This window comes from Pleurodeles waltl, chromosome 4_1 (genome assembly GCF_031143425.1).
Source record: "Pleurodeles waltl isolate 20211129_DDA chromosome 4_1, aPleWal1.hap1.20221129, whole genome shotgun sequence".
Classification (NCBI taxonomy): domain Eukaryota; kingdom Metazoa; phylum Chordata; class Amphibia; order Caudata; family Salamandridae; genus Pleurodeles; species Pleurodeles waltl.
In genome coordinates this window covers 15366039-15438127 of record NC_090442.1, presented here as the reverse complement: position 1 = coordinate 15438127, position 72089 = coordinate 15366039, and the positions used below count along the sequence as shown (strand labels likewise).

Genomic DNA, 72089 nt, shown 5'->3' with positions numbered 1-72089 from the left:
AATAGCCCAGAGGAGAGACCTTAAATAGCCAAAAAAGAGGTTTGGCAACGAAGAAAGGAGGCTTGGAGACTGAAAGAGGTAAGCACCTATCAGGAGGGGTCTGTGACGTCACCTGCTGGCACTGGCCACTCAGAGCTGTTCATTGTGCCCCAACACCTCTGAATCCAAAATGGCAGAGGTCTGGGACACACTGGAGGAGCTATGGGCACCTCCCCTGGGAGGTGCTGGTCAGGGGAGTGGTCACTCCCCTTTCCTTAGTCCAGTTTCGCACCAGAGCAGGGCTGGGGGATCCCTGAACCGGTGTAGACTGGCTTACGCAGAGATGGGCACCATCTGTGCCCATCAAAGCACTTCCAGAGGCTGGGGGAGGCTACTCCTCCCCAGCCCTTCACACCTATTTCCAAAGGGAGAGGGTGTAACACCCTCTCTCAGAGGAAATCCTTTGTTCTGCCTTCCTGGGACCAGGCTGCCCAGGACCCGGGGGGGCAGAAACCTGTCTGAGGGGTTGGCAGCAGCAGCAGCTGCAGTGGAGACCCTGGAAAGGCAGTTTGGCAGTACCCGGGTTCTGTGCTAGAGACCCGGGGATGCATGGAATTGTCCCCCCAATACCAGAATGGTATTGGGGTGACAATTCCATGATCCTATACATGTTACATGGCCATGTTCGGAGTTAACATTGTGACGCTACACAAAGGTAGTGACCTATATGTAGTGCACGTGTGTAATGGAGTCCCCACACTCACAAAGTCCGGGGAATTTGCCCTGAACAATGTGGGGGCACCTTGGCTAGTACCAGGGTGCCCACACACTAAGTAACTTTGCACCTAACCATCACTAAGTGAGGGTTAGACATATAGGTGACTTATAAGTTACTTAAGTGCAGTGTAAAATGGCTGTGAAATAACGTGGATGTTATTTCACTCAGGCTGCACTGGCAGGCCTGTGTAAGAATTGTCAGAGCTCCCTATGGGTGGGAAAAGAAATGCTGCAGCCCATAGGGATCTCCTGGAACCCCAATACCCTGGGTACCTAGGTACCATATACAAGGGAATTATAAAGGTGTTCCAGTGTGCCAATGAGAATTGGTGAAGATAGTCACTAGCCTGCAGTGACAATTGTGAAAGCAGAGAGAGCATAAACACTGAGGTTCTGGTTAGCAGAGCCTCAGTGATACAGTTAGCCACCACACAGGGAACACATACAGGGCATACATTATGAGCACTGGGGTCATGGCTAGCAGGATCCCAGTGACACATACACTAAAACAACATAAATACAGTGAAATATGGGGGTAACATGCCAGGCAAGATGGAACAAAGTTGGAACTGGTTGGTCAGCACCTCCCACCTTTATACACCCAAAGCAAACAAGGGATATGGATTCTCTGTCTACACTCTCAGAGTGTGTTTGGGGTTCTTCTTTCTTGTGTCCTCTCCAGGCTGTCTTTCAAACTCAGCTTTTGCTAAGAGTGTTGTTCCAACAAATGACAGAGCTCAAGAAGACTAATCAGCGTACCCTCACAGCAAAAGGAGCTAATCCAATGTCTAAAGGGAGCCCTGTCTCCTCTTCCTCCCTTCAGTGTCCAGGTTTCCTCCCTCTACTTCAGGAAAGTCAGCAATACCCTTCCACTGTCTATGAAAACAACTGAAACGCCACCCTGTGTACTTGGATAGTCCATTACCCTACGTTCACTCTTACACCACACTGGCTACACACAAATACACACACATAACACACACTGGAATGTTAGCACCAGGACCTGGGTAAGAGCACAAAAGCAGAATTTTACACAAGTGGCCAGTAGGCCTCCATTCCTGTGACTCAGATAAAAAGGTATGTTCATCAGAACGATTTCACAACCCACAGTATGCTGCCCCCACTGCTCTACATGCTAAACCTATGATGGACATCTACTGTACAACACATGGCGGCATACTTGAGTTGCCCCTCCAGATACAGGGCAGGTCCTGGATCTCACTCACATGAAGGAATAGGGTTTGGCCTTCCCTCACACACTGGATTAGTGTGAAACTGGGGCAAAATCAAAACCCAGGATCCAAGATACTCGAGGTTAGGCAATCAGGGCAGGGATACATGACTGTAAGGGCAAGGATACATGACTGTCAGGGCAGGGATACATGACTGTCAGGGCAGGGATACATGACTGTCAGGGCAGGGATACATGACTGTCAGGGCAAGGATACATGACTGGACATTCCCAACCCAATACTAATGCTAACCCTATTAAGCATCCTACAATATTGCAGATACTTAAACAGAGGGACCCTAAACCCTGTCATGACACTGCACAGATTTCCCAGGAAGAGTCTGCAGCCAGTCTCCCCAAGGAGGGTCATGTATAAAGGCCTGCCACCAACTATCGGTAGTGTCAAGACCTGGTCTTTGGGGCCGTCGTCACCCATGCCTAAAGAAGTACCATCTAGAGATCCCTGTAACCCACCAGAATCTAGCCCTGCTTCATTAGCAACTTGCTACAGTCACGTAGAGCACTTGTGATGGGACTCGTGAGACAGGCCTCCTGCACAAGAAAACATCCTAGTTGTGCCAGTGTGCTAAAATGAAGAACAGATTATCACATGAATATTGTGCCAGGAACTTTCACCTAACCCTACAGACAGTGGGGGTTATTCCAACTTTGGAGAAAGTGGTAATCCGTCCCAAAAGTGACGGTAAAGTGACGGATATACCACCAGCCATATTACGAGTCCATTATATCCTATGGAACTCGTAATACGGCTGGTGGTAAATCCGTCCCATTTGGGACAGATTACCACCTCCTCCAAAGTTGGAATAACCCCCAGTGTCTGCTGTTCGCCCACCAGTGTGGTCGTGTGTACTACAGTTTTCTAAGAACTAGAATCCTTTCTTGGGTCGAGTCATATCTTGACTGCAGAGCTAATTAGGACTTTGTTTTTGTGATATTCCCGATTCTACCTGCTCCACCTAAATATACATTTATCCTTTTAAAAGTAGCATTCCTATGAAAAGTAACATATTTTTAAAAGTAACATCTCTAACAGGCCATGAAGTAATTTGTCTAAATTGACTCTGTCGTATTTAGGATGAGTTATGTCCTCAAGATGGCACTTTTCCAAGCCTTCACTTTGCTTTTACATATCGTTGTTATTGGATGTGTTAGCCAAAGAAGCTCAATTAGAATGAACAAAGACCGCAAATCCGAAATTACACTGAGAAGTTAAATTAAAACCCAGATCTGGAAAACGTGTCTCCAGTGACATGGATTCATCTTGTTGCCCGAGTCATTCCTTATGTTGAGCTGTAGGAAAGTACCATCTTGCCTGGCATGTTACCCCCATTTTTCACTGTATATATGTTGTTTTAGTTGTATGTGTCACTGGGACCCTGCTAGTCAGGGCCCCAGTGCTCATAAGTGTGCCTGAATGTGTTACCTGTGTTATGACTAACTGTCTCACTGAGGCTCTGCTAATCAGAACCTCAGTGGTTATGCTCTCTCATTTCTTTCAAATTGTCACTAACAGGCTAGTGACCAATTTTACCAATTTACATTGGCTTACTGGAACACCCTTATAATTCCCTAGTATATGGTACTGAGGTACCCAGGGTATTGGGGTTCCAGGAGATCCCTATGGGCTGCAGCATTTCTTTTGCCACCCATAGGGCGCTCTGACAATTCTTACACAGGCCTGCCACTGCAGCCTGAGTGAAATAACGTCCACGTTATTTCACAGCCATTTTACACTGCACTTAAGTAACTTATAAGTCACCTATATGTCTAACCTTTACCTGGTAAAGGTTGGGTGCTAAGTTACTTAGTGTGTGGGCACCCTGGCACTAGCCAAGGTGCCCCCACATTGTTCAGGGCCAATTCCCCGGACTTTGTGAGTGCGGGGACACCATTACACGTGTGCACTACATATAGGTCACTACCTATATGTAGCTTCACAATGGTAACTCCGAATATGGCCATGTAATATGTCTATGATCATGGAATTGCCCCCTCTATACCATCCTGGCATAGTTGGCACAATCCCATGATCCCAGTGGTCTGTAGCACAGACCCTGGTACTGCCAAACTGCCTTTCCCGAGGTTTCACTGCAGCTGCTGCTGCTGCCAACCCCTCAGACAGGCATCTGCCCTCCTGGGGTCCAGCCAGGCCTGGCCCAGGATGGCAGAACAAAGGACTTCCTCTCAGAGAGGGTGTTACACCCTCTCCCTTTGGAAAATGGTGTGAAGGCAGGGGAGGAGTAGCCTCCCCCAGCCTCTGGAAATGCTTTCATGGGCACACATGGTGCCCATTTCTGCATAAGCCAGTCTACACCGGTTCAGGGACCCGTTAGCCCTGCTCTGGCGCGAAACTGGACAAAGGGAAGGGGAGTGACCACTCCCCTGACCTGTACCTCCCCTGGGAGGTGCCCAGAGCTCCTCCAGTGTGCTCCAGACCGCTGCCATCTTGGAAACAGAGGTGCTGCAGGCACACTGGACTGCTCTGAGTGGCCAGTGCCATCAGGTGACGTCAGAGACTCCTTCTGATAGGCTCCTTCAGGTGTTGCTAGCCTATCCTCTCTCCTAGGTAGCCAAACCCTCTTTTCTGGCTATTTAGGGTCTCTGTCTCTTGGGATTCCTTAGATAACGAATGCAAGAGCTCATCCGAGTTCCTCTGCATCTCTCTCTTCACCTTCTGCCAAGGAATTGACTGCTGACCGCGCTGGAAGCCTACAAAACTGCAACATAGTAGCAAAGACGACTACTGCAACTCTGTAACGCTGATCCTACCACCTTCTCGACTGTTTTCCTGGTGGTGCATGCTGTGGGGGTAGTCTGCCTACTCTCTGCACTAGAAGCTCCGAAGAAATCTCCCGTGGGTCGACGGAATCGTCCCCCTGCAACCGCAGGCACCAAAGAACTGCATCAGCGGTACCTTGGGTCTCCTCTCAGCACGACGAGCGAGGTCCCTTGAATCCAGCAACTCTGTCCAAGTGACTCCCACAGTCCAGTGACTCTTCAGTCCAAGTTTGGTGGAGGTAAGTCCTTGCCTCCCCACGCCAGACTGCATTGCTGGGAACCGCGACTTTTGCAGCTACTCCGGCCTCCGTGCACTTCCGGCGGAAATCCTTTGTGCACAGTCCAGCCTGGGTCCACGGCACTCTAACCTGCATTGCACGACCTCCTAAGTTGTTCTCCAGCGACGTGGGACTCCTTTGTGCGACTTCGGGTGAGCACTGTTTCACGCATCCTCGTAGTGCCTGTTTCTGGCACTTCTGCGGGTGCTGCTTGCTGCTGAGAGGGCTCCTTGTCTTGCTTGACGCCCCCTCTGTCCCCTGACGCAATTGGCAACATCCTGGTCCCTCCTGGGCCACAGCAGCATCCAAAAACACTAACCGCACGATTTGCAGCTAGCAAGGCTTGTTGGCGGTCTTTCGGCGGGAAAACACTTCTGCGCGACTCTCCACGGCGTGAGGGATCCGTCCTCCAAAGGGGAAGTCTCTAGCCCTTGTCGTTCTTGCAGAAACCTACGCTTCTACTGTCCAGTAGCAGCATCTTTGCACCCACAGCTGGCATTTCCTGGGCATCTGCCCATCTCCGACTTGCTTGTGACTTTTGGACTTGGTCCCCTTGTTCCACAGGTACCCTTGACTGGAAATCCATTGTTGTTGCATTGTTGGTTTGTGTCTTTCCTGCAGAATTCCCCTATCACGACTTCTATGTCCTTTGGGGAACTTTAGTGCACTTTGCACTCACTTTTCAGGGTCTTGGGGTGGGCTATTTTACTAATCCTTACTATTTTCTAATAGTCCCAGCAACCCTCTACAAGGTCACATAGGTTTGGGGTCCATTCGTGGTTCGCATTCCACTTTTGGAGTATATGGTTTGTGTTGCCCCTATCCCTATGTGTCCCCATTGCATCCTATTGTAACTATACATTGTTTGCACTGTTTTCTAATACTATTACTGCATATTTTGGTATTGTGTACATATATCTTGTATATATTTGCTATCCTCATACTGAGGGTACTCACTGAGATACTTTTGGCATATTGTCATAAAAATAAAGTACCTTTATTTTTAGTATATCTGTGTATTGTGTTTTCTTATGATATTGTGCATATGACACTAAGTGGTACTGTAGGAGCTTCACTCGTCTCCTAGTTCAGCCTAAGCTGCTCTGCTAAGCTACCATTATCTATCAGCCTATGCTGCTAGACACCCTATACACTAATAAGGGATAACTGGGCCTGGTGCAAGGTGCAAGTACCCCTAGGTACTCACTATAAGCCAGTCCAGCCTCCTACATTGGTTGTGCAGCGGTGGGATAAGTGCTTTGAGACTACTTACCACTCTTGTCATTGTACTTTTCATAAGAGAAAAATATACAAAACAAGTTCAGTGTATGTACACATAACTAAAAAGTTTTGCATTTCCTCTTTTCACTCTTTTCTAAAGTGCTGAAAAGTACTTCTAAACTTTCTAAAAGTTCTTAAAAGTTTAAAAAGTTTTTTTTCTGTCTTTCTAAAAGCTCTAAAAACTTTTTTTATCACGTTTTCTGTCACTTAAACTCTTTCTAAAATGTCTGGCACAGGCCAAAATGTTGATCTGTCCAAACTTGCATATGACCACCTTAGCTGGAAAGGAGCAAGGAGTCTCTGTGTAGAAAGAGGTTTGAGTGTAGGGAAGAATCCTTCCTTGGAATTATTACTTAACATGCTTAGAGAACAAGATAAGGCCAAAAGGGCCCCATCTGTTGAAAAAGTTGCTAATGGTTCCCAATCTGATCCAGGGACACCCCTAGGAAAAGATTCAGGAAAGAAACTTCAGAGCCTGCCCATTACTAGACAGTCTAGCATAGTTGGTACTGATGTAGAGTCACACCATACAGATAGTGTTGTCTCACATCATAGCAAGAGCATTCATTCTCACCACAGTAGAAGTGATGTTTCTGTTAACCAAGCTGTTACGGTGCCCTCTGTAAGGGACAGGTCTCCTTCTGTCCATTCTCACCATACTTCTGTTTCAAGACATGTCCCTCCCACCCACCCTGATGACAGATTGTTAGAAAGGGAGCTCAATAGATTGAGAGTGGAACAAACCAGACTGAAGCTCAAGAAGCAACAGCTGGATTTGGATAGACAGTCCTTAGAAGTAGAGAAGGAGAGACAGAAACTGGGTTTAGAAACCCATAGTGGCAGCAGCAGTATTCCCAATAGTCATCCTGCAAAAGAGCATGATTCTAGGAATCTGCACAAGATAGTTCCCCCTTATAAGGAGGGGGATGACATTAACAAGTGGTTTGCTGCACTTGAGAGGGCCTGTGTTGTACAGGATGTCCCTCAAAGGCAGTGGGCTGCTATCCTATGGCTATCATTTAGTGGAAAAGGTAGGGATAGGCTCCTTACTGTGAAAGAAAGTGATGCCAATAATTTTACAGTTCTTAAGAATGCACTCCTGGATGGTTATGGCTTAACCACTGAACAATACAGGATAAAGTTCAGAGAGACCAAAAAGGAGTCTTCACAAGACTGGGTTGATTTAATTGACCATTCAGTGAAGGCCTTGGAGGGGTGGTTACATGGCAGTAAAGTTACTGATTATGACAGCCTGTATAACTTGATCCTGAGAGAGCATATTCTTAATAATTGTGTGTCTGATTTGTTGCACCAGTACTTAGTGGACTCGGATCTGACCTCTCCCCAAGAATTGGGAAAGAAGGCAGACAAATGGGTCAGAACAAGGGTGAACAGAAAAGTTCATACAGGGGGTGACAAAGATGGCAACAAGAAGAAGGATGGTAAGTCTTCTGACAAGGGTGGGGACAAATCTAAAAATGAGTCTTCATCAGGCCCACAAAAACACTCTGGTGGGGGTGGTGGGCCCAAATCCTCTTCAAATCAAAACAAAGAAAAGAAACCATGGTGCTATTTATGTAAAATAAAAGGCCATTGGACAACAGATCCCAGTTGTCCAAAGAAAAGCACCAAGCCTCCTACCACTACAACCCCTACTGCTACACCTAGTGTCCCTACTAATAGCACTGGTGGTGGGAGCAAACCTACTAATAGCCAATCCAAGGGAGTAGCTGGGCTCACTTTTGGTAACTTAGTTGGGGTTGGTCTGATTAGGGAGACCACAGAGGCTGTGTTAGTCTCTGAGGGGGCTATTAATTTAGCCACCTTGGTTGCTTGTCCCCTTAACATGGATACGTACAAGCAACTACCCCTAATAAATGGTGTTGAGGTTCAGGCCTACAGGGACACTGGAGCCAGTGTGACTATGGTCATAGAGAAACTGGTCCACCCTTAACAACACCTACTTGGTCACCAGTACCAAGTAACCGATGCTCACAACAACACACTTAGCCACCCCATGGCTGTTGTAAATCTCAACTGGGGGGGGTTACTGGTCCAAAGAAAGTTGTGGTAGCTTCAGATTTACCTGTAGACTGTCTATTAGGGAATGATTTGGAGACATCAGCTTGGTCAGATGTGGAGTTGGAGGCCCATGCAGCAATGCTGGGCATCCCAGGGCATATTTTTGCTTTAACAAAGGCTCAGGCCAAAAAGCAAAAAGGACAGGGAAGCTTGGATCCTGGAACAATGGACCAAGTGCTCCCTAAAGCTAGGGCTAGTAGAAGTAAAGCACTTCCTACTATCCCTCCCTCTACAGTGGATTCTACTTCTACGGAAGAAGAATTTCCACCCTGTGCAGAACCTACACCAGAGGAGCTGGAAGCAGACACTGCTGAGCTTTTGGGTGAAGGGGGGCCTGCCAGGGAGGAGCTGAGTGTGGCACAGCATACCTGTCCCACACTAGAGGGTCTAAGACAGCAAGCTGTCAAACAAGCTAATGGGGATGTCAGTGACTCTCACAGAGTTTACTGGGAGGACAACCTCTTGTACACTGAAGCAAGGGATCCTAAACCTGGAACTGCCAGGAGGTTAGTGATTCCTCAGGAGTACAGAAAGTTCCTCCTAACTCTAGCCCACGACATTCCCCTAGCTGGACATCTGGGACAAATGAAAACTTGGGACAGGCTTGTTCCCTTGTTTCATTGGCCTAGGATGTCTGAGGACACAAAAGAATTTTGTAAGTCCTGTGAAACCTGTCAAGCCAGTGGCAAGACAGGTGGCACCCCAAAGGCACCCCTTATTCCACTGCCTGTGGTTGGGGTTCCCTTTGAAAGGGTAGGGGTTGACATAGTTGCCCCCCTTGACCCTCCTACTGCTTCAGGCAATAGGTTTATCTTGGTGGTAGTGGACCATGCCACAAGATATCCTGAAGCAATTCCTTTAAGGACCACTACAGCACCTGCAGTGGCAAAGGCCCTCCTGGGAATATTTTCCAGGGTGGGCTTCCCAAAGGAAGTAGTATCAGACAGAGGAAGCAATTTCATGTCTGCTTACTTAAAGGCCATGTGGAAGGAGTGTGGTGTGACTTACAAGTTCACTACACCCTATCATCCACAAACAAATGGACTGGTGGAGAGATTTAACAAAACTCTCAAAGGCATGATTATGGGACTCCCTGAAAAACTCCGCAGGAGATGGGATATCCTCTTACCATGCCTCGTTTTTGCCTACAGGGAGGTACCCCAGAAAGGAATGGGCTTCAGCCCCTTTGAACTCCTCTTTGGACACCCTGTTAGGGGTCCACTAACACTTGTCAAGGAGGGTTGGGAACAACCTTTAAAAGCTCCAAAACAAGATATTGTGGATTATGTACTTGGCCTCAGATCAAGGATGGCTGGGTATATGAAAAAGGCCAGTAAAAACCTTCAGGCCAGCCAAGAGCTCCAGAAGCAATGGCATGATCAGAAGGCTGTTTTGGTTCAGTACCAACCAGGGCAGAAAGTGTGGGTCTTGGAGCCTGTGGCCCCAAGAGCACTCCAAGATAAATGGAGTGGACCCCACATAATTGTTGAAAAGAAGGGTGAAGTCACCTACTTAGTTGACTTAGGCACTGCCAGGAGTCCACTTAGGGTGCTCCATGTCAATCGCCTGAAACCCTACTATGACAGGGCTGATCTCACCCTGCTCATGGCAACTGATGAGGGACAGGAAGAAGACAGTGATCCTCTACCTGATCTCTTCTCTTCCACAGAACAAGATGCTCTAGTGGAAGGTGTAGTTTTGGCTGATTGTCTTACTGCTGAGCAGAAAGACCATTGCATAAATCTCCTGGGTCAGTTTTCTGAACTCTTCTCTACTGTGCCAGGTACCACTTCTTGGTGTGAGCACACTATAGATAGTGGAGACAGCTTGCCTGTCAAAAGTAAGATCTATAGGCAGCCTAACCATGTCAGAGACTGCATAAAGCAAGAGGTGCAGAAAATGCTAGAACTGGGAGTGGTTGAGCACTTTGAAAGTCCATGGGCCTCTCCTGTGGTACTTGTACCAAAACCTCATTCCAAGGATGGAAAGAAGGAAATGCGGTTTTGTGTAGATTATAGAGGTCTCAACCAGGTAACCAAAACTGATGCTCACCCTATACCCAGGGCAGATGATCTCATAGATACACTTGCATCTGCCAAGTATCTAAGCACTTTTGATTTGACTGCAGGGTATTGGCAGATCAAATTATCAGAAGATGCTAAACCTAAAACTGCATTTTCAACCATTGGAGGCCATTACCAATTCACAGTAATGCCTTTTGGATTGAAAAATGCACCTGCCACTTTTCAAAGGTTGGTGAACACAGTCCTGCAAGGGCTGGAAGCTTTTAGTGCAGCATATTTGGACGATATAGCTGTCTTTAGCTCCAGTTGGGATGATCACCTGGTCCACCTATGGAACGTTTTAGAGGCCCTGCAAAAGGCAGGCCTCACTATCAAGGCTTCAAAGTGCCAGATAGGGCAGGGGAAGGTGGTTTATCTGGGACACCTTGTTGGTGGGGAACAGATTGCACCACTTCAGGGGGAAATCCAAACTATTGTATATTGGGTTCCCCCTACTGCTCAAAATCAGGTGAGAGCCTTCCTAGGCCTCACTGGGTATTACAGGAGGTTCATTAAGAACTATGGCTCCATTGCAGCCCCTCTTAATGACCTCACATCCAAAAAGATGCCTAAAAAGGTATTGTGGACAGCTAGCTGTCAGAAAGCTTTTGAGGAGCTGAAGCAGGCCATGTGCTCTGCACCTGTCCTGAAAAGCCCTTGTTACTCTAAAAAATTCTATGTCCAAACTGATGCATCGGAATTAGGAGTAGGGGCAGTCCTATCACAACTTAATTCTGAGGGCCAGGATCAACCTGTTGCTTTTATTAGTAGGAGGTTGACCCCTAGAGAAAAGCGTTGGTCTGCCATTGAGAGGGAGGCCTTTGCTGTGGTCTGGGCACTGAAGAAGTTGAGGCCATACTTGTTTGGCACTCACTTCATTGTTCAGACAGACCACAAACCTCTACTTTGGCTAAAACAAATGAAAGGTGAAAATCCTAAATTATTGAGGTGGTCCATATCCCTACAGGGAATGGACTATACAGTGGAACATAGACCTGGGAGTAGCCACTCTAATGCAGATGGACTCTCCAGATATTTCCACTTAGACAATGAAGACTCATCAGGTCATGGCTAGTCTTATTGTCCTTCGTTTGGGGGGGGGGGGGGGGGTTGTGTAGGAAAGTACCATCTTGCCTGGCATGTTACCCCCATTTTTCACTGTATATATGTTGTTTTAGTTGTATGTGTCACTGGGACCCTGCTAGTCAGGGCCCCAGTGCTCATAAGTGTGCCTGAATGTGTCACCTGTGTTATGACTAACTGTCTCACTGAGGCTCTGCTAATCAGAACCTCAGTGGTTATGCTCTCTCATTTCTTTCAAATTGTCACTAACAGGCTAGTGACCAATTTTACCAATTTACATTGGCTTACTGGAACACCCTTATAATTCCCTAGTATATGGTACTGAGGTACCCAGGGTATTGGGGTTCCAGGAGATCCCTATGGGCTGCAGCATTTCTTTTGCCACCCATAGGGAGCTCTGACAATTCTTACACAGGCCTGCCACTGCAGCCTGAGTGAAATAACGTCCACGTTATTTCACAGCCATTTTACACTGCACTTAAGTAACTTATAAGTCACCTATATGTCTAACCTTTACCTGGTAAAGGTTGGGTGCTAAGTTACTTAGTGTGTGGGCACCCTGGCACTAGCCAAGGTGCCCCCACATTGTTCAGGGCCAATTCCCCGGACTTTGTGAGTGCGGGGACACCATTACACGCGTGCACTACATATAGGTCACTACCTATATGTAGCTTCACAATGGTAACTCCGAATATGGCCATGTAATATGTCTATGATCATGGAATTGCCCCCTCTATACCATCCTGGCATAGTTGGCACAATCCCATGATCCCAGTGGTCTGTAGCACAGACCCTGGTACTGCCAAACTGCCTTTCCCGGGGTTTCACTGCAGCTGCTGCTGCTGCCAACCCCTCAGACAGGCATCTGCCCTCCTGGGGTCCAGCCAGGCCTGGCCCAGGATGGCAGAACAAAGGACTTCCTCTGAGAGAGGGTGTTACACCCTCTCCCTTTGGAAAATGGTGTGAAGGCAGGGGAGGAGTAGCCTCCCCCAGCCTCTGGAAATTCTTTCATGGGCACACATGGTGCCCATTTCTGCATAAGCCAGTCTACACCGGTTCAGGGACCCCTTAGCCCTGCTCTGGCGCGAAACTGGACAAAGGGAAGGGAATGACCACTCCCCTGACCTGTACCTCCCCTGGGAGGTGCCCAGAGCTCCTCCAGTGTGCTCCAGACCGCTGCCATCTTGGAAACAGAGGTGCTGCAGGCACACTGGACTGCTCTGAGTGGCCAGTGCCATCAGGTGACGTCAGAGACTCCTTCTGATAGGCTCCTTCAGGTGTTGCTAGCCTATCCTCTCTCCTAGGTAGCCAAACCCTCTTTTCTGACTATTTAGGGTCTCTGTCTCTTGGGATTCCTTAGATAACGAATGCAAGAGCTCATCCGAGTTCCTCTGCATCTCTCTCTTCACCTTCTGCCAAGGAATCGACTGCTGACCGCGCTGGAAGCCTGCAAAACTGCAACATAGTAGCAAAGACGACTACTGCAACTCTGTAACGCTGATCCTGCCGCCTTCTCGACTGTTTTCCTGGTGGTGCATGCTGTGGGGGTAGTCTGCCTCCTCTCTGCACTAGAAGCTCCGAAGAATTCTCCTGTGGGTCAACGGAATCGTCCCCCTGCAACCGCAGGCACCAAAGAACTGCATCACCGGTACCTTGGGTCTCCTCTCAGCACGACGAGCGAGGTCCCTTGAATCCAGCAACTCTGTCCAAGTGACTCCCACAGTCCAGTGACTCTTCAGTCCACGTTTGGTGGAGGTAAGTCCTTGCCTCCCCACGCCAGACTGCATTGCTGGGAACCGCGACTTTTGCAGCTACTCCGGCCTCCGTGCACTTCCGGCGGAAATCCTTTGTGCACAGTCCAGCCTGGGACCACGGCACTCTAACCTGCATTGACGACCTCCTAAGTTGTTCTCCGGCGACGTGGGACTCCTTTGTGCGACTTCGGGTGAGCACCGTTTCACGCATCCTCGTAGTGCCTGTTTCTGGCACTTCTGCGGGTGCTGCTTGCTGCTGAGAGGGCTCCTTTCTTGCTCGACGCCCCCTCTGTCCCCTGACGCAATTGGCGACATCCTGGTCCCTCCTGGGCCACAGCAGCATCCAAAAACAGTAACCGCACGATTTGCAGCTAGCAAGGCTTGTTGGCGGTCTTTCGGCGGGAAAACACTTCTGCACGACTCTCCACGGCGTGAGGGATCCGTCCTCCAAAGGGGAAGTCTCTAGCCCTTGTCGTTCTTGCAGAAACCTACGCTTCTACTGTCCAGTAGCAGCATCTTTGCACCCACAGCTGGCATTTCCTGGGCATCTGCCCATCTCCGACTTGCTTGTGACTTTTGGACTTGGTCCCCTTGTTCCACAGGTACCCTCGACTGGAAATCCATTGTTGTTGCATTGTTGGTTTGTGTCTTTCCTGCAGAATTCCCCTATCACAACTTCTATGTCCTTTGGGGAACTTTAGTGCACTTCGCACTCACTTTTCAGGGTCTTGGGGCGGGCTATTTTTCTAATCCTTACTATTTTCTAATAGTCCCAGCGACCCTCTACAAGGTCACATAGGTTTGGGGTCCATTCGTGGTTCGCATTCCACTTTTGGAGTATATGGTTTGTGTTGCCCCTATCCCTATGTGTCCCCATTGCATCCTATTGTAACTATACATTGTTTGCACTGTTTTCTAATACTATTACTGCATATTTTGGTATTGTGTACATATATCTTGTGTATATTTGCTATCCTCATACTGAGGGTACTCACTGAGATACTTTTGGCATATTGTCATAAAAATAAAGTACCTTTATTTTTAGTATATCTGTGTATTGTGTTTTCTTATGATATTGTGCATATGACACTAAGTGGTACTGTAGGAGCTTCACTCGTCTCCTACTTCAGCCTAAGCTGCTCTGCTAAGCTACCATTATCTATCAGCCTATGCTGCTAGACACCCTATACACTAATAAGGGATAACTGGGCCTGGTGCAAGGTGCAAGTACCCCTAGGTACTCACTACAAGCCAGTCCAGCCTCCTACATGAGCTCCAAACCTATAACCTCCAGAAGTAAGCCTTCACTTCTCAGAAAAGTGACCCAAATATTTCTGCAGGGAGATCTTGCATATTGTAAAAGTGATTGCTGATCCCTCTAAAGGACAGCCTGGTAATGACCGATCAAAAGAACCAGTAGAAAACAAGATGTTTGAAGTTTGGTAGTTTTCCCAGGGTCAGCTCTGACTGCAGCGGTCTAGGGAAGATTACCCTTCCACCTTCAAGAGTCTGCACTAGCCGGTGTGATAGTTATCTGTAGATTATCAATATATTACTTAGTGGAGGCCTAGTCACTGTCGGTCATAAGAACTCTGTGGCCAAGTCCTTCCAGAACAAAGTCTGCCCATTCCCTGTGCACATCAAGCATTTCTGGACAGAAACCAATTAAGGCCCATATTTATACTTTTTTAGCCCCGTATTTGCATCATTTTTTGACGCAAAAGAGGCGCATACTTACAAAATACAATTGTATTTTGTAAGTTTGCGTTGCTTTTCCGTCAAAAAGCGTCGCAAATGTGGCGCTAAAAAAGTATAAATATGGGCCTAAGTTTTATCCAGACTGTAGGTGGCTGGCCTGGCTTATAGTGGGTACCTGATGGTATTTACACTTTGTGCCAGGTCCAGTTATCCCTTATTGATAGATTAGTAGTGTTCTAGCAGCTTAGGCTGATAGAGGTAGCTATATTAGGAGGTGTCTCTGACGTCACCTGCTGGCACTGGCCACTCAGAGGCCTCCATTATTCCATTAAATTGATACATCAATATTTTACAATGCTGTTTCCCAAACTGTGGGTCGCGACCCACTGGGGAGGCCACCAGCCAATTTCTGGTGGGTCGCGGAAGAGTAATAAATAACGGTGCCTTTAAATTTTGTATTTATCTTGTCACATTTGCTGTGCTGTAAAGGTAGAGGTCAAACATTAGGATACATCTTGTGACAAATTCCTGCTTATTCTGTTAACATGGTGAATGCTGTTTACTTTTCTTACTCTGGGTGCAAGGCAAGAGGAGTTTTTAAAGTGAACTGTGTGGCAACCTCGCCGGTGCACATGAGGTGTGAAAGGAAAGGCTGTGGGGTGTCATTTTTGTAACACACAACATTTAAATACCTGCACCTTTCTTAACTGCAGATATAATTCAGACTATATCAACAGTTAGGAAAGCAAAAATGAAACCAGTTTTTTTGTAATTCTGAAGTGTGATGAGAACAAAGATTTTAAAATGATCAAAACAAATCAGGACAGTTTTACTGGGTGATGCACAAAGGATATTCACTGAAACTCTAATTCCTTCCATTATCATTTCCATGCGATAGACCTTTATCAGTAAAGCTGTACAGGGAGTGCAGAATTATTAGGCAAGTTGTATTTTTGAGGATTAATTTTATTATTGAACAACAACCATGTTCTCAATAAACCCAAAAAACTCATTAATATCAAAGCTGAATATTTTTGGAAGTAGTTTTTAGTTTGTTTTTAGTTTTAGCTATGTTAGGGGGATATCTGTGTGTGCAGGTGACTATTACTGTGCATAATTATTAGGCAACTTAACCAAAAAAAATATATACCCATTTCAATTATTTATTATTACCAGTGAAACCAATATAACATCTCAACATTCACAAATATACATTTCTGACATTCAAAAACAAAACAAAAACAAATCAGTGACCAATATAGCCACCTTTCTTTGCAAGGACACTCAAAAGCCTGCCATCCATGGATTCTGTCAGTGTTTTGATCTGTTCACCATCAACATTGCGTGCAGCAGCAACCACAGCCTCCCAGACACTGTTCAGAGAGGTGTACTGTTTTCCCTCCTTGTAAATCTCACATTTGATGATGGACCACAGGTTCTCAATGGGGTTCAGATCAGGTGAACAAGGAGGCCATGTCATTAGATTTCCTTCTTTTATACCCTTTCTTGCCAGCCACGCTGTGGAGTACTTGGACGCGTGTGATGGAGCATTGTCCTGCATGAAAATCATGTTTTTCTTGAAGGATGCAGACTTCTTCCTGTACCACTGCTTGAAGAAGGTGTCTTCCAGGAACTGGCAGTAGGACTGGGAGTTGAGCTTGACTCCATCCTCAACCCAAACAGGCCCCACAAGCTCATCTTTGATGATACCAGCCCAAACCAGTACTCCACCTCCACCTTGCTGGCGTCTGAATCGGACTGGAGCTCTCTGCCCTTTACCAATCCAGCCACGGGCCCATCCATCTGGCCCATCAAGACTCACTCTCATTTCATCAGTCCATAAAACCTTAGAAAAATCAGTCTTGAGATATTTCTTGGCCCAGTCTTGACGTTTCAGCTTGTGTGTCTTGTTCAGTGGTGGTTGTCTTTCAGCCTTTCTTACCTTGGCCATGTCTCTGAGTATTGCACACCTTGTGCTTTTGGGCACTCCAGTGATGTTGCAGCTCTGAAATATGGCCAAACTGGTGGCAAGTGGCATCGTGGCAGCTGCACGCTTGACTTTTCTCAGTTCATGGGCAGTTATTTTGCGCCTTGGTTTTTCCACACGCTTCTTGCGACCCTGTTGACTATTTTGAATGAAACGCTTGATTGTTCGATGATCACGCTTCAGAAGCTTTGCAATTTTAAGAGTGCTGCATCCCTCTGCAAGATATCTCACTATTTTTGACTTTTCTGAGCCTGTCAAGTCCTTCTTTTGACCCATTTTGCCAAAGGAAAGGAAGTTGCCTAATAATTATGCACACCTGATATAGGGTGTTGATGTCATTAGACCACACCCCTTCTCATTACAGAGATGCACATCACCTAATATGCTTAATTGGTAGTATGCTTTCGAGCCTATACAGCTTGGAGTAAGACAACATGCATAAAGAGGATGATGTGGTCAAAATACTCATTTGCCTAATAATTCTGCACTCCCTGTATATCTGCTAGTTTAGTGGTCATTTGAATGGAAAATGTGCTGTCTGTAGATGACAGTGTGTTACTGTATGATGCTTTAATAACTTATTAGCGACTCACGCCCGCCATGCATCGTTCTGTTATCAATGATGAGATTTCAAATGTTGCAGTGACGGTATCAATGATGCTATTGAACATGTGATAAGTGATTTAATAAGTGCGGTAACTGGCTGTGCATGGTGAGGGTGTGAGTTAAAGTTACTTTAGGGCATGAGTTATGGTTACTAGAGATAATTATAACTGGTGAATTTCAGTGATTTGTGAGTTTAAAACATTACGTTGTCACTGGAATTTTTACCTAACTATAACACCACTTTAAACTCTTTTTTCAGTGAATTTCAAAGATATTTTTTAAATGTAAAGCAAGGTATAATAACTCATAACTATAACATCACCTTAACCTTGTCTATTTCAGAGAGTTTCTAGTTTTTTTTTTAACATAAAGGCTTATATTTTATTACCATATGTAAAGCCAACCCCTGCCACACACAACCTTTGTACATGCGTGGAATGGGGTTACCCACAGGGCTGGCCAGCTACCAGAGGGAAGCCAACACCTGTCACGCACAGTTATTACAGTCATTAAGTTGAAGGTTTTGCAGCCAGGCCCTGCATCCAACCCCTTGCACAAAAGCAACCCCCGCCACACATCGCCTTTGGCTGTGTACCTCATGAGGTGGGCTGCAGGCCTGGCCTATGGACAGGCCCTGCATCCAACACATTGCGAGCAGCCAATCCCATGCCACACAAGGTCTTCTGGCATGCGCAGGGTGCAGCATGTCCTGGTTACACTCAGGAAGACTAATAATGTTGTTAAAGAGTCACAACACCAAAATATAACAAGTGGCCTATTGGTTAAAAGAAAAACCCGAAGACATATTTTTTTTAATAAAACCAAAATGTATCTGAGTCTTTCTTTGAGCATTTTTCAGTTCACAAAAGGGAATCAGAAAAAAAACACATAAGAGCCTTACACTCCAGACCATGGAGCTCCTGCTAGGAGTGTTTCTGAAAAATATGGTAAGTTCTCCTACAGTCATGGATTCCAAGCCCCCGTCTCCCAATCATTATTCTTTTCCTTTTTATTTTAGGTGTTTCATGCAGCTCCACTCCACCGCCCTTTGCAAGCCCCAGGGACCCCATCCCCAGGGCTGTACTCATTTATTTAGGGGAGGGAGCGTGTACCTCTTCAGGACCACAACCTCTGGGCTGTTTTCTACTCTACAGGGAGGTGGGCTGTGCACTCCCTCCTTGATCCTCTGAAGATTCACTAAAACAACTCCCACAATGTTTGCAATGGTGTGGTTTTTCCCCAGTGTGTGTTCACTGATATCTTTGTAGGTCTGATAATTCACTAAAGCTCTTCACACATTCACCGCACCAGAACGTATTTCCCCTGTTTGTTGATGTCTTTGTAAGCCTGATAAGTGCCTAAAGTTCTTTTTCAGTGCAATTTCATGGTTTTGCCCCATGTGTGTTTGCTGATGAAGCCTTAATGCTGACTTGTGACTAAAACTACTTTCACATTCATTGCAGTGATATTGCTTTTCCCCTCTGTGGTTTCTCTGATTCATCCTTAGGTTTGAGGAATTACTAACTCTACTGCCACAATCACTGCCTTGGTATGGTTTTTCCCCAATGTGTGTTCATTGATGTCCTTGTAGGTCTGATAATTGACTAAAGCTCTTCACCTATTCACTGCACCTAAATTGTTTTTCCCTAGTGTGTGTTCTCTGATGCTCCTTTAAGTGTGCGGGTTGAATAAAGCTCTTCACACATTCACTGCATTTAAATGGGTTCTCCTCAGTGTGAGTTCACTAGTAAATCCTTTATGTTGAAGAGTCACTAAAACTACTTTCACATTCACTGCAATTATGTGTTTTTCCCTATTATGTGTCTGATGATATCTTTTTAGGTTTGCTAATCGACTAGAGCTTTTTCCACATTCACAGCACTTTAATGGTTTTTCCCCAGTGTGCGTTCGCTGATGAATCCTTACGGTTGAGTAACAACTAAAACTACTTCCACAGTCATTTCAATCATATGGTTTTTCACCTGTGTGTGTGTTCGCTGAGGACTTCATAGTTGTGATAACCAACGAAAACTTCACACATTCACTGCAATTGAGTGTTTTTTCCCCTGTGTGTGTTCGTTGCTGTTTTTGTAGGTCTGATAACCGACTATAGCTCTTTGCACATTCAATGCACTTGAATGGCATTTCTTCTGTGTGAGTTCGCTGATTAATCCTTAATCACGAAGAGTCAATAAAACCACTGCCACATGCACTGCAATGGTATGGTTTTTCCCCTGTGTGTGTTTGCCGGTGTCTTTGTAGGTTTGATAATTGACTATAGCTCTATACACATCCACTGAACCTAATTGGTCTTTCCACCATGTGTGTGTACGCTGATGCTCTTTTAGGTGTGCTGTTTCACTAAAGCTCTTTCCACATTGATTACACTTGAATGTTTTTTCTCCTGTGTGTCTTTGTTGATGAATCCTTAATGTTGAGTAGTGACTAAAACTACTTCCACATTAATTACAATCATATGGTTTTATCCCCATGTGTTCGTTCATGCACTTTTAGGTTTGACAACTGACTAAAGCTCTTCACACATTCACTGCAACTGAATGGCTTTTCTCCTGTGTGTGTTCGCAGATGGTTGTGTAGGGTTGATAACTGACTAAAGCTTTTCATACATTCAGTGCATTTAAAAGGTTTTTCCCCTGTGTGTGTTCGTTGATGAATCCTGAGATTTGAGGAATCACTAAAACTACTTCCACATTCATTGCAATGGTAGGGTTTTTCCCCAGTGTGTGTTCGTTGATGTTTTTGTAGGTCTGATAACCGAATAAAGCTCTTCACACATTCACTGCACTTGAATGGCTTTTCTCCTGTGTGACTTCGCTGATGAACCCTTAATTGTGATGAGTCAATAAAACTTCTTTCACATTCACTGCAATGGTATGGTTTTTCCCCTGTGTGTGTTCGCTGATGTTTTTGGAGGTGTGATAACTGAATAAAGCTCTTCACACAGTGACTGCACTTGAATGTTTTTTCTCTTGTGTGTGTTTGTTGATGTCTTTGTAGGACTGACAAGTGACTAAAGCTCTTCACACATTCACTGCACTTGAATGGCTTTTCCCCCATGTGTGTTAGCTGATGCCTCTACAGGGTTGACAAGTGACTAAAGCTCTTCCCACATTCACTGTACTAGAATGTTTTTCTTGTGTGTGTTCAGTGATGTCGCTTTAATAGAGATGAGAAACTAAAGCTCCCACTAAATGTGTATGATTTTGTTTCTTGGTTGTTGTCTGTAGGTCGGGTATATATTTGTCTACATCCCAAGACTTTGTTTCCTGATGGGCCAATATGGCTGATAAAGCACTTGTGTTATTCTAACATGTCCTGTATGTGTGTGGCGTTTTGCACATTTGATTTCTGGTTTAACAATAATGTGCCATAGCCATTAAATACTTGCCACACTCATAATATGTATAAGGTTTGTTTGTAGGCGATTGTGTCTTTAGATTGAATTATGGTTTTGTACGTTTGTGGGTAAAGATTCATCTTCCATCTGGCACGTGCAAGTTGGGACAGTCCATTGTATCGTAGACAGCTGAAGTCCTCGTTTCTTTACCCCTCGGTTGTCTGGCTCCACTCAGTTGTGCCTTTCTCTGGTTGCTGTGGTTTGGCCAGAAAGAGTTTACGATACACTCAGAGCAGTGAATGACGGTCTGTTATCGCTTTAGAAAACAAAGAACTGCTGTAACCACATCATACTGATCCCACGATCACAGCTGGTGTTGGAAACCGGTTTATTCAGGAGGTGGTTTGTGTTTGTTGTTGTCTTTATTTTCTAGAGTTCATTTCTTAGTCTTGTGATGTGGAGGCGCACAGCTCAGACTCTTACATCCACTGAACCGCTCTCAACTGCTTCTTCAAGGATCTGTCAGTTTATGTGCAGGTTCCTCTGTCCCTGAATGCATCGATGTTTTCCTAAATACCAGAGTTCACTGTAGGTGACTGTTTATTGCAGATTTGCAGTTTTGTCTTCATTAATCATAATAATGTAATGCATTCAAGGCTTGTTTTCTGTTGGATGTAAAGAGATTTAAAATTACTAAATGGAAACATAATGGAATGTAAATACATAATATTTAACTGGTTGTAAATGACATTTCTTCTTTACTGTCTCTGAGACTTAGCAGAGAATATTTCAGCATACATGGATATTTAACTAAAAATTCTGTTGAACACGTCACATCTTATTATCTTCAGAAAAGGTGATTTACCAGTGTACACAGAGTAACTTGGTGAAGAAAGCGCGGTCACGGAGCACCCACGTGCTACAGGTACAGTTTTAGGTAGATGCACATGGACTCGATTTAATTTAAACAAGAATAGATTATGGAAAAAGGATGGTGTGAGAAGGTAGCCTCTTTCTAGCCTTGTTACCCCCACTTTTGGCCTGTTTGTGAGTGTATGTCAGGGTGTTTGTCACTGTTTTCACTGTCTCACTGGGATCCTGATAGCCAGGCCTCAGTGCTCATAGTGAAAACACCATGTTTTCAGTATGGTTGTTATGTGTCACTGGGATCCTGCTGGTCAGGACCCCAGTGCTCATAGGTTTGTGGCCTATATGTATGTGTCACTGGGACCCTGTCACACAGGGCCCCAGTGCTCATAGGTGTGCATGTGTATGTTCCCTGTGTGGTGCCTAACTGTCTCACTGAGGCTCTGCTAACCAGAACCTCAGTGGTTATGCTCTCTCATTACTTTCAAATTGTCACTAACAGGCTAGTGACCATTTTTACCAATTTACATTGGCTTACTGGAACACCCTTATAATTCCCTAGTATATGGTACTGAGGTACCCAGGGTATTGGGGTTCCAGGAGATCCCTATGGGCTGCAGCATTTCTTTTGCCACCCATAGGGAGCTCTGACAATTCTTACACAGGCCTGCCACTGCAGCCTGAGTGAAATAACGTCCACATTATTTCACAGCCATTTTACACTGCACTTAAGTAACTTATAAGTCACCTATATGTCTAACCTTTACCTGGTAAAGGTTAGGTGCAAAGTTACTTAGTGTGAGGGCACCCTGGCACTAGCCAAGGTGCCCCCACATTGTTCAGAGCCAATTCACTGAACTTTGTGAGTGCGGGGACACCATTACACGCGTGCACTACATATAGGTCACTACCTATATGTAGCTTCACCATGGTAACTCCGAATATGGCCATGTAACATGTCTATGATCATGGAATTGCCCCCTCTATGCCATCCTGGCATTGTTGGTACAATTCCATGATCCCAGTGGTCTGTAGCACAGACCCTGGTACTGCCAGACTGCCCTTCCTGGGGTTTCACTGCAGCTGCTGCTGCTGCCAACCCCTCAGACAGGCAGCTGCCCTCCTGGGGTCCAGCCAGGCCTGGCCCAGGATGGCAGAACAAAGAACTTCCTCTGAGAGAGGGTGTGACACCCTCTCCCTTTGGAAAATGGTGTGAAGGCAGGGGAGGAGTAGCCTCCCCCAGCCTCTGGAAATGCTTTGTTGGGCACAGATGTGCCCAATTCTGCATAAGCCCGTCTACACCGGTTCAGGGACCCCTTAGCCCCTGCTCTGGCGTGAAACTGGACAAAGGAAAGGGGAGTGACCACTCCCCTGACCTGCACCTCCCCTGGGAGGTGTCCAGAGCTCCTCCAGTGTGCTCCAGACCTCTGCCATCTTGGAAACAGAGGTGCTGCTGGCACACTGGACTGCTCTGAGTGGCCAGTGCCACCAGGTGACGTCAGAGACTCCTTGTGATAGGCTCCTTCAGGTGTTGCTAGCCTATCCTCTCTCCTAGTTAGCCAAACCCTCTTTTCTGGCTATTTAGGGTCTCTGTCTCTGGGGAAACTTTAGATAACGAATGCATGAGCTCAGCCGAGTTCCTCTGCATCTCCCTCTTCACCTTCTGATAAGGAATCGACCGCTGACCGCGCTGGAAGCCTGCAAACCTGCAACATAGTAGCAAAGACGACTACTGCAACTCTGTAACGCTAATCCTGCCGCCTTCTCGACTGTTTTCCTGCTTGTGCATGCTGTGGGGGTAGCCTGCCTCCTCTCTGCACCAGAAGCTCCGAAGAAATCTCCCGTGGGTCGACGGAATCTTCCCCCTGCAACCGCAGGCACCAAAAAGCTGCATTACCGGTCCCTTGGGTCTCCTCTCAGCACGACGAGCGAGGTCCCTCGAATCCAGCGACACCGTCCAAGTGACCCCCACAATCCAGTGACTCTTCAGCCCAAGTTTGGTGGAGGTAAGTCCTTGCCTCACCTCGCTGGGCTGCATTGCTGGGAACCGCGACTTTGCAAGCTACTCCGGCCCCTGTGCACTTCCGGCAGAAATCCTTCGTGCACAGCCAAGCCTGGGTCCACGGCACTCTAACCTGCATTGCACGACTTTCTAAGTTGGTCTCCGGCGACGTGGGACTCCTTTGTGCAACTTCGGCGAGCACCGTTTCACGCATCCTCGTAGTGCCTGTTTCTGGGGAACTTTAGTGCACTTTGCACTCACTTTTCAGGGTCTTGGGGAGGGTTATTTTTCTAACTCTCACTATTTTCTAATAGTCCCAGCGACCCTCTACAAGGTCACATAGGTTTGGGGTCCATTCGTGGTTCGCATTCCACTTTTGGAGTATATGGTTTGTGTTGCCCCTATCCCTATGTTTCCCCATTGCATCCTATTGTAACTATACATTGTTTGCACTGTTTTCTAAGACTATACTGCATATTTTTGCTATTGTGTATATATATCTTGTGTATATTTCCTATCCTCTCACTGAGGGTACACTCTAAGATACTTTGGCATATTGTCATAAAAATAAAGTACCTTTATTTTTAGTATAACTGTGTATTGTGTTTTCTTATGATATTGTGCATATGACACTAAGTGGTACTGTGGTAGCTTCACACGTCTCCTAGTTCAGCCTAAGCTGCTCTGCTAAGCTACCATTATCTATCAGCCTAAGCTGCTAGACACCCTATACACTAATAAGGAATAACTGGGCCTGGTGCAAGGTGCAAGTACCCCTTGGTACTCACTACAAGCCAGTCCAGCCTCCTACAGCCATCTCCAAGGAAGTGCGGACCCTGGGGGTCTACAGCAGACGGAGCACCCACTGCAGCAAACAAAGGGAGGACCTGAGACGCTGGGCATGGAACACCATGAAGGCCTAGCTGGGGATGGCCTCCCAACAAGGAAGGGGTGCCTGTCGGAACCTGACCCCCCTGATGGCCCACATACTGGCGGGGGCCTACCCATAGCTGGATGGGCGCTTGAGGGCATCACAGCAGCCACAAGGGGGTGAGTACAGTGGGCGTTACTACAATAATTGGTAGGTGGCATGGGATCCGGTTGGTGGATATGAGTTAGTGGGTGCCCGTTAATGCCAGGTCAGACATTGCAGCGTCATCCGGCTCAAAGGGTAATGGGTGTCTAGCAAATTCAGGTAACCTAGCTCAGCTGCATTCCATGTCAGTCAGGGCTTTGTGGGTCCCAGGAGGGGTGCAGTTGGCGGTGGTTGGCCCTCATCTTGCTGTGGCATCTAGCCAATTGAATGCCAGTGCAATGCATAGTGCTCAATCCTGATCGCTCTGTGTGACAGTACTGTGAATGCCAATTGTGGTGTTGGTGCTGTAATTGACCCAGTGCTCCCTTTCTCCTTCTGTCATCCTGTTCATGTGTGCATTAGCATCATCTGGCGGAGGAGCAGGGGCACCAGTGACAGAGGGAGCTGCATCCCACAGGACACAGGAGGCAGAATCCACTGACGCCGAGGGAACCAGTGGGACGGAGGGCGAGGGGAGCACCACGGCGGAGACAGGAGGTGACAACACAGACTCTGATTCCTCCTCTGATGGAAGTTCCCTGGTGGTGGCGGACACCTCTGTGACCAGCCCAACTGCAGGTACAGCCAGAACCCCGTACCAGCACTGCCCTCCCAGTAGCCCCTCAGAGAGTTGCCTGTGCCCGCTCACCCAGGAGGGTGGGCATCGACTTCGCCCCAGGCACCTTAGGTCCTTCCCCAGTGAGCTCTGCTGCCCTGAATGAGGAGGTTATTGACCTCTTGAGATCCATCTCTGTAGGACACTTAACCATTGTGAATGCCATCCAGTGGCTGGCCTCCCAGATGCAGCAATGCAATGAATTCCTGGAGGGCATCCACAGTGGATTGGCGGCCCAAGGAAGATTGATTCAGGCTCTGGCCTCATCTCTGATGGCAGCCATTGTCCCTATCCCTACCGCCCCCCCTCCAACTACCACTTCCCAGTCCCAGTCTCCTCAACCCCAACCCATCTCATGCACACATAAAGACGAGCATGCACACAAGGCATCACACAAGAGTGGCACAGTCAAACACAGGAACCATACTTCAGTCCACAAGCACTCACACAAACAACAGACAGTTCACATCCACATCCACTGCCTCCTCCTCCACCTCCACCTCCCTCACAATCACGTCCACACTCACACTTGCACGCACTCACACCTGCATGCACTGCTTGCTGCATGGCACCACCAGCATTACCACACCAAGCAGCACATGCACCTCACTAGCAGACACCTCCACAACATCAATCCATGCATCCCCTGAGTCCTCTTGCATCCTGTCTGCCCCCCCATCCTAAAGGACACAAACGTAGGCACTCAGACCCCCAACAGCCATCCACCTCACATCAGCACACTGCCCATGCACCTGCACCCAAGTCCAGCAGACGTACTCCTCCAACAACCACCCCCTCAGCTTCCACTCCCATCCCTTCTCCCTCATCCCACCTCAATGTCCCTAAGAAGCTTTTCCCTGCCCAACTTGACCTCTTCCTTCCCCCCATCCTGCCCATTAGAGCAGGGTCCAAACGACCCAGCCCAGCACCTCAGCCAAATAGTCCACGGGTGGTGAAACTGACTTTCAAGGCTACCAATGTGAGTAGTGATCAAAAACGAAAAGAATCCTAGAATGGTTCAGGTGGGAACGAGTAAAACCGGGGCACTCAATTCCATAGGTCTCCTACCCACACAATCTAGATGTGTGATGGATCCATGGTCACAATGTCAAGGTGTCACACAGACAACAAAACACACAAACCTTAATGCATACACATGCCACCGGGAAATGGCACACTGAACATTATCAGTCCAAATGCACAGGCTTGAATGCCCAAGTCAAATGACTTGCATTCTTGTCACTGCAACATGAATCAGCCTGCAACATGTCTCATACAAGAGCCACACCTCCTAGAAAAGGACTGATTTTGGTCCAAAAGGTTCCTCCATTAATGTTTGTCTTCCTCTAAGTCAGAGGAGTTGCAATACTATTTGCTACATCCTTCTGCCGGGAAGCATGGAATAAAATATTTGAAGAAAAGAAGAGTGTGCTGGCCGTACCAATCAAACATCACTCCATGGCCCAAAGATTGCCAACATTTACTCATCTACCTCTTCCTAAAGGAAATTTCAGCGACAAGTAGTTTCTGCAATACCACATATATAGAATTATAGATGGCTAATAGTAAACTACGGGGCTGTTTTTCACTGAGTAGTTCTGAGTGACATCAAATAGACAATGAGAGCAAAGCTCAAGTTGTCGGTTATGTGAGTCTGCACCATTTACTTTCAAAGGATTTTATTTCAGCACAATGGAACGTATCACCTAATTTAATGCACCTCGCCTTTCCCCACTGCCCGAACACCTGTCTGTCCAGCCTCAAGCTGAACTCTGTGTTCCCACAGAGGGGTATAAATGGGGGTGAATGTTTAGCAAGCTGTAGCAGTTCTACCATTGCATCCTATATTTGTAGTGGTATCCCATTTATTGGAGAATGAGTCAAGTTGTGGCCCTCCATTTTGGAATTTGCCACAAGTCTGATTCCGACCTCGGTCACTCTAACAGGAAGTTCTATTGTGTTTCTTAATAACAGGCCTTATAACTTGGGATCTACAGGCCTCGCTTTCTCAGTGGCTGGTTGCAGCCCTAATTTTAACTCGCCTTTATAAATCCTTTGTAGATATAGGGCAATGCCTCCGTCTATGAAGAAAGCATTAATTACTGTGCTGCCCTATAAGGGAAAGAAAGCATACAGTGATCATCATAAAGATTTCTCATAGTGTAGTAAGATGCAGGGCAGGTTGGCCAGATTATCTATAGTGCAGTAAAAAGTAGTGCATGTTACGCAGATTTCTTATAGTGCAGTACGGCGCAGTGCAAGATGCACACATATCACACAGTGCAGTCAAAATCAGTGCAGCAGACACAGAGTTTCGCAGTATAATAAAAAGCAGTTTAGTGTATACAGATTTCTCATAGCCCAGTACAATGCAGTAGGATGCAGTGCAGTGCACAGACCCCTCAGTGCAGTAAGATGCAGTGCAGTGCACAGATCCCCTCTTTAACACAAATGATGACCACAAACACCCCCAGGGCCGGAAGGAAAGCCCCACAGAGGTCCCCGGATAGAAGAGCCCAGCTCAGCCCAGCTCCTGGCACAGATTCCTCACAGTGCAGTAAAGTGCAGTGCACAGATTCCTCAGTGAAGTAAGATGCAGTGCAGTGCACAGATTCCTCACAGTGCAGTAAGATGCCGTGCAGTGCACAGATCCCTCAGTGCAGTAAGATGCAGTGCACAGATCCGCTCAGTGCAGTAAGATGCAGTGCAGTGCACAGATTCCTCACAGTGCAGTAAGATGCAGTGCAGTGCACAGATTTCTCACAGTGCAGTAAGATGCAGTGCACAGATTCCTCACAGTGCAGTAAGATGCAGTGACAGAGATTCTGCACAGTGCAGTAAGATGCAGTGCAGTGCACAGGCCCTCGGTGCAGTAAGATGCAGTGCAGTGCACAGATCCCTTCTTTAACACAAATGATGACCACAAACACCCCCAGGGCCGGAAGGAAAGCCCCCCAGAGGTCCACGGATAGAAGAGCCCAGCTCAGCCCAGCTCCTGGCACAGATTCCTCACAGTGCAGTAAAGTGCAGTGCACAGATTCCTCAGTGCAGTAAGATGCAGTGCAGTGCACAGATTCCTCACAGTGCAGTAAGATGCCGTGCAGTGCACAGATCCCTCAGTGCAGTAAGATGCAGTGCACAGATCCGCTCAGTGCAGTAAGATGCAGTGCAGTGCACAGATTCCTCACAGTGCAGTAAGATGCAGTGCAGTGCACAGATTTCTCACAGTGCAGTAAGATGCAGTGCACAGATTCCTCACAGTGCAGTAAGATGCAGTGACAGAGATTCTGCACAGTGCAGTAAGATGCAGTGCAGTGCACAGGCCCTCGGTGCAGTAAGATTCAGTGCAGTGCACAGATCCCCTCTTTAACACAAATGATGACCACAAACACCCCCAGGGCCGGAAGGAAAGCCCCCCAGAGGTCCACGGATAGAAGAGCCCAGCTCAGCCCAGCTCCTGGCACAGATTCCTCACAGTGCAGTAAAGTGCAGTGCACAGATTCCTCAGTGCAGTAAGATGCAGTGCAGTGCACAGATTCCTCACAGTGCAGTAAGATGCCGTGCAGTGCACAGATCCCTCAGTGCAGTAAGATGCAGTGCACAGATCCGCTCAGTGCAGTAAGATGCAGTGCAGTGCACAGATTCCTCACAGTGCAGTAAGATGCAGTGCAGTGCACAGATTTCTCACAGTGCAGTAAGATGCAGTGCACAGATTCCTCACAGTGCAGTAAGATGCAGTGACAGAGATTCTGCACAGTGCAGTAAGATGCAGTGCAGTGCACAGGCCCTCGGTGCAGTAAGATTCAGTGCAGTGCACAGATCCCCTCTTTAACACAAATGATGACCACAAACACCCCCAGGGCCGGAAGGAAAGCCCCCCAGAGGTCCCCGGATAGAAGAGCCCAGCTCAGCCCGGCTCCTGGCAGAGATTGCCTCACAGTGCAGTAAGATGCAGTGCACAGATCCCTCAGTGCAGTAAGGTGCAGTGCAGTGCACAGATCCCCTCTTTAACACAAATGATGACACAAACACCCCAGGACCGGGAGGAAAGCCCCACAGAGGTCCACGGATAGAAGAGCCCAGCTCAGCCCGGCTCCTGGCAGAGATTTCCTCCAGGATTATTCAGTCTATTTCTACAAACACAGCAGAAGGTGCTGACAATCTCCTACCTGAGCAGAAACCTGTGCAGACATTTCCAGGCTCTCTCCTCCTCCTGGGGGGGGGGGGGGGGCAGGTGCAGATTTGGGGTCCGGGGGGGGTCAGTGAGGGTCTGAAGATGAAGATAACTGCACAGACAGACAGGGGGTCCTTCCTCCTCTGCAGCAGGCTGGACACAGAGGGAGAGGCCGGAAGTGATGTCAGCATCCGCTGCTGGTGCTGTCTCTGCCGCCACTGACCCGGAAGTAGAAACTTCTATCCGTGTTAGTAGCAGGACGGGACCTTGTGCTGGAGACAAACATTGACGTTTACTAGACATCCTTTTCTCTCTTCTTACAAAGATCTGTTCAACTCGAGCTGCTTTTATATCTGAGCGCAGAACAAGCGCCGTCTCTTCGGAACCTGAGACCGGAAACTCCCTCTCGTGAGAGGGCGAAGGGTTTCCTCTTCCGGGTCAGTGGTGGCAGAGACAGCACCAGCAGCGGATGCTGACATCACCAGTTTCCTCTTCCGGGTCAGCGGCGGCAGAGACAGCACCAGCAGCGGATGCTGACATCACCAGTTTCCTCTTCCGGGTCAGCGGCGGCAGAGACAGCACCAGCAGCGGATGTGACATCACTTCCGGCCGCTCCCTCCTGCTCTCGCCTCCAGTGCTGATGGTTCTCCCGGACTCCTGCCTGAGGTGAGTTCTCTTCAGTTTGTTGATCCGTCTGGGTTCGGGGTCTCCCCGCTCCGCGGCCTGAGAGAGGGACCCTGACACTGAAAGAGAGGGGTTTACACGTGAGCTGAGACGCATTCCTGCCCAGCCCTGCAGGTACCACGCATCAGGAGTTAGACTCACGCATTTTAGTGCAGGTGTGCGCATCACCGCACTAAGGTGCATTAGTCACGCATAATTGGAGCTCCTCTGATTTTGTGAGATCACGAGGCGCTGCATTTGTTTGCACACAATGGCTCCAGCATGCCCGGTTGTCTCTGTGCTGCCAGGCACTTTTTACAGAGCCGCCGTGACACAGAATTACTTAACACTTTCCAGCGCAGCCACCAACGTGGATATCATGTTCCTGTAGGGAAATGGATCTTAGAGTAAACCTGCCCCTCCCCCCAATCACGTGTATTTGGCTATGAGTGTCTTCCCCAATAAACAAGCAGATGCTGCCTTTCGCTGTGTTTTTCGGAGAGGCACCCCACGCATAGCAGGGCTGTCTTACTGCCTTAGTCTAAATCCTGATGTATGATACTTGGCAGGGCTGTCTTATTGCCTAAGTCTAACTCCTGATGTATGATACTTGGCAGGGTTGTATCATAGCGTTAGTCTAACTCCTGATGTGTTGTACTGGGCAGGGTTGTATCATAGCGTTAGTCTAACTCCTGATGCGTGGTACTGGGCAGGGTTGTATCATAGCGTTAGTCTAACTCCTGATGCGTGGTACTTGGCAGGGTTGTATCATAGCGTTAGTCTAACTCCTGATGTGTTGTACTGGGCAGGGTTGTATCATAGCGTTAGTCTAACTCCTGATGCGTGGTACTGGGCAGGGTTGTATCATAGCGTTAGTCTAACTCCTGATGCGTGGTACTTGGCAGGGTTGTATCATAGCGTTAGTCTAACTCCTGATGTGTTGTACTGGGCAGGGTTGTATCATAGCGTTAGTCTAACTCCTGATGCGTGGTACTGGGCAGGGTTGTATCATAGCGTTAGTCTAACTCCTGATGCGTGGTACTCGGCAGGGCTGTCTCATAGTGTTAGTCTAACTCCTGATGTGTGATACTTGGTAGGGCTGTCTTATTGCCTTAGTCTGACTCCTGGTGCGTGGCACTTGACAGGGCTGTCTCATAGTGTTAGTCTAACTCCTGATGCGTGGCACTTGGCAGGGCTGTCTCATAGTGTTAGTCTAACTCCTGATGCGTGGCACTTGGCAGGGCTGTCTCATAGCGTTAGTCTGACTCCTGATGCGTGGTACTCGGCAGGGTTGTATCATAGCGTTAGTCTATCTCCTGATGTGTTGTACTGGGCAGGGCTGTATCATAGCATTAGTCTAACTCCTGATCGTGGTACTTGGCAGGGCTGTATCATAGCGTTAGTCTAACTCCTGATGTGTTGTACTTGGCAGGGCTGCTATCTCTCATATTGCACCATGGCATTACAGTGCAAATCCTGCCATAAGTGGTACACATCCAGAAGCAATTTAATTGAGGTAGAAAGGTACTGATAGCTGTGGAAGGTAGAGATTTATTTTTGCAGTTTTATGTAGCGTGACCTCAACCCACAAGCATTGGTGCACTTGACATGAGCACAAGTTACATTACACAAAGTTACATTCATTTTTTAAGCCTTTCACCCTTTTTCGGTCTATGTTTCTCTAAGTTTAAGTTTCTGTCTTTCTGCCCCGTGTTTGTAATTGTCACTGCAAGTTCACCCATCCCTTTATGCCCCACATATTGATTTTGGTGTGCGTGCCCTGGCCCCTACCTTTATGCCCTAAATCTGCATTAAGTTGTAGTGGCAGCCTGCTCAGGTGTTTAAGTATATGTTACTGTGTCTGTGTGTCTCAGTGTCCGTCTGTCAGTCTTACTGTGTCTTTGTGTCTCAGTGTCCATCTGTCCATGTCTGCATTAAGTTGTAGTGGCAGCCTACTCATGTCTTTATGTGCCTGTTACTGTGTCTCAGTGTCAGTCTGTCTGTGTCTGCATTAAGTTGTAGTTGCAGCCTGCTCGTGTCTTTATGCGCCTGTTACTGTGTCTGTGTGTCTCAGTGTCGGTCTGTCCGTGTCTGCATTAAGTTGTAGTGGCAGGCTGCTGATGTCTTTATGCGCCTGTTACTGTGGTGTGTGTCTCACTGTCTGTCTGCATTAAGTTGTAGTGGCTGCCTGCTCATGTCTTTATGCGCCTGTTACTGTGTCTGTGTGTCTCAGTGTCCGTCTGTCCGTGTCTGCATTAAGTTGTCGTGGCAGCCTGCTCATGTTCTTATGCACCTGTTAATGTGTCTGGGTGTCTCAGTGTCCGTCTGTCCGTGTCTGCATTAAGTTGCAGTGGCTGCCTGCTAAAGCCATTATGCCCTGTGTCTGTACATAGTGTCTGTTACTGTGTCTGTGTGTCTCAATGTCTGTCTGTCGGTGTCTGCATTAAGTTGTAGTTGCAGCCTGCTCATGTCTTTATGCGTCTGTTACTGTGTCTTTGTGTCTCTCTGTCCGTGTCTGCATTAAGTTGTAGTGGCAGCCTACTCATGTCTTTATGCGGCTGTTACTGTGTCTTTGTGTCTCAGTGTCCGTCTGTCCGTGTCTGCATTAAGTTGTAGTTGCAGCCTGCTCATGTCTTTATGCGACTGTTACCGTGTCTGTGTGTCACAGAGTCCGTCTGTCCGTGTCTGCATTAAGTTGTAGTGGCAGCCTACTCATGTCGTTATGCGCCTGTTACTGTGTCTGTGTGTCTCAGTGTCCGTCTGTCTGTGTCTGCATTAAGTTGTAGTTGCAGCCTGCTCATGTCTTTATGCGCCTGTTACTGTGTCTTTGTGTCTCAGTGTCCGTCTGTCTGTGTCTGCATTAAGTTGTAGTGGCTGCCTGCTCATGTCTTTATGCTCTATGTCTGTACATAGAGCTTGTTACTGTGTCTGTGTGTCCCAGGGTCCGTCAGTCAATGTCTGCATTAAGTTGTAGTGGCAGCCTGCTCATCTCTTTATGCACCTGTTACTGTGTCAGTGTCCGTCTGTCCGTGTCTGCATAAAGTTGCAGTGGCTGCCTACTCATGCCATTATGCCCTGTTTCTGTAGATAATAGTGTCTGTTACTGTGTCTGTGTGTCTCAGTGTCCGTCTGTCCATGTCTGCATTAAGTTGTAATGGCTGCCGGCTCATGTCTTTATGCCTCATGTCTGTGCTTATCACCTCTTACTGTGTCTGTGTGTCTCAGTGTCCGTCTGTCCGTGTCTGCATTAAAATGCAGTGGCTGCCTGCTCATGCCATTATGCCCTGTGTCTGTACATAACCACCTGTTACTGTGTCTGCGTGTCTCAGTGTCCGTCTGTCCGTGTTACTGTGTCTGCGTGTCTCCATGCCCGTCTGTACGTGTTACTGTGTCTGCGTGTCTCCGTCTGTCCGTGTCTGCCTGCTCATGCCATTATACCCTCTGTCTGTACATAGGCGCCTGTTACTGTGTCGGTGTGTCTCCGTGTCCGTCTGTCCGTGTCTGCATTAAGTTGCAGTGTCTGCCTGCTCATATCTTTATGCCTTGTGTCTGTACATAGCACCTGTTACTGTGTCTGTGTGTCTCAGTGTCCATCTGTCCATGTTATTTTGTTTATGTGTCTCAGTGTCCGTCTGTCCGTGCCTGCATTAAGTTGCAGTGGCTGCCTGCTCATGCCATTATGCCCTATGTCTGTACATAGGAGCCTGTTACTGTGTCTGTGTGTCTTAGTGTCCGTCTGTCTATGATACTGTGTCTCAGTGTCCGTCTATCCGTGTCCGCATTAAGTTGCAGTGGCTGCCTGCTCATGCCATTATGCCCTGTGTCTGTATATAGACGCCTGTTACTGTGTCTCAGTGTCCGTCTGTCCGTGTTACTGTGTCTATGTGTCCATCTGTCCGTGTCTGCATTAAGTTGCAGTGGCTGCCCTTGTCAAAGCAAAAATATGCCAAGGAATGCCCAGCATTGCTGCATGAGCCTCCAACTCCACTTCTGCCCAAGCTGATGTCTCTAAATCGTTCCCTAGTAGACAGCCTACAGGTAAATCTGAGGCAACCACAACTTTCTTTGGACCAGTAACCCCCCCCCCCCACCCCACCAACCCCCCCCCCCCCAGTTGAGATTCACAACAGCCATGGGGTGGCTAAGAGTGTTGTTATGAGCGTCTGTCACTTGGTACTGCTGACCAAGTAGGTGTTGTTCAGGGTGCACCAGTTTCTCTATCACCATGGTAACACTGGCTCCTGTGTCCCTGTAGGCCTGAACCTCAACACCATTTATTAGGGGAAGTTGCTTGTACTTATCCATATTAAGGGGACAAGCAACCAAAGTGGCCAAATCAATGGCACCTTCAGAGACTAACACAGCCTCTGTGGTCTCCCTAACAAGACCAACCCCAACTAAATTACCAAAAGTGAGCCCAGCTACTCCCTTGGATTAGCTATTAGTAGGTTTGCTCCCACTACCACTGCTATTACTAGGGGCACTAGAATTTGCAGTAGGGGTTGTGATAGTGGGAGGTTTGGTGTTTTTCTTTGGACAACTGGCATCAGTTGTCAAATGGCCTTTGACTTTACACAAATAACACCAAGGCTTTTTAGGTTGATTATTGGAAGAGGATTTGGACCCACCACCCCCACCAGAGGATTTTTTTGGGCCTGATGAAGACTCATTTTTACTTTTGTCCCCACCCTTGTCAGAAGACTTACCATCCTTCTTCTCGCCATCCTTGTCACCTCCTGTATGAACTTTTCTGTTCACTCTTGTTCTGACCCATTTGTCTGCCTTCTTCCCCAATTCTTGGGGAGAGGTCAGATCTGATTCCACTAGATATTGGTGTAACAAGTCAGACACACAGTTATTCAGGATATGCTCTCTCAGAATAAGATTATACAGGCTTTCATAGTCAGAAACTCTACTGCCATGTAACCACCCCTCCAAGGCCTTCACTGAACAGTCTACAAAGTCTGTCCAGTCTTGTGAGGACTCTTTTCTGGTGTCTCTGAACTTAATCCTGTATTGTTCAGTGGTTAAGCCAAATCTATCCAAGAGTGCATCCTTCAAAACTGAAAAATTGTTAGCATCACTTTCTCTAACAGTAAGGAGCCTATCTCTACACTTTCCAGTGAAAGATAGCCACAATATAGCAGCCCACTGCCTTTGATGGACCCCCTGTACCATACACGCCCTTTCAAGTGCAGCAAACCACTTGTTGATGTCATCCCCCTCCTTGTAAGGGGGGACTATCTTGTGCAGAGTCCTGGAATCATGCTCTCTAACAGGATTACTATCAGGAATACTGCTGTTGCTGCCACCATGGGGTCCTAACCCCAATCTCTGTCTTTCCTTCTCCAGGTCTAGGGATTCCCTACCTAAGGCCAGCTGTTTAAGCTTCAGTCTGGTCTCTTCAACCCTCAACTTTTTGAGTTCCTTTTCTAACATGTTGTCTTCAGGGTGGGTGAGTTGGGAATGCTCGAACACAGAAGATAAATTGGAAACAACAGAGGGGGATCTGTCCCTAACTGACTGAATCCTATCAACTTTGCCTCTAGGAATAAAGACTTCCCTACTGTGATGGGAACCTCCATTACTACCAACATTACTGGGTGTCTTGTTAGAGGGCAAATCCTGATCAGAACTCTCCCTACTTCCCTCAAGGAGATCCCCTGAGTCAGATTGGGAACCTTCTATTGACCTCTCATTTGAAGTGCCTGCTTGGGACTCATCATTCACAATAAGCATGTTAAATAGAAATTCTTTGGTAGGGTTCTTTCCCATTACTAAACCTCTATATAAGTAGAGACTCCTTAGGCTCTTGAAATTCAAATTTAAATAAGTAGTATTGACCATTTTAAGAGTAGAATCTTCTACAGACATGATAGTAAAAGGTTTAGAAATAGTGAGAAGGAAGAAAAAGTTTCAGAACTTTTTAAAGAACAGAGAAAACACTTTTTCTAACTTTTTAGAAACTTTTAGAAGTTTTAGAATACTTTTCGTACTTTGTAAAAAGTTTAAGAGGAGAAAAGCAAAACTTTTTGGTTAGGTGTACATACACTGAACTGTTTTGTATATTATTCTCTTATAAAAAAAAGTACACAATGACAAAGTGGTAAGTAGTTACAAGTACTTATCCCACCGCTGCACAACCAATGTAGGAGGCTGGCATGGCTTATAGTGGGTACCAGAGGTACTTACACCTTGTGCCAGGTCTAGTTATCCCTTATTAGTGTAGAAGAGGTGTTTCTAGCAGCTTAGGCTGATAGAAGGTAGCTATGGCAAAGCAGCTTAGGCTCAACTAGGAGACATGTAAGGCTCCTACTATACCACTGGTGTCATATGCACAATATGATAAGAAAACACAATACGCAGAAGTACTAAAAATAAAGATACTTTATTTTTATGACAATTTGCCAAAAGTATCTCAGTGAGTATCCTCAGTTTGAGGATAAGATATATACACAAGATATATGTACACAATACCAAACTTAGGTAAGTAATAGCAAAAAAAGTAATGTAAACAGTGTAGAATTACAATAGGTTGCAATAGGAGCCCATAGGTATAGGGGCAACACAAACCATATATTCCAAAAGTGGAATGCGAACAACGAATGGACCCCAAACCTATGTGAGCTTGTAGAGGGTCGCTGGGACTGTAAGAAAATAGCGAGGGTTAGAAAAATAGCCCACCCCAAGACCCTGAAAGGTAGGTGTAAAGTGAGCCTACTACCCCCAGAGAGCACAGAAGTTGTGATAGGGGGATTCTGCAGGAAGAACAAACACCAGCAATGCAACAACAGTGGATTATCGGACCTGAGTACCTGTAAGACAAGGGGACCAAGTCCAATAGTCGTGACAGTGTCAAGAGTGGGCAGGAGCCGAGGAAATGCCAGCTGAGGGTGTAAGGAAGCTGCCACTAGATGGAATAAGCTTGGAGTTCTGCAAGAAAGAAGAGAGCTAGGGACTTCTCCTTTGGAAGACGGATGTCCCACATCGCGATGAAGCTTGCAGAGGTGTTCCCAAGCAGAAAGACCGCAAACAAGCCTTGCTAGCTGCAAGGGTCGCTGTAGAGGTTTTTGGGTGCTGCTGTGGCCCAGGAGGGACCAGGATGTCGCCACTTAAAGAAGGAGATAGAGGGGGCGCCCAGCAACTCAGGGAGCCCTCACAGAAGCAGACAGCACCTGCAGACGTACCTGAACAGGCATATGGAAGAAGAGTGAACCGGATGCGAAGTCACAATGGGGAGTTCCACGACGCTGGAGGACAACTCAGAAGGTTGTGCACTGCAGGTTAGAGTGTCGGGGACCCAGGCTTTGCTGTGCACGAAGGAAATCCTGGAAGAGTGCACAGGAGTCGGAGCAGCTGCAAATCACACGTGTGAGAAAGTAGCCTCTTTCTAGCCTTGTTACCCCCACTTTTGGCCTGTTTGTGAGTGTATGTCAGGGTGTTTTCACTGTCTCACTGGGATCCTGCCAGCCAGGGCCCAGTGCTCATAGTGAAAACCCTATGTTTTCAGTATGGTTGTTATGTGTCACTGGGACCCTGCTAGTCAGGACCCCAGTGCTCATAAGTTTGTGACCTATATGTATGTGTTCCCTGTGTGATGCCTAACTGTCTCACTGAGGCTCTGCTAACCAGAACCTCAGTGGTTATGCTCTCTCTGTACAAATTGTCACTAACAGGCTAGTGACCAATTTCACCAATTCATATTGGCATATTGGAACACCCTTATAATTCCCTAGTCTATGGTACTGAGGTACCCAGGGTATTGGGGTTCCAGGAGATCCCTATGGGCTGCAGCATTTCTTTTGCCACCCATAGGGAGCTCAGACAATTCTTACACAGGCCTGCCACTGCAGCCTGAGTGAAATAACGTCCACGTTATTTCACAGCCATTTACCACTGCACTTAAGTAACTTATAAGTCACCTATATGTCTAACCTTTACCTGGTAAAGGTTTGGTGCTAAGTTACTTAGTGTGTGGGCACCCTGACACTAGCCAAGGTGCTCCCACATTGTTCAGGGCAAATTCCCCGGACTTTGTGAATGCGGGGACACCATTACACGCGTGCACTATACATATGTCACAACATATGTATAGCGTCACAATGGTAACTCCGAACATGGCCATGTAACATGTCTAAGATCATGGAATTGTCACCCCAATGCCATTCTGGCATTGGGGAGAGAATTCCATGATCCCCTGAGTCTCTAGCTCAGACCCGTGTACTGCCAAACTACCTTTCCCGGGGTTTCACTGCAGCTGCTGCTTCTGCCAACCCCTCAGACAGGTTTCTGCCCTCCTGGGGTCCAGCCAGGTTTGGCCCAGGAGGGCAGAACAAAGGACTTCCTCAGAGAGAGGGTGATACACCCTCTCCCTTTGGAAAAAGGTGTTAGGGCTGGGGAGGAGTAGCCTCCCCCAGCCTCTGGAAATGCTTTGATGGGCACAGATGCTGCTCATCTCTGCATAAGTCAGTCTACACCGGTTCAGGGATCCCCCAGCCCTGCTCTGGCGCGAAACTGGACAAAGGAAAGGGGAGTGACCACTCCCCTGACCTGCACCTCCCCTGGGAGGTGCCCAGAGCTCCTCCAGTGTGCTCCAGACCTCTGCCATCTTGGAACCAGAGGTGCTGCTGGCACACTGGACTGCTCTGAGTGGCCAGTGCTAGCAGGTGACGTCAGAGACTCCTTCTGATAGGCTCCTCCAGGTGTTGCAAGCCTATCCTCTCTCCTAAGTAGCCAAACCTTCTTTTCTGGCTATTTAGGGTCTCTGCTTTGGGGAATTCTTTAGATAACGAATGCAAGAGCTCATCAGAGTTCCTCTGCATCTCTCTCTTCACCTTCTGCCAAGGAATCGACCGCTGACTGCTCTGGAAGCCTGCAAAACTGCAACAAAGTAGCAAAGACGACTACTGCGACCTTGTAACGCTGATCCGGCCGCCTTCTCAACTGTTTTCCTGGTGGTGCATGCTGTGGGGGTAGTCTGCCTCCTCTCTGCACTAGAAGCTCCGAAGAAATCTCCTGTGGGTCGACGGAATCTTCCCCCTGCAACCGCAGGCACCAAAAGACTGCATCACCGGTCCTCTGGGTCTTCTCTCAGCACGACGAGCGAGGTCCCTTGAACTCAGCAACTCTGTCCAAGTGACTCCTACAGTCCAGTGACTCTTCAGTCCAGGTTTGGTGGAGGTAAGTCCTTGCCTCCCCACGCTAGACTGCATTGCTGGGCACCGCGTGATTTGCAGCTGCTCCGGCTCCTGTGCACTCTTCCAGGATTTACTTTGTGCACAGCCAAGCCTGGGTCCCCGACACTCTAACCTGCAGTGCACGACCTCCTGAGTTGTCCTCCGGCGTCGTGGGACCTTCCTTTGTGACTTCGGGTGAGCTCCTGTTCACTCTTCTTTGTAGTGCCTGTTCCGGCACTTCTGCAGGTGCTGCTTGCTTCTGAGTGGGCTCTTTCTCTTGCTGGATGCCCCCTCTGTCTCCTCTCGCAATTGGCGACATCCTGGTCCCTCCTGGGCCACAGCAGCATCCAAAAACCCTAACCGCGACCCTTGCAGCTAGCAAGGCTTGTTTGCGGTCTTTCTGCACGGAAACACCTCTGCAAGCTTCTTCACAACGTGGGACATCCATCCTCCAAAGGGGAAGTTCCTAGTCCTCTTCGTTCTTGCAGAATCCACAGCTTCTACCATCCAGTGGCAGCTTCTTTGCACCCACAGCTGGCATTTCCTGGGTATCTGCCCACTCCTGACTTGATCGTGACTTTTGGACTTGGTCCCCTTGTTCCACAGGTACTCTCGTCTGGAAATCCATCGTTGTTGCATTGCTGGTGTTGGTCTTCCTTGCAGAATTCCCCTATCACGACTTCGGTGCTCTTTGGGGAACTTAGGTCCACTTTGCACCCACTTTTCAGGGTCTTGGGGTGGGCTATTTTTCTAACCCTCACTGTTTTCTTACAGTCCCAGCGACCCTCTACAAGGTCACATAGGTTTGGGGTCCATTTGTGGTTCGCATTCCACTTCTAGAGTATATGGTTTGTGTTGCCCCTGTACCTATGTGCTCTCATTGCAATCTATTGTGACTGTACATTGCTTGCATTGCTTTCTATTGCTATTACTGCATATTTTTGGTATTGTGTACATATATCTTGTGTATATTTGCTATCCTCATACTGAGGGTACTCACTGAGATACTTTTGACATATTGTCATAAAAATAAAGTACCTTTATTTTTAGTATATCTGTGTATTGTGTTTTCTTATGATATTGTGCATATGACACTAGTGGTATAGTAGGAGCTTTACACGCCTCCTAGTTCAGCCTAAACTGCTCTGCTAAGCTACCTTTTCTATCAGCCTAAGCTGCTAGACACCCCTCTACACTAATAACGGATACCTGGACCTGGTGCAAGGTGTAAGTACCCCTTGGTACCCACTACAAGCCAGGCCAGCCTCCTACAACGCGGTACCCAGCAATGCAGTCTAGCGTGGGGAGGAAAGGACTTACCTCCACCAAACTTGGACTGAAGAGTCACTGGACTGTGGGAGTCACTTGGACAGAGTTTCTGAGTTCCAGGGACCACGCACGTCGGGCTGAGAGGGGACCCAGAGGACCAGTGATGCAGTCTTTTGGTGCCTGCGGTTGCAGGGGGAAGATTCTGTCGACCCACAGGAGATTTCTTCAGAGCTCCTGGTGCAGGGAGGAGGCAGGCTACCCCCAGAGCATGCACCACCTGGAAACAGTCGAGAAAGCCGTCAGGATGAGGCGATACAAGGTTGCTAGTAGTTGTCTTGCTACTTTGTTGCGGTTTTGCAGGCGTCCTGAGCAGTCAGCGGTCTATTCTTTGGTAGAAGGTGAAGAGGGAGATGCAGAGGAACTCTGGTGAGCTCTTGCATTCGTTATCTAAACAATTCCCCAAAGCAGAGACCCTAAATAGCCAGAAAAGGAGGTTTGGCTACCAAGGAAGGAGGATTGGCTACCGAGAGAGGTAAGAGCCTATCAGAAGGAGCCTCTGACACCACCTGCTGGCACTGGCCACTCAGAGCAGTCCAATGTGCCACAAACACCTCTGTTTCCAAGATGGCAGAAGTCTGGGACACACTGGAGGAGCTCTGGGCGCCTCCCCTGGGAGGTGCAGGTCAGGGGAGTGGTCACTCCCCTTTCCTTTGTCCAGTTTTGCGCCAGAGCAGGGCTGGGGCATCCCTAAACCGGTGTAGACTGGCTTATGCAGAGATGGGCACCATCTGTGCCCATCAAAGCATTTCCAGAGGCTGGGGGAGGCTACTCCTCCCCAGCCCTGACACCTATTTCCAAAGGGAGATGGTGTTACACCCTCTCTCAGAGGAAATCCTTTGTTCTGCCTTCCTGGGCCAGGGCTGCCTGGACCACAGAAGGGCAGTAACCTGTCTGAGGGGTTGGCAGCAGTAGCAGCTGCAGTGGAGACCCCAGAAAGGCAGTTTGGCAGTACCTGGGTACTATGCTAGAGACCCGGGGGATCATGGAATTGTCCCCCCAATGCCAGAGTGGCATTGGGGTGACAATTCCATGATCTTAGACATGTTACATGGCCATGTTCGGAGTTACCATTGTGACACTGTACATAGGTAGTGACCTATGTACAGTGCAGGCGTGTAATGGTGTCCCCGCACTCATAAAGTCCAGAGAATTTGCCCTGAACGATATGGGGGCACTTTGGCTAGTGCCAGGATGCCCACACACTAAGTAACTTTGCACCCAACCTTCACCAGGTGAAGGTTAGACATATAGGTGACTTATAAGTTACTTAAGTGCAGTGGTAAATGGCTGTGAAATAACGTCAACGTTATTTCACGCAGGCTGCAGTGGCAGGCCTGTGTAAGAATTGTCAGAGCTCCCTATGGGTGGCAAAAGAAATGCTGCAGCCCATAGGGATCTCCTGGAACCCCAATACCCTGGGTACCTCAGTACCATGTACTAGGGAATTATATGGGTGTACCAGTATGCCAATGTGAATTGGTAAATTTAGTCACTAGCCTGTTAGTGACAAATATGGAAAGCAGAGAGAGCATAAACACTGAGGTTCTGGTTAGCAGAGCCCCAGTGAGACAGTTAGGCATCACACAGGGAACACATACAGGGCACACTTATGAGCACTGGGGCCCTGGCTGGCAGGGTCCCAGTGACACATAGACTAAAACGACATATATACAGTGAAATATGGGGGTAACATGCCAGGCAAGATGGTACTTTCCTACAGTCACTGCACTGCATCTTACTGAAGCATGAGAAACAAGTGCACACTGCAGCACAAAGAATCTGCGCACACTGCACTGCTTTTTACTGCACAATGAGAAACCTGTGCATGCTGGAATTCATCTTAGTGCAGTGTGAGAGATCTGAGCACGCTACGCTGCCTTTTAGTGTATTATTAGTATTATTAGTAATCTGTGCACACTGCACTGTAGCTCACAAGACACAGAGAGCAAAAGCAGCGTCCTTGCGCAAAGGAATTCTGATGGTAGAGGGGTGTCTAGGGCGCAATCCAGCCAGCACTGACTTGTTCACATCTATTCTGTCCCTGAGGATGGCCTGATCTGCTTGTAGGAGCCCATTATCAATCACTAAGAAGTCTAATGTAGTTTCCACAATAGTTTATACATCCTTGATGGCCTGATGGCACCTGAGCTGATCCAGTGTGAACAGGAAAGCATTGAAGTATGTGAATGCAGTTACCTTTGTTATATACTTCCAGAGGAATTAACTTTGTTATATACACTTCCCGAAACTAAAGAAACAGCAGTACGTCTGGATCCTTCTTTCTCCACCATCTATTTTTGTTTAAATGAAATCTTGTCCATGTGCATCTCCCTAAAGCTGCCCCTGTAGCATGTAGGTGCTCCATGCTCGCCGTTTCTTTAATAAGTAACTATGTGATCACTGGTAAATCACCTCCTTTTAAGAAGAAAATATGACGGGATGTGTTCAACAGAACATTTAGCAAAATATCTGTGTATGGTGAATTAACCCTGGCTAAGTTTCAATCATGGTAAAGAAAAGATGGTGTTTATATCCAGTTAAATATTGTGTATCACATTCTAGTACATTTGTATTTCGTAATTTTAAATCTCTTTACATCCCACAGGACAAATTCTTTGAATGCATCAATTGCTTTGGAATAACAACAATGATTCAGTAAATCAACAACAAATGGTCATAAATAATCAACTCCAGTATTCAGGAAAACATCAGTGCAGTCACAGACTGAGGACCCTGAACATAGACTGATAGAAGTTGGAAGAAGCTCCGAAGGACAATTCAGTGAACACAGGAGTCTGAGCTTTGCACCTTTACACCACAAGACTAAGAAATGACCTCTAGAAAATTAAGGCAACAACACTGACAAACCACCTCCTGAATAAACAGGCAACCAACATCAGTTTTGAATATGGGATTTGTATGATGTGGCGACCACAGTGCTCCGATACCTAAAATGATAACAGGCCATAATTCAGTGCTCTAGGTGTATTGTAAACTCTTCCTCCCTACACCACAGCAACCAGAGAAAAACACAAAGGAGTGAAGAAAACAACTGAAGGGTAAAGGAGAGAGGACTTCTGGTGTGTTCAATACAACGGACTGTCGCAATGTGCACCAACCGAAATTAGGTTAATCCTTACCCCCAAGCATTGAAAACTGTTATCCAATCTAATCTCTCGTAAGGAAGCCTTGCTCATATTATGAGTGTGGCAAGTATTTAGTGACCATTGTATTTTACTTTTAAATTGGAAATCAAATGTCCTTAATACAAACAAATACAGGGAAGTGAGAATAACACAAGTGCTTTATCAACCATGTTGGCCCGTCAGGAAACACAGTCATGGGATGTAGAAAAATATATACCCGACCTAGAGGCACTACCCAATAAAGAAGAATCATACACAGGCAGTGAGAGCTTTAGTTTGTCATCACTTTTAAAGCACCATCGGCAAACACACACAGGAGAAAAGCCATTCAGATGTAGTGAATGTGCGAAACGTTTTAGTCAGTTATCATACCTCCAAGTACATCAGCGAACACACACTGGGGAAAAACCATACCATTGCAGTGAATGTGTGAAGAGCTTCAATTGGTTATCACACCTACGAATACATCAGCGAACGCACACAGGGGAGAAACCATACCATTGCAGTGAATGTGTGAAGAGCTTTAGCCAGTTATCAACCCTACAACAACATCAGCGAACACACACCAGGAAAAAATCGTACAATTGCAGTGAGTGTGGAAAGAGCTTTAGTTCTTTATCACACCTCCAAAGACATCAGCGAACACACACGGGGGAGAAACCATACCATTGCAATGAATGTGTGAAGAGCTTCAGTCATTTATCAGATCTCCAAAAACATCAGCGAACACACACAGTGGAGAAACCATACCATTGCAGTGAATGTGTGAAGAGCTTTAGCCACTTATCAACCCTACAACAACATCAGCGATTACACACCGGGGAAAAACCGTACCATTGCAGTGAATGTAGAAAGAGCTTTAGTCTATTATCATACCTCCAAAGACATCAGCGAACACACACAGGGGAGAAACCATACTATTACAAAGAATGTGTGAAGAGCTTCAGTCATTTATCAGATCTCCAAAAACAACAGCAATCACAAACAGGCGAAAAACCATACCATTGCAATGAATGTGTAAAGAGTTTCAGTCTTTTATCAAATCTCCAAAAACATCAGCGATCACATTCAGGCGAAAAACCATACCATTGCAGCGAATGTGGAAGTAGTTTTAGTGAATCTTCATCATTAAGGAAACATCAGCGAATACACACAGGTGAAAAGCCATTCAAGTGCAATGAATGTGTGAAAAGCTTTAGTCAATTATCAGCTCTCCAGTGCCATCAGCGAACACACACCGGGGAAAAACCATACCAGTGCAGCGAATGTGGAAGTAACTTTAGTCATTCTTCAACATTAAAGAAACATCAGCGAATACACACAGGGGAAAAGCCATTCAAGTGCACTGAATGTGTGAAGAGCTTTAGTCAGTTATCCCACCTCCTAAGCCATCAGCGAACACACACAGGGGAAAAGCCATACCAGTGCAGTGACTGTGGAAGTAACTTTAGTCACTCTTCGACATTAAGGACTCATCAGCGAATACACACAGGAGAAAAGCCATTCCAGTGCTATGACTGTGGAAAGAGCTTCAGTTTTTTATCGAACCTTAAACAGCATCAGCGAACACACACTGGGGAGAAATGATATGACTGCAGTGAATGTGGAGTTAGCTTTAGTCAAATATCACAATTACAAAGACATCAGCAAACACACTCGGGTGAAAAAACATTCAGTTGAACTGAGTGTGTGAAGAGCTTTAGTCACTCAGCACACCTAATTAGACATCAACATACACACTTGAGGGAAAAAACATTCAGATGCAGTGAATGTATGAAGAGTTACAGTCGCTTAGCACACCTCCAAAGACATTATCGAACACACGCAGGGGAAAAACCATACAGTTGCAGTGATGTTATCAAGAGCTTTAGTTGGTTGTCACACCTCCAAATACATCAGTGAACACACAGGGGGAAACCATTCAAGTGCAGTGAATGTGTGACAAGTTTTAGTCTATTACGAAGCCTATAAAGCCATCAGCGAATTACAGAAGAAGATACAATTACAACTATGTGGGACCTCCAAATGCCAGATGATAAGAAAGTTGATGATAGAAGTCCCGACTAGTCAGAAAAGAAAAATCACACACAAAGCTTTGTAGAATTATAAGAGCGTCTGTTGTCAGTGATTGCTCATTTCAATTCTCTACAAATAAGAAAAAAAGAGAAGTTGCAAGGCACACATTAATACATCAGCAGAGTGTGGACTAAAAGATATGAAACTTTTCTTCTCCCATGAAGTAGAGTCATAAAGAAAACCATCCAAGCATACCTGTCATTGCTGCCTGTAAAGGCAACACTACAACCAATACTTGGACTAACAAGTGTATTTTCAGCTAACTTTGGGATATAGTGGTAAAACCTATAAACACATCTCACTCAAACTGATTTCACAAGCACACCCTGGAGACTATTCATAGCTGGTTGTGGTGTTTGGTACTTGTATGCAACATTGATGGTTGAGTGACAGCAGCCAGAGAACAGTGTCCAAAAGCATGAGAATTGAAAATAGGAAAATGTGAGCTGTAACTCTCTGGGTTAATGCTTGTAGTGCACGACATGTACCTCCCAAGGCCTGATGCATGAGAAGTGATGCTCATTTCCATCATCACATGGTCCTTCCCCACTGGTGTTCAACAGCTGCATCCTTAGGAGACTGGATGGCTCACCATGGACTACGTAAATGATTAATTGTTAGAATAATTGCATGTAAATATATTTTATGAGTTTCTTATTTGCAGAGAATCATTCATCCAAATCCTGTTTGGTGCAAGGTTAGAATCAGTGTATGCTAGTCAAAGAGCGAATCAGTGTATACTAAGCAAGGAGCGAATCAGTGTATGTTAATCAATTAATAATAACTTCATTTAGTTGTTGTCAGCTGAACAGTGCATTATTACGATTTATACGAAAACCCATCTACCCACCATATCGTGCTATCATGCAGTATTTCATCATGAACAGCTTATACAAATCACAGCTGTGTCCAAAGCAGTTGCCTTCAACCCTAACGTGCATTATTCAAACATTATTAAGATCACAGTCACATTTTATAGCTTTTATAAACTCCATTAAAAAAAATCATAAACAAACTTAAGATCACATATTAAAACCTATCAATAAAATCATGGGACTATCTTAAAATACTATTATTTTAAAATGAACTATTAACTAGGTGCGTCGAGAGACATGTTATCTACGAATATGATAAATCACCATTCCCATCCATTAATTGGCTGACTTCATTCTAATTTTGTATTTATTAATAGCTTTTCACATGCCAATATAGTATATTGTCCTAGATGTACGTATGGTTCTTTTTCAAGAAGAGCATTTATAGTAGTAGCAAATTGTGCTCCACAACATGCCAAAGGGATTGACGTTCCTGATAGGCAAGTAATAATGGCTTGCCTACAAGCGCGTATATTCATCTCCTTGAAAGTTGGTTTAAAAGATTTCTTCGTGGAAGTAGTGACTCTTGGACATGTGCACATTAAATGACAAAGTGACTCTAATTTATAACCTCATAAATGACAATTTGTTTCTGTCTTTTCACCCCTCTACGCTGGGGTAAGATCTTTGGACTCAAATATGCCAAATCGAAAAAACGTGAAATGCTGTTTAGAGACATGGTGTAAGTGTATGGCAATGTATGCTTGAGGTTTCCAACTGGTATACATATCCATAACAGTCCAGGCGTGCCGTTGTTTTACTAGGATTTCTTTAATCTAAAATGAATTACTTGTTTTTTGAAGAAAGATTACTGCACCTAGCAAATGCTGCAAGCCTCCTCTAGACCTAGCTCTGTCATAGATTCCTCAAGATAGACACCCCACGAGTTGTCCTGCTTTCCTTCCATCTGGGCCTTTATCTCCAACCTGCAGAGACTAGTCAAAGCTCCTCTTTCTGCAATACGGAGACGCCAACATAAATTTCACGAAGGCATTTAGTTGTTTGAATTTTTGATGTTGAAGTCAAAATTCCAAACAAACGTGTGCTGGAGAAGTTTCTTTTGGGAGGCAAAGGACTGCCTTGTAGGCCATTGTTTGAAGCTGATTTAAAGTAGCAGTTTCTTTGCTGTGCCAGAGTTCAACACCATATGTCAGAGAGGGTGAATCAATAGTAAACAAACGACAAATTACGTCCCACAGACACTCCCAGGTATTTATATGAATAAACAGATTCAACCTGCTGGCCCTTTATAAACCACCTGTGTGCTTTATATTTGAAGTCCACCAGCTGCACCACTTTTGTTTTCCGTAAGTTCAGCTCTTGCTTCTCAATATAACTTCCCAGAGCATTGATCGATCTTTGAAGGCCAATGGGAGTTTGACTTAGTATTACTATGTCATCTGCATATTGCAGGAACACTATCTTCTCCTTCGCTAATACTGGAGGATGGCTATCTTCAACTCACAAATATTTATACAAATCTGCTAGATATAAATTATAAAGGCACGTGGCCAAAACACATCCTTGTTTTAAGCCATTCCTTGTACAAATATTTGAAGTGAGTCTATTGCCATCCTCTAATTTCACCTGGACCCACATATCACTATATAGGCCAATAATTGCAGTTAGCATTTTCTCTGGCAGGCCCCAATGCTCCAATTTCCTCCATAGACGGGTTTGCAGCACTCAATCAAAAGCTGACTAAAGATCAATAAAACAGGCAAACAACCTAGATGATATCACTGTATGATAGCAAAATTATTGCTAGGAGAAAAAGACATTGAAAAGTTTAGTTCCTAACAGGTTTTTCAAGACTTGACGGTTAAGACTGAATCTTGAGTAGTAAAGAATTCCAGCTCTTAGAAGCTAGAATCCAGAACTATCCACTCCCTGCTACACATTTCTGGAGCCTTGACACTGGAAAATAAATCTGGATTCAGAAGAAAAGCGACACAAATGATAATCAGGTTTGTGTCTATTAACAAAAAGGAACGCTCATTTTATAAATTCTGCTCGTGAATGCAGGAACTCAAAAAGTATGCACTGCCTCGTGAGTAAAGAGAGAACATTTGTGACACAGTTGAGCCTTTCTCAAGCCACAAATAAGATAGACATCAGCCTTCTAAATCATCTGCTTTTGTGTTGCTGGAGCTGCCAAATGTGCAGCCTTCGCATAGCCCAGCCTTGTGCAAACGAAGGAGTCTCCAATTAAATATTCATGGGAATGCATTCCACTGAGTCCCTTCTTCTGACCACCATCACCACATCCTAGTAGTGGTAGTTTGGGATGGGTTTGCTTTTAGAACTTGGAAATGAAACTGTTACTTGTTGTTAAATGCCAGAATTAGCACAGCACATCTGTGCTGCCAGAGCTCCGTCCATCCGGGCATGATTCGTATTGAAGGTTTTGTGAACCAGTGAGTCAAGAATATCAGCACCTGTGACTAAAGAGAAACCACTTCTGATGGATACTTCTACCTGCTGATTCCTCACCTATAGCATGATCCCCAGGTACCAGTCTGGATCAAGAACCTTCAAGGCTATCACATTGCCGGTAGAGAGCCTGGCATTGCATCATTGCCATAAGCGGCATTCAGTGGCGTCACCAAAGCCATATGGCGTTCACTCTGGCACAAATACAGTTTTTTTTTTCTACTCTTGTTGCAGATCTGGAGCTCGCTTTCTCAAAGAGTCTTGACTTTTCTCTCCACTTGGGGGTATTGCAATGTGAAGAGCATGCACGTAGAGGAAGATTGTTTTGTAGACACCTTTGGGGCTTCTTCTGTGCGGCCCAAGCTACTCTGTACACAAGGACTTAAGGATAGGGTACATAGAGGATTTTATAAAGCCACGTCCGCTGCTGCGGAGTTTCAGTTGGACAAATGATTGTGCGTCCTTTAATCTAATTGTAATTGAAGAGTGTCCTTCCCGTGACTTTGGTTACAAAGTACTCTGGCTTCATTATACCAGGACCACCGTAGCTGGACCGGGGAGACTGTCTTTATTTATTTCCCCTGCTTCAAAAGCTGCTAGTGAAAAGCAGCGGGTGAAGTTGCCCTTTACGAATGTAAGGCCGGCAGCCATAGAATCTGTGGAACATCAAAAACCTTTTATCAGGGCTTATGGGGTGGTCCATACCACACTGGGGCTTGAACCCTCTCTTATCACAATACATAATTGGGAACAAGCACTTATACACAATTTAGTTTGGGCATTCTTTGTTGTCATTTATCCTTTCCATTAGGATAATATGAAAGTTTCAGTCTGTATTTGTCACCGCAATAAATTATCACCACAAACGCTGTTACGTTTGACTTTTTTGTGCAAATATTATACACCTTTTGACACGCCTCTTGAAAATATTAGGTTTCGACAGACCAGCCTTATGTTATTTACAAATGTTTTCCACACCTGAGGTTTGCTTGGAACTGGTGCTTTTTTCAAAATCAACTATTTGGCACTGCAAATCTTTGTTGTTTTAATAGTATTCATTTTATGTGCTGCATGTTTTTTTTAATCGTAAACATAAAAATACTGTATTGGTTTTTCAATGTGCTAGGTTTTCTAAGTATGTTTTAATCTTGACTTATTTATTGTTTTTATGTGTTTTTTTCTATTTTTATGTGCTATTATGATTATTCACTAGTTTTCAAATAAACATGGATTGATTGATGAGAGGTTGTGGATTAGCTGTTATTTTTAAGGAACACTGAAACAACAAAACACTACAGTTTTATGCCCCTCACATTACTGAATTATCTGACTTAGTGCTAAAACCCTCTCCCTCTGTGTTCTTAGTTGTTATATCTTACCTCCTCCTGATAGTACCTTTGTTCACTCCTTGATCAAATTGACTTCACCGGCACTATCTTACCCTCATTTTTTAACTTAAGGGGTTTTAATTTAATATTAGGGTAGACGATGTCTCAGATGCAATTTCTAGAGACCTTATGGACTCTATGGAGGCAGTTGGTCTTACGCAGCCGATTACTGGACCTACTCTAAGGACGGTCATAGTATTGACCTTATCCTTATCCTTGCCATGAATAATTTGATAACCATCAACAAAACACTCACCCAGATTTGGACCGGTCATTTTCTTATTCTATTTCGTCTTCAAGCTTCTGATTCCTTACACTCCATCTGCTCTTCGACTAAAATTATCATTTAGGAATGCCCAAGGGCGAAACGGGTACCTGAAGCTTTGTCGAGTGCTCTTTATACCACCTTATTCTGGTCAGCCAAAGCTGAGGCCGACAATAATAGTTCAGCCCCCACTATGGACACAGAAGTGCCTGAATCAGTCCCCTTTTTGCCACCTGAATTTCCAGTGGAGGAAGCTGCCGTTTTATATCAGAAATGGATTAAGCAGACCTTGCACCTGTATTCCAGTTAAGACAATTCGTCCTTGCAAACGGCCCTCCGCACCATGTTAAAATGACGACCTAGGACTAGTTATACTTGAGTATAAAACTATTGAAAAGCATTGGCGAGTAAACTACTCCTAAGAAATTAATGGCCTGATTTAGAGTTTGGCAAACTGATTACTCCTTCACAAACGTGATAGATATCCTGTCCGCGGTATTATGATTCCCATAGGTTATGATGGGATTCTGAAATGGGGGATGGGATATCCATCACATTTGTGATGGAGCAACCCAATCCGACAAAATCTAAATCAGGTCCAAAGTCTGAATTATTAAGAGCACAAAAAAGAAACTATTCACTCATTTCTGCTGCTAAAACAGAGCACTATACTAGAGAATTACTCAATGCGTCTACCGCCTCTGAATTAACAAGAGCACAAACAAGAAACTATTCACTCATAGAGCACTATACTAGAGAATTACTCAATGCGTCTACCACCTCTAAACAACTGTTCTCTGTAGTCCAGTCTCCAGCAAAACCATCCTCACCTCCAATACAGTTGAACTCGCTCAACAGTTGTGCGACTATCTCGAATTTTGGTTTGAGAAAAAAGTTGAAAATATTGTGAGTAGTACCATCTGGTGGGTAAAAAGCTGCGGTGATTTCACTCAAAAAATGCCAACCGACCCCTCGTCTCTAGTTATTTTAGACGTATGTCTGTGCTCTATTTTTCGATCTTCGGAAAAATATGTCAACAAGCTACTTTCCTATTTCCTTGAAGATCATCATTTACTTGATCCAGCAGAGTCTGGCTTTTGACCAGCTCATCGAACAGAATCTGACTAGGTGCCTCTGTTAGATGATGTTAGAAGGGCAGCAGAGAAGGGTGATTTTTAGGTCGAGCCTAGACAGTGCTTGCAATGTCAAGTGATCTGTTGTATTCAGTTTGTGGGCTTGTGACTCCTCCCATTGCTGCTATTCCTTAGAACAAAAGCATCTTGCACTGACCCAGATTACTTATCATTGACGTGGGAGATGTACTGGTCCACCAAGCACACCATCTGCACAGTCATGGAGTGGAAACGCTTACGATTCCTGAACACCTATTCATTCTGGCGGGGGGGAACAAATGCAATATGTGTTCCATCAATTGCCCCAATTATATTGGGGATATTTCCCATTGCATAAAACTCGACCTTCACAGTGTCGAAATCCTCAACCTGGGGGAATGCAATGTAGCTGCACATGTGTATTTATCAGGGCAGACAATACTCTTGTCAGTACTGTTGAGAACATTGGCTGTGACATTCCTGCTGCCAGGCCCACTGTCACTTAGAAAGAACCAGTTGCCAGGAAATGGAGTACTGATAGCACTTGCACAAGAGGGGGGATCCCAGTGGGGTGACGGATAGCAGATATCAGTTCAGGCTCCAATTGGGCACACTGCTCTGTGATTGTGGCCCTGTCCAGTCTATAGGTGAGTATTATGTGCCTGTCCTCCAGTGTAGCCAAGTCCATCAGTGGTCTGTACACAGGGGTATGTCTCCTCCTCTTATTCATCCGCAGCGGTAGGAATCTATGGGACAAAAGAGTGAGGAGCCTGTCACAAACTGAACAATGGAGCCACAACAGTAGTTTGCATTCTGTAAACATGTAATGGGTCAGTATGATTTGTCCAGTATGTGCCTATTTCTCCTGTGACGCAGCATTATTCTATAGGGCTGCCCACCCCCCTGAAATGGCGTCCACCTGTCCTGTGTGGAGGGACTGGTGGAAGTGAGGTAATTTGGCTGACGTGCGCCGTGGCGGGAGTCGGGCGGGAACTGCTGTGCAACTCCTCATTGGTTAATATTGGGCCCTATGGGTTTCAGTGGCCAGTGGTGATCCACACCGGCGGAGACGGTATGCACCGCCGCGGACGTACCCGCCATTTTCTATCTGATTCCTCACTTGTTACCTGACCTTCCATAGGAGAGGACCTACACTGCATGTGCTGCTGTGACCTGTGTCTGGAACCTACCATGGCACGTGTGACCGGGGAAAGGGCCCCAGCCTTCACTTCGGAGGAGTTGGAGCTATTGGTGGATGGGGTCCTACCCGAGTACGACTGCTGTATGGGCTTCCAGACCAACAGGTGAGGTACACTGTGGGCACGATGCATGTGTCATGGATGCATGGAGATGTGTATGAAGGCATTGTGTAAGGGGGGATTATTTGTTGGCGGTGTAAATGTTGTGAGCTGGGCTATGTATGTGCCAATGGTGCTTGAAAGGGGTATGGTGGGCCATGTGTGTGACAGGCTGGACTGTCTGTTTAATGGTATTCTCCTGTCTGTATTGCCTCTGTAGGTCAGTGCCCATCAAAAGAAGGGTATATGGCGTGCCATTGCCAAGGAGGTGCGGACCCTGCGGGTCTATGGCAGGCAGAGCACCCACTGTCGCATACGGTGGTAGGACCTGAGACACTAGGCACGGAATACCGCAGAGGCCCAGTTGGGGATAGCCTCCCAACGAGGAAGTGGTGCCCGTCGGACCCGGCCCCCCCTGATGGCCCGCATACTGGAGGTGGCCTATCCAGAGCTGAATTGGGCGCTTGAGGGCAACACAGCAGCCACAAGGGGGTGAGTACAGTGGCTATCATTATAGCTTACGCCTCGTGGGGTGGTATCCGGGTGGTGGTTGTGTATCAGTGGGTGCCCCTAGGCCAGGCCAGACATAGCAGCGTAGGTCCTCTGGTGGCTAGGGGTCTGAAGGGAAAATAATGGCTACCTAACTTGTTAGCATTCACTACTGGCCAGGGCTGCATGGGTCCCAGGTTTGCCGCAGTTGGCGCTGTGTGCCCCTCCTCATGCCTTGGTGGCATATCACTGGTAGTGCAATGCATAGTGTGTAGGCCTGTTCCCTGTGTGTGAGGTTGCTGTGTACGCCAACGGTGGTGTTGGTGCAGTCATTGTCCCAGTGTATCCTTTGTCTCTCTCCCTTCCTTTCTTGGTTTGTCATCCTGTCCTTATGTGCATTAGCATCATCTGGCGGAGCAGCAGAGGCACCGGTGACGGAGGGAGTTGCATCCCACAGGACCCAGGAGGTAGAGTCCACTGACACTGAGGGCACCAGTGGGATGGAGGGTGAGGGGAGCACCATGGCGGAGACTGCAGGGGACAATACAGACTCTGATACCTTCTTCGATGGGAGCTCCCTGGTGGTGGTAGACACCTCTGTGACCACCCCAGCTACATGTACAGCCGCCACCCCCGTACTAGCACGCCCCCCCAGCAGCCCCTCAGCGAGTTGCCCGTGCCTGCTCACCCAGGAGGGTGGGCATCTCCTTCGCCCAAGGCACCTCAAGCCCAGCCCCAGTCACCCCTGCTGCCCTGAATGAGGAGGCTATTTACCACCTGAGATCCATCTCTGTAGTGCTGTCAACCATTGTGAATGCCATCCAGGGGCTGGTAGCCCAGATGCAACAATCTAATGCATTCCTGGGGGGCATTCACACTGGATTGGCGGCCCAAGAGAGATCGATTCAGGCTCTGGCCTCCTCTCTGATAGCAGCCATTGTCCCTTTTTCTACCGCCCCCCCTCCAACTTCCACTTCCCAGGCCCATTCTCCTCAACCACAACCCATCCCAAGCACACAGCCTGACAAGCATGCACACATGACAACACCCAAGAGTGTCACAGGCAAACACAAGCACCACACTTCATCCCACAGGCACTCACACAAACACCATCCAGTTGCAGACACAACAGCATCCACTATTTCCACTGTCTCCCTCTCTTCCTCCTCCTCCACCTCCCACCCAGCCACGTCCACATTCATGCCTGCATGCACTACATCATCATCCACTACCTGCATCATCACCACACCAAGCAAAACACACACCTCACTGGCAGACACCTTCACAACAGCCACGCGCACGTCCCCTGTGTCTTCTCCCACCGTGTCTGTCCCCCCCCCAAGGTACACAGTCGCAAGCACTCAGACACCCAACAGCCATCCACCTCACAACAGCATACAGACCATGCACCTGCACCCAAATCCAGCAGACAAAAACTTCCAACAACCACTCCCTCATCCTCCAATCTCATTACTTCTCCCTCTTCCTGCCCCAGTGTCCCTAAAAATCTTTTCCTTTCCCCCAATGACCTCTTCCCTACCCCTCCCTTCCTTCCTTCATGCATGTAGGGCCAGGGTATCAAGATTCCAGCCAAGCACCACAGCCGCACAGTCCACGGGCCCACTTCCATCCGTACCTACTCGTGGTGGAAAGGAGTCCAGGCCACAGATACTGAAGGGGAAGGAGCCTGCACCAGCTAGCAGAAAGGGAAAGGAGCCTGCACCAGCCAGCAGAAAGAGGAAGGAGTCTGCAGCAGCAGGCAAGAAGGGGAAGGAGCCTGCACCAGCAGCTGTCACAGAGCCCCCACTACTAACTGTGGCTGTGCAGCCATCAGTGAGTACAGGGACTGAGCAGGAGCCTCCCACTACCTCCACCACCACCACAGTGCAGCCATCGCAGGGTGCAGGGGCTGAGCAGGAGCCTCCCACTACCACCATCACCACAGTGCAGCCATCGCAGGGTGCAGGGTGCAGGGGCTGAGCAGGAGCCTCCACTACCAACACCACCACCACAGTGCAGCCATCGCAAGGTGCAGGGGCTAAGCAGGAGCCTCCCACTACCACCACCCCAACCACAGTACAGCCATCGCAGGGGCTGAGCTGGAGCCTCCCACTACAACCACGACCACCACAGTGCAGCCATCGCAGGGTGCAGGGGCTGAGCAGGAGCCTCCCACTACCACCATGACCACCACTGTGCAGCCATCGCAAGGTGCAGGGCCTGAGCAGGAGCCTCCCACTACCAGCACTACCACCACAGTGCAGCCGTCACCGCCAGTGGACGCAATGTTATCCAGCCTCCATGGGCTACTGTGCAGCCTGTCCCCTCCAGAACCAGTGGGGAAGACACCCACCCGAGAGACTGTGGCCTTGCACTCCCCAGGACCAAGCACAGGGCATGTTGCCCCCTCCAGAACCAGTGGTCTTGTTCCCGTATCTGGCTGAGGTACTCCCCCTGAGGTGCCTGCCTATTTGCCAACTGATGCCCCTGCAGTGTTCTCCCCGTATTGATGCAGGTAACAAGTGGGGCCTTGGACTTTGCCCTGTGGCCATGTGGCCCCCGTGAACTGAAATCTGGGCAGCGTCCCTTTTTTGTACATGTGTACATATCTGTTGCATTGGCAAACTTATTATTAATATTGTGTTGATCTTATTACAATCACTTTAGTAAATTCTTGTTGTCCTTACATTATTCAGCCGATTTACGCAGATTAACTTGTTTTCTTGAGCAGCTGGTTGTGTGTATGGTGTGTGTGTCTGGGGTGTGTGTTGTGCATGTGTGTCACTCTCGTTTTCCTCCCCGCCCTGCCTTATGTGCGAGGCGGCTGTACTCACCGTCGGCGTTTTCGCCAGCGTTGGTGTTCATGGTGGAGCAAGACGTGTAATATCATCAGGAAAATTTGCAGTTCTGGTTCCATGGCGATGTGGTTCTTCCCTGTATCTCGCATGGTGAGTCCTTTCACTTCTGCAAAGTGTTTCCGTCAGGCTTTTTAAGGCATTGGTACTGCCCCGGAAAAGGTGGTGGATTGTCTTGTCATAATATGGTGGGTGGAACTTTGTCTTCTGTGACTGTTGTTTCTGCCCGGCGGTCGGTGTGGCACATTGGCTGTCTTTTGGAGATCTTTCCGCCATGGTCATAATTTGGTGATAGTTACCGCCAGACTGTTGGCGGTATTACCGACACTTTATCACTGACCGCCAGGGCCATAATGAGAGCCATAATGTGGTCATAATATGGCGGATGGAATATCCATCACGTTTGTGACAGAGTAACCCCATCCACCGAACTCTAAATCAGACCCAGTCTTTGCTGACAGTGGTGACTGCTGCTCGTGGATCACGGTGCATGTGCAATTCATGAGCAGGAATCTGTTTGAATGCCACTGCTGGAAAGGTGAGACTCTCCCCTTTCTGGTAATGCCTGCCTCAGACTGCAGTGTTCCCTGGGGACAGGGCAGAAGGACAAGGGGAGGGAGGTTTCATCATTGAATACAAGTGGCGTTTCCTTACCTGCTCCTCCTCGCGCCATCCAGTGAAATCAGTGATATCGGCAATGGGGAGCATTTACCGACATGGAAGCGATTCCGTGTCTGCACTGATAAATATTTCCATATGACAGTCCACCTGCCTCTAAATAGAGTGGGGAGACCTGATTGCCAGACAGAGTTGTGGAGTGCTCTGTCCTTCACACTGACTACCCACCCACTCTACTTAGAGTTAGAATCAGGTGCCGGTCAGGTTTATGCCGGTGGAGCCCCTAGCTTGGAGCCATTAGAGAGGGTGGTCTATTTTTGTTTATGACCACCAGCAAAGTTCTGGCAGTCTCAAAGAGTATAATTAAATAATGACTGCTGGAGGCTTGCAGACAACTCCCAGGGTGTCGAGGTTGTTGTTATGTTTAACAAGAAACGATGCCCACTTTGGGAGTTAGTTTTATAAAATGAAAAGAATTGATGAGCGTTGGCATGAAGCATGACAGCTGCTCAGCGATCTTTCGGTGCCTAAAACGTGCAGTAGTATGTAAATATTTATGTGGCACAAACCTAACCAATAGGCAGCAGAGAGCTGTACAGGTCATGGCTGCCTGCTCCAATTCAGGAAACAGTTCAAGGCGCATCTCCTTAAATAAGTAGGTCACTAAATTCAGCATGCAGTAGAGTGTATGTGTTTATATAGAATGGTTGTACCATGAACCTAGCCACACGGCTGAAGAGCTCTGGACAGGGTCGAAGCTGCTCCAATTCAGGAAAGAGTGGAAGAGGCACCTCTTCAAGAACACACACCATGCATTAACCACGCACAATCGTCTCCTGTCATTTGTTGACTTTATGTTTATCTTAGACCCTGTACAGTACTCCACTGCCTTTTGGCTAGGTTTGCTATACACGTACAACATATGCACATAGAATGGACAACACCTATTTGATTCTAAACAGCATCGCTGTATTGATATCATATCTGCCATTTGACTTTTCCCCGTTGTGAGATATTTGTTTTTTAATGTACCCAACATTTGTTACTACATTGAGGCCCCTTCCCGACTCAAAGAGCCTATATGTGTAGATGTCTGCATTGTCACCATGATCCGAAGGACCTTAAATGGAACCTTTGTGAGCCCCTTCTGGCTCAAGTCTTCAGCGGCATAGCAAACTGCACTTGATTAAAGCCTGAATTCTAAAGTCACTATAGCTGGATGTATAATGCTTGTTCCGGGGGTCCTTTCCTGTTAACTGACCCAGTCCTTGAATTCACTGGTATGTGGGGGACGTTGACCAAAGGGGTCAGGCTCTGGGAGGAAAAGCTGCAGTGGAATGCTGGTGTTGTGTACTTGGTGGGTGCGAGGATAAGAAAATGAAGAAATAATCAAGGGCATTACTTATGATGAAATGACCATATACTAGCCAGGTATCTTTTCCTTATCAGTCATTAGATACAGATCCTACAGCGCTACCACTTCCCTTATAAGAGCTAGGACTGGATGTGGAAAGGTTTATCGATTCGCTCACCAATGTGCATCGGGTGTGTACAAAAGGACATTTCATCCAATAAAAACTGAGAAAACAGAACAAACAGCGATTTGATACTTTTCCAAATCGTGATTCCTTATTTGGTTACACCTAAAGAATCCCTAGTTAAATGTACAAAGGATTGGCAGTTACTGAACAGGCACAGATTGGGCCTTTTGAACATGCAGTTTACCACCAAGTGGAAGCAGGCAGCAACCAGGTACAAACTATAAAAGTAGACCCAAAATGCAATACATGTTTTACAATGGTAACCCTGCATGCTATGGCGAAGAGAATGCAGATCTAGTTGGTACTGAAGATGGCGTAGGCCCGCAGGTGAAACCAGTAGAGTTGCATTCCGTGGGGACGATGTGGTTATATTTCTTCAGGTTCTTCTTGTGATCTGCAGCTGGTTGCAGAATCCCTGGGAAGGAGAGGAGGAAAGAGTGTGGAGTCAGGGAGGAGGCAGGGCATGCTTAACAGTGTACGATCCCTGAAGTTCCTTTTCTGGGAGGAACAATTTCACTTTTGTAAGTAGAATGGTTTTCACTTTCTTTGACATAATAAGATAATTAAATGACATTAAATCATTTTCCATAAAATTAAAAAGCTTGAAGTTCGGTCAAAGTACTGGGGACAAGGAAATTGGAAGATACACTTAAAATGATTTAAAACGTATTTCTACAACATAGTGGCAGCAATGTAGTTGTACCTCAAGGACGTGGATCTTGATATAGTAATACAGAATAGCATGAAGGCCTCATAGTTGGCAATAAGGTTCAGCCGGTTAAATGTTCACTTGTAACATTCATGTGAGCAACATATCTAATATCTGAATTCATTCAGGGCCAAAGCAGTCTTTCTTTCTTCCAAGAATGGTAAATTGAGTGCCATCAAACATTGCTCCCAGAGCACTTTTAGCTTCAGGGCACAGTGTGCAGAGTATTCAGCACAAGTAAAAAGCAGACACGGGAACAGCAAATCCTACAGATGTGAAGTTAACGTCCAGCCCCCTTCACCTGGGGCACAGTGCTGCTCATATATGCTTCTGTGTCTTCGGGAGTTAAAGGCACATCCCAGTCAGTTCTGTTCCAGACGCTGCAGCACTACTGTAGGCCCAGTATTACTGATCCTGTTCCTAATGTCAGCATTCTTGTTGCCCCGTATGTTTTCCTCTGCAGTGGACCCTTGTCACAAGTCCCTTAACATGCTCCATGTAAGAGCTGTTGTAGGGTACAGGTCCACCCAAAGTAATGTTAGGTTTGCATAGTGGCTCCCCTATTTTAAATCTGCCTAGCCTGTGATGACAGGCCACACTCAATCGCTCCAGAGTCTAAGAGATCTTTCTGATGTACGGCTTGGACACAAGGGGTAGTATTTGTTTGATTTTTGGTTCTACATAATTTTAGAAGTGTATAGGACTCTGTTGTCTCCATGCACTGCTCTACTCCCTGCTGTAGCCACTGTAAGTCAACTCTGCGTGTTCAGTTTGGATTCATATAGCATTTCGATGAGCAGGAAGATTTATCTGTGTCCACTTTCCCTGGATTATATCAATAGGTGTGTCTGAGAGATGAGACCCCTGAAGAAACGTTTGCACAGACCAAGTGTATGGCCAGGGCAAGGGATCGACACAAAGGTGAACAGATTTACGCAATGGTGAACAGACAACCTGCGGGCTACCTTAGTCTAACACATGTAAAAGGTGACATTATGGAATGCATGTGATCCCCAAGAAAATCAGCGATTTCACTTCTTAGTAGATGGTTTCCATGGAACTGTACAGACACCTACAGGAACAATGCACTTTGTAGTGACTGGGCCCCTAAAAGGTTTGGGGCAACTTTTCATTGGGCTGCTTCACCATTTGTGACTCTAGCTTCCTTTTCTGCAAGAGTAACAATACTCTGAAAACTCACCCCTCTGCAGATTCAGCACCCACTACACATCGCTGGAATATAATACCACTTCCTCCAAGAGCCGGCAATCCCTAACCACAAACCCAACTACACTGTGTGCACCAGGAAGGGTTTTAAGAGGGATGAAAAACTGAAGGGTCCCTCCGAGGGGCGGCGCCGATTTACTTAAGGCAGTGGATTAAAAACATGTGAGCTAAAAACCTGTGCTTAGCATGGAGTGCTGCTCGACTGGTATTTTGCTGCTTCTTTCAGTCATTGCATCCAGATGTTTAATACAACAAGTAACATTACACCACATAAGCCAGGACTATTGGCTTTGTCAATTGTTGTTAGTTGTATAAGATATATAAGCAACAGCTTCTGTGTATAAAATATTTAAAATGCTTTCGTTCTGAAATTAGACTGTGATCGAACTGTAACAGAAGTTACACTGAAGTTTTTTTTCACCCCGAGGGTGAGGGCAAAAATGGAAAGCCCGATAGAGAGCCGTATCTGCACCTGCTTTTTTAGAACTGCCAGTGCTGAGCTCCGGCAGCACCAGGCACACGTATAGCCCTGGTCCCTCTATGAGAGCCAAGATTGTTGGGACAACACTTAAACCCTCATTTTAAAGTAGGCTGAGTGCTTTATCTGCTCCCAAGACACTATAGTCAGGCTTTAAAGGAATTTAATTTTAAAATGGTTTAAAACAACTCTTCGGGGTGTCATCATTGCAGAACCTGCTCTTCTGCAGCAGGCTTTGGCTGCACAGGACCTAAAGCAGGTGCTGACTCTGCCGCCACTGACCCGGGAGTGATTTTCTGAAGAAGCTTCCTACCATCTCCTGTGGATGCTGACTTTGGTGCCGCTGACCTGGAAGTGATTTTACTGATAGGCCTGCGAGGAGCTTCCTACCATCTTTTGTTGTTGCTGACTCGCCGCCACTGACCCGGAAGGGATTCCTCTGACATTCCTGAGAAGAGCTTCCTACTATTTTTTCTTTGCTGTTGCTGACTCTGGCACCGCTAACTGAAAAGTGATTCTCTGGAAAGGCCTATGAGGAGCTTCCTACTATCCTTTGTTATCACTGACTCTGGCGCCGCTGGCTAAAAAGTGATTCTGTAGATAGGCCTATGAAGCCTTTTGGGCTATCTTCTGTGGTGCTGACTCTGCCGCCGCTAACCCGGGAGTGATTAAAAAATGTCTAGCTTTTGCGTCAAGAATTTTAGATTCTATGTCAGGACCGGAGGCTCAGATTATGCTACTCTTTCTACTCAAATATCAGCAGCCAATCAAAATACAAACTACATTTCCCAAAACTCATTGCAGAAAAATGTCCACCAATCAACAGCCCTTTAATCATATTAGAGTCCACAAACGCTCAGGGACTTCCTCTTTCTTTGCTGCTCCTCACTGAGTGAAGTGCTTTTCTTCCTTGCTCGTTTGTGTTGCTTGAAGGGCACGCGCGTGTCTTTTACAAGTAGCGCCAGCGTCGCCCTAACTTTCTGTGCATCTTCTGCGTGATGAGCGAAGCGGACTCCCATTTCAGGAGCCTCCGCTCGCGCATCGGTCCCCAGTGGTATTTTCTCTTCAGAGTAGCCCCCTGACAGTGATTAGCGCATTGCGCTCGACCGGTGCCTTCCACTTGTGCGGCCCGAGTCGGAGAGTGCAACAGTGCATGTAGCCCAAATCCTAATAGTTCTACTAGTTGGGCTTCATGCATTCTGTCGTCAGTTTCTCCACCTCCACCCATTGACAGAACGTAGGAATCGCACGTTTGCCATTCCTGACGTGTCTGTCATCGGCTGTTCCACGCCTGGTTCTGGCTGTAACAACTGAGCTTTGCCCCGCAATTTAGCGGTGTGCACGCTATATATATTTTATTGTTGGCTCTCATATACGCCCCTGGCTACATTTAGAGGGGCTGCAATAATCATATTACGGCTGTGCCGAGGAGCCTGATTACTCGGATTGTTTCTTGCACTTGGGGTTGGCTCCCCCCTGCCTTGATTCAGTGTACAGACTGAGTTTTACAAAGTTTGCTGCGGCAACCTGGTGTAACCATGACCGAGTAGCTGCCCTTTGAGGAGGAGGAAATGGGGCATGGTTTTGAGGATGCCCTCGGTCCCCAGTTGGGAGCAGGTTTGTCTGAGGTCATTAATGCCTGAGTACAACAGTCTCTGAGAAGGGTGCTGGCGGTGTCTGTACCGCAGAGGATTAACCAAACTGTCCTCGCAGCTCTCAAGCCCATCACTCAACAATTTGATTCTTTTATCAAAAAGCAAGGGTTGGCCCCCTTGCTAGAGGAGAAGGTGATGGAGGGAGGCCCTGAGACAGCAACTACTCCCTAGACCTCTTCTTGGCCGCATGATGGCGCCTTGCCAGCGTTGGCTAAGGCTTCCGCTGACCATGTGTATTGTTCCCTGCCATCAACATCCAAGGGCTCTTTTCTAGAAGCAGCAGATTCGTCTGATTCAGACTCAACCTCCTCTAAGTCCTCTCACTCCACCAGTACCTTGCGTAAGCGCAAGAGAGCTCGAAAATCCGGCTCTTCTCAGGTCCAGGAAATGTCTCTCGCCCTCTAACCCTTTCCAATTCAACCCAGAGGACATTATCCACCCTCGCTCTGCGGATTGGGCCCCGGCACAGGCCGTGGCAGATTACCTCCATGACAAACTGAGAAAGGGTTTTGACAAGCAGGTCCGAAATAGATTGCGGGCTGAGTGCCCCAGGTCGGAGATTCCGGATAAGGTGGCAGAGACGCCAGAAATAGACCCCAGCATGCTGACTTTCCTTAAAAGATTTGCCAAGGACCCCAAGAAAGGTATCGACAGGGCCTGGCGCTCATGCCAGGCCAAACTTTTGGACCTCGTGGGTCCTTTGGCCAAAATATTGGAAATGGCTAAGGAGTCTGGTGAGCCTATTGATCCCCACACACTAGCTGAGTGGACTCAGAGGGCAATATGTTTGTTGGGGAATGCGAACTGCGCTATCTCATCTGAGCGCAGGAAATCCCTTCTCATGAGGATTGATCCGACCTTGACGGAGTTGGCGGCGGCGGATGCAGGCCCCCGGGCGGATGGTCGTCTTTTTGGCGACAAGTTTGTCAAAGATGTTGCCAAGTATGTTACTACGTTTACAACCCTGGATAAAGCACAAGCGAACCTTAAAAAGGTCTTTCAGTCTGGTGTTTTTGGCCGGGCCGGACGAGGTAGGGGCCGCTCGTCAGGCCGTCCAACCTTCCAAAGCTCCCAACGTGGCTCCTTTTGGGGCCAGGATTATAATAGAGGAGGTGCCTTCTTCCCCTCACGCTCCCGCTTCACCCGGCGGCGTGGTCAACGAGGCGGTGCCAGATCCATCTCCCAGTCAAGCTTGTCTACAGGTGAGGATGCTAGACGATTCCTTCATTCAGTTGGGGGGTCGTGTTCAGTTTTTCCTCCACAATTGGTGTCGTGTGACTCAGCATGCATGGGTGTTGCAAACCATTCAGGGTTTTCGTCTGGAGTTTTATCAGACTCCGCTACAGAAGAATATTCCTCCTCCTCTCCATTTTTCCCGACAAGACGCCAGGATCATAGACTCCGAGATTCAAGTACTGCTCCAGAAGAAAAGCTATTGCTCTTTGCGATGCCCATCCTTCGGGTTTCTGCAGCAATATTTTCCTAATTCAGAAAAGGGGAGGAGGTCACCGTTTAGTCCTAAATCTTCGAGACTTCAACAAATTTGTCGTTTACTGGCATTTCAAAATAGAGGGTCTTCATCTCTTACCAGACCTCCTTCAGCCGGGAGGCTGGCTGATACGCCTGGATCTCAAAGATTCCTATTTGACGATTCCCATCTGGCATCCCAACAGGCGTTTCCTCCAGTTCAGGTGGAGGGACACTTGGATGGAGTACTTGGTTCTGCCCTTCGGGCTCTCTTCGGCGCCTTGGTGTTTTACCAAGCTGCTCAAGCCGGTAGTGGCATTTTTGAGGGAGAAAGGGATTCATTTGATCGTTTATCTAGACGATATCCTGATCATGGCGCAATCCCAGGAACTGCTGAGGCAACATGGGCTCACAACGGTAGCCCTTCTTCAGGATCTCGGATTTGTCATAAACGACAAGAAATCGGTCCTGGTACCTTCCAAGACTGTAGAATTCTTAGGTTTTCTGATAGACTCCGACAAATCACTTTTGGTTCTTCCCAAAGCCAAACTTCGGGCCATCAAGAAGGAGCTTCAGGTGGCCTTGACCAAGACGTCATTGTCCCTGAGAAAGATCGCTCGGATTGTGGGATGCCTGGCATCCTCAATCCAAGCGATCTTTCCAGGTCCCCTCCACTACAGAGCGTTACAGAGACTCAAGATACATCATCTCCAGCGGGGCATGACATATTCAGACTTGGTTCTTCTGACGGAGGAAGTCCGTTCGGAACTCAACTGGTGGCTGTCCCAAGTCGACGCATGGAACGGCAGAGCCATCTTCAGCTCCCAACCCGAGACGGTGATAGAGTCAGATGCCAGTCTTTGGGGCTGGGACGCGAGATGCGGGGACATCTCGACGGGGGGAGATGGTCCTCACAAGAACTTCAGTTGCGTATCAATTGCCTGGAGTTATTAGCGGGGTCTTTTGCAATAAAGACTCTGTCACCCAAGAAAGTTTTGTGTTCCATTCTCATTCGGATGGACAATGTGGCGGCAGTCAGATATATCAACAAGCTGGGGGGCACGCGTTCGCCCTTCCTAGTGGAGATAGCCAAAGATTTTTTGGCATTATTGTCTGGAACATCGCCTACAAGTGAAGGCCGAGTATCTGCCGGGTCAGATCAATGTGGTAGCGGATTGGCAGTCACGCTATCTCACGGATTACAGTGACTGGAGGCTTATGCCTCAGTTGTTTCGGCTGACTCAGCAACTGTGGGGTCAATGCAGAATAGATCTGTTTGCCTCTCGCCTAAACAAGCAGTTAACGACGTTTTTCAGTTGGAGGCCGGATCCATTGGTGACAGCAATGGATGCATTTCTTCAGGATCGGTCAGGGTCCCTCAATTATGCATTTCCTCTGTTTGCACTGATTCTGAGGGTGGCGTTGCAAATCAAACGCCAGAAAGTGGAGGTGATTTTGATTACTTCTCTCTGGACGGCGCAGCCGTGGTTCCCGCTGCTGTTGGAGCTTGCGTGCGACTCTCCTCTTCTTTTGCCTTGGTCCCCCGACATGCTTCTGGGTCCGCAAGGCAAGAAACACCCTCTAGTTCTGGACAGACAGTTGCAGCTGATGGCCAGGAGGCTTTCAGGCAACAGTGGCACTTTCCAGGCATTTCACAATCAGCTCAGAAGTTTATCAGTGGGGCTTGGGCACCTTCCACTAGAAAGAGGTATCTCTCCGCTTGGAGAGTCTGGAGCAGTTGGTGCCTGGAACGGTCTTTGGATCCCGTGCAGCCGAGCTTGCCCACATTGTGAATTTTTTATCGCACAAAGCCGACAATGGATTATCTTACAGGTCGGTAAATAATTTTCGTTTGGCTATTTCTGCTGCCCATGTTAAGGTGGATGGTGTTTCGGTAGGTATGCATCCAGTAGTGGTTAAGCTGTTAAAAGGAGTCAGGGTTTCTAAGGCTCCTTCTTCCAAGTATACTTACCTTTGGGATGTGAATCTGGTTCTTCATCTGTTCAAGAGATGGCCAGATAATTCTGACCTTTCTAGGAAACAGTTGATAGAGCGAACCGTGGTAACAATTTTACCTGCGTTCGGACGCTCTTTAGGTCGATGAATCTTTTGACTATGTGGGAACTCTCTGTACTCTTAATCGATCAATCACCTCAAATCGATAATCAATAACGTACATAAGCAACACCTTGAACGACATAACACTTAACAATTAATCCAGAATACATGTCGGCGAAACCCTGACCTTTCAGCCAGGAATAACCACACCAGTTTATTGCAAAGTTAGTGAATTTATTTCCCTATATTAACAAAGTTAGCACAATATAAATGTGTCTCAACACTAAATGATAAACATAAATGAACATTAATAGCTGTCCATATCGTCGAAACAAGTGTAATCTATGTAGCATTTGAATCACAAGGCATTCGATAATGGCAATGCAAAGCACTAACACGATAATCTGTAATGGGCTAATTGCGTACATCTAGTCAGCATAACAAGATCTCAAATTGCATCATGCGACATATGGAATCCTCATCTAACCTCAAATTAGCATCAGCATGTGGGACTTCATGCAAAAACAATTTGGCAACATCAATTTAGAAAACTCCTAGCTAGGGTCCTTATCAAAGTCAGCAGTTGGTTACCTAAAAGAAACACAATGCAATTTTACAATTTCCTTTCATAATTACCAATTCCGATCAGCAATCAATGAATTCTTCGTCTCACAGGTATCGTTTCTCGATCAGCATAGGGCCGGGACGAAAGGGGCAAAGGTGAACGGGGCAATTGCCTCACGGCGGCAAGATAAAACTACTACTTCATGCAAAGGGGCAAATCAAAGTTAAAGTCTCTAGGGCAAGAATCATTAAGGTCTCTTTCTCTCGATTAGAGAAAGCATCAAAGTCTCTCAAAATGGCGTCGCAGCAAAATGGGTCATAGTAGCTACGAAGTCAAGATGGCGGGATGTCCGAAGATCGAGAGAGCTTTCCTCTCGTGCACCTGGGTTTTTATAGACAACAGTTCAAGTCCAGTAGGGTCTCCATTGGAGGGTTCATAGGTTAGCTTCAAATTGACCAATCAAAAACGACAGTTCTCAAGCTTTTACTTAAGCATACATTATCCTTGGAGATGGGTACGCAAATTGCAACATTGTCTCTCGATTAGCTTACTCTCAGAGCCTCCATTGTCCGCACCTGCAAGTCGACCTTGAATTAAAGAGAAAATATGCCAGGCTGGCACTAACTTTAAGATAAGCATGTGAACAGTTTCTGTGGAAAAGTACAGCTTCAAGCAGAAATACACGTTTAATAGCACAGTGGAAAAATACGAACATCTAAACCGTGAGACCAGGCAACTAGGCCAAAGCCTCCGTTAAAGTAATGCTAAGCTAAAACATTTCAAACAAGCAAATCGTAGCACACGTTTATGATTATGTCGGATTAGTGCAATTCTAATACACCACGTTATATAAAGCACGCATATAAATGATGGCAAACTACTCTGAGGGCACATTTTGTCCCCGTACAATTTTTATTAGTTCGGTTAATATCACACATGATTGTTTTACACTACGTTTATGCGTTAATAAATCAAAACCTTCATTTTCTGCTTCATCAATCCCTCCTCTGTTGACTACTTGTCATCACACAAATTTAGCCCACAAATTTTATTCCATTAAAATTCTGTCAGCTCCCTTTTCCTTTTAGTTCCCCTAGTTTGCGCTTTGTATTCTTCTGCCATTCTTTTCATAATTTTCTCTTCTTTTCTTCTAATTCTTTCCATGATCATTATTATTCCCCTTTTTATTCCCCAAATTCCAAATACACAAATTATCACTATTAATATTCCTTCTATTATTTTCAATAATATTCCATTCCAAATTCCCCCAATCCAATGTCCCACTGAAGCAAGTCCCTTTCCAACCTTCTCCCACACTCCTGGTTCTTTCAGTTCTTTCAAATCTGCACTTTCTTTTGTTAGATTAGCAAGCATAGTTTTAATCTTCACACTATTATCAGGTATATAGGTGCAGCAGTGACGTGCACCAATCATTTTGCAAACGCCTCCATCCTTTGCTAAAAGAATGTCTAAAGCAAGCCTATTTTGAAGAGTCATAGCTCTTTCCGCTGCAAGCTCAGCATCTATCAGGATTATAGCACCTGAAAACTTTGTCAACATGTTATCCACTATAGTAGACAACTTTCTTATTTTGATGGAATTCAGCACAACTCCCAATGAAGGAATCATGGCTCCAAATATATCACCTACCACAGCAGCTGCGGTCTCTCTTTTCTGGATACGATGGGATCCAGATGTCTTTTGAATCATCGATACGTCATCCAATCAATCAATCAATCAATCATAGTATTTGTAAAGCGCGCTATGTACCCGTCAGGGTTTCGAGGCGCTGAGGGGGGGGGGGGAGGGGAGCGCTGCTGGTTTATCAGTCGAAGAGCCAGGTCTTGAGGAGCCTTCTGAATGCGAGGAGGTCCTGGGTCTGGCGAAGGGATGTGGGGAGAGAGTTCCAGGTCTTGGCGGCGAGGAAGGAGAAGGATCTGCCGCCGGATGTCTTGCGCTGATAAACCTTTGGAAACACTATACCCAAATAACATCTTCCCCACCATCCCTTTGGAAGACGATAATAGGCATTATGCCCACAAATGTAATACACCCCTGGAATGACAGGGTCAAGTCCGTCGATCATGAATGTCCATTTGGCCTTGAAAATAAACGTATGTTTGCATTCACTCGCTCCTACAAAAATATTATCATAGTAAGATTCACCTCGATATATACAAAATTTCCCTACATGCCAAGCATCTAAAGCAATTTTCCCTTGTGTCTTAATAGCAGCAAAATCATAATTATCTACTGAAGTCCTCTTGTATAGCTCCTTTTCTAATTTCGCTTTCATTTGAGCCCTTCTATCATCTGTGCGATCTAAAAAGCTTATTTCTACAGCAGAGACTGAGCAAGTAAGGTTCTCCCTATGAGCATGTGCCGTTTCAAAAGGTTGCATTGGCTCGAAAAAGTCCCTCATAATTTTGTAATCCCAATATTTTGCAGTCTCGCTTAGCTGCGCTATTATAGGAACATAAGCAAAGGTAACATCATAATTTGAGTAAAAATACTGTATGTTAGATTGACCATAAAACCTAGACATTACTATACTACACGTAATCCCATATGTAAGAGGCATGTGGTGATAAGTCACCCCTTCCTTTACTGATGTTGGTATCTGGGTACACACATAACAATCTTTCGCATCCATAGTTTCAACATACTCTGTTAGTAAGCGATAGAAAACGTTATACGAAAGCTCTTTCTTATCGTGCAAGAGCCTCTCATCCAGTGCTAGTCTTTTCAATGGTGTTAGTTCAGTGACAGTAACAGGAACAATAGTAGAAGCAGCAATAGTCTTATTCTCACCCTTTCCATGCATTCCAAACACAATTGCCATTATTATTAGTACACATGTGACTACCAAACCTATAGACACGTATTTACAATATTTCTTTCTATTATTCTGCATAGCGTACCTAGGCATGATCTGTATAGAATCAGAGAGCTAGAAGCACTTATAAATGAAACTACTTAGCAATTCAGTTACAAAGCTGAACAAGCACAATGTTCACACCGTCTTCTTCAAAAGGCCAGTCACTTATCGGTTAGCAGCATTTGTCTCAATTCTGTTTAGCAATGTCTCAACTGGTTGTTTGTCTCACGCTAGATTGCAGCAAGCAATACCATTTACTACCGTTTCAATCAACAGAGTCTATGAAACTTTTCTTTTCTATTGGTATCTCTTCTTCTTCTTCGTTCTCGATGCTTAGAGATACAAACTCATCAGTCCAATCATCATTTACTGCGTATGCCCATTCAGGACCAGAATACCTCCTGTTTGGTCTCCTCTTCCTTTTCAATTTTGCTTCTCTTTTCGATTCTGCTTCGCTGGCACTCTCCTCCTTCGCCAAGTCTTTTTCTTCACTCGACGATTGTTCCACGACAGTCACTTCCTTTCTTTTCTCTTTCACTTTTGGCCGTCCTCCTTCGTTCAAACCTTCTTTACCCTTTTCCTTTACCGGTGAGATACTTAGTCTTCTTTTTGCACCGTGTCCGTTTGATGGACCTGCGATCCTTTCTGTAGAGGTTTGAACTCTTGCGTTCTGCTCTTCTTTGTCCCCACCTTCAGGGGAATCAGTCACGTTTTCTTTTTCTTTTTCTGTAGCGTCTGTTTCTGGGAAAGCCCCTTTCTGCTCAGGCTCTCCTGCCTCCTCACCTTTTTCGAGCCCTTCGTCACCGTTAGTTTCTTCTGGCTCTGTATCACTTTCAGCTGCTTCAGGTTCTTTGTCACCTTCAGCTGCTTCAGGCTTTTTGCTACCCTCAGCTGCTTCAGGCTCTTTGTCACCTGCAGCTTCTTCGTCGCTGTCTGAACTTTCTCCTTGGTCTTCCCCAAGTGAGTCGGACTCTTCGTTCTCCAATAATATCTCTTTTTCTCCTGCTGCTGCTTGTTCGCTTTCAGTTCGCTTTTGTTCTGTCTCAACACTCGGCACTGTTTTATCAGGCACTGGTAATTTCAGTGCTTCAACTTCCTCATCTGTGGGACACAGCACCTTCTTTGTATGACTGGCGTGAATCCAGTTGGGAACCCCCGCGCACTTCACAGCGGTAGTTGTCGTCAGGATCACTTGGAAAGGGCCTTTCCAACGGGGTTCCAGGCACGACTTCCTCACGTGCTTCTTTATCACAACCCAGTCACCTGCCTTCAGTGCGTGTCCTGGACCTTGGATCGGTGGCAAGGTGGTCGCTTCCACCTGGTGAGAGAAAGAGCGAACCACGTCAGCCAGACCTTTGCAGTAGTCTAACACCATATCATCTGTAATATTCAAGAGCATGTTTGCGGGAACTGCAGGAAGTCTCATAGCCCTGCCCATGAGAATTTCGTGTGGAGACAATCCAGTTTTTCTATCAGGAGTGTTTCTCATTGACATTAGTACTAAGGGCAATGCGTCAGGCCATTTCAAATTTGTCGATGCACATATTTTTGCCATTCTCGATTTTAGCGTACCATTCATCTGTTCCACCAGTCCTGATGCCTCAGGGCGATAGCTACAGTGCAGCTTTTGCTCAATGTTCAGTGCTTCGCAGAGTAACTTTATCACCTCGTTGTTGAAGTGACTTCCCCTATCTGATTCTAAAGAGATCGGGAATCCGAAACGTGGTATTAACTCCCTCAATAATAGCTTGGCAACAGTAAGGCTGTCATTTCTACGTGTGGGGTATGCCTCAATCCAGTGACTAAAAATGCACACAATCACCAACACATATCTTAAACCTCCATGCACAGGCATCTCTATGAAGTCCATCTGCATACGGCTAAAAGGACCGCTTGCCCTACCAATGTGACTCGCGTTCACAACCGTCCCCTTTCCTGGGTTCATCTGCTGGCAAGTGACACATCGATGGCAAACTGCCTCTGCAGCTTGACGAAATCTGGGGTTAAACCAATCAGTTTTGAACAATCTTATCATGGCATCTCTCCCTAGGTGAGCTTGCCCATGATAGAACCGCGCA

General features: G+C 46.6%; 1 protein-coding gene and 1 pseudogene across 1 annotated transcript; one reads left to right on the top strand and one right to left on the bottom strand.

Moving 5' to 3' along the window:
• Positions 1 to 16159: 16159 nt before the first annotated feature.
• Positions 16160 to 29879, bottom strand: LOC138287248 (zinc finger protein 664-like). The gene is made up of 2 exons (XM_069227609.1): positions 29706 to 29879; positions 16160 to 21641 (listed from the first exon to the last, which is right to left on the bottom strand). The coding sequence occupies exon 2, from the start codon at positions 20694 to 20696 to the stop codon at positions 20091 to 20093; it is 606 nt and encodes a 201-aa protein (XP_069083710.1). The 5' UTR covers positions 20697 to 21641; positions 29706 to 29879; the 3' UTR covers positions 16160 to 20090.
• A 391-nt stretch (positions 29880 to 30270) lies between these two features.
• LOC138287247 (zinc finger protein 135 pseudogene) lies at positions 30271 to 50637 on the top strand (annotated as a pseudogene).
• Positions 50638 to 72089: the final 21452 nt, after the last annotated feature.

Bases quoted from the DNA above. Each gene is read 5' to 3' on its own strand.
- LOC138287248 (XM_069227609.1), bottom strand. From the start codon at position 20,696: ATGGGGGAAAAGCCATTCAAGTGCAGTGAATGTGTGAAGAGCTTTAGT.